At 34.5% G+C, this 72,089-nt stretch overlaps 3 protein-coding genes across 3 annotated transcripts; 1 reads left to right on the forward strand and 2 right to left on the reverse strand.

The window, feature by feature from the left end:
• Positions 1 to 3,362: 3,362 nt before the first annotated feature.
• ATPsyndelta (ATP synthase, delta subunit) lies at positions 3,363 to 7,543 on the forward strand. Its single transcript, XM_073972741.1, has 4 exons — positions 3,363 to 3,505; positions 3,724 to 3,928; positions 6,920 to 7,131; positions 7,198 to 7,543. The coding sequence occupies exons 2-4, from the start codon at positions 3,730 to 3,732 to the stop codon at positions 7,258 to 7,260; spliced, it is 474 nt and encodes a 157-aa protein (XP_073828842.1). The 5' UTR covers positions 3,363 to 3,505; positions 3,724 to 3,729; the 3' UTR covers positions 7,261 to 7,543.
• Positions 7,544 to 11,226: 3,683 nt separating this feature from the next.
• LOC141399712 (myrosinase 1-like) lies at positions 11,227 to 19,829 on the reverse strand. The gene is made up of 7 exons (XM_073978931.1): positions 19,655 to 19,829; positions 19,297 to 19,594; positions 18,719 to 19,246; positions 18,212 to 18,546; positions 17,591 to 17,693; positions 17,434 to 17,537; positions 11,227 to 11,495 (listed from the first exon to the last, which is right to left on the reverse strand). Exons 1-7 carry the CDS (start codon positions 19,681 to 19,683, stop codon positions 11,372 to 11,374), a joined length of 1,521 nt encoding a protein of 506 aa, XP_073835032.1. The 5' UTR covers positions 19,684 to 19,829; the 3' UTR covers positions 11,227 to 11,371.
• A 9,878-nt stretch (positions 19,830 to 29,707) lies between these two features.
• Positions 29,708 to 31,262, reverse strand: LOC141398255 (uncharacterized). The gene is made up of 2 exons (XM_073975531.1): positions 31,257 to 31,262; positions 29,708 to 31,183 (listed from the first exon to the last, which is right to left on the reverse strand). The coding sequence occupies exons 1-2, from the start codon at positions 31,260 to 31,262 to the stop codon at positions 29,708 to 29,710; spliced, it is 1,482 nt and encodes a 493-aa protein (XP_073831632.1).
• Between the last annotated feature and the right edge of the window lie 40,827 nt (positions 31,263 to 72,089).

Genomic DNA, 72,089 nt, shown 5'->3' on the forward strand with positions numbered 1-72,089 from the left:
CACCAGGAACCTGACGTGGTTCAATTACCAAGTTACGTGCGACATACAATGCTTAGATGTACCTTTCAACAGAATGGTACACATCTTGGGACTTCATCTACACTTGGTAATGTAGCTGAAGTATTCATAACCAACTTTCTTATTTTCAAATAGACCAGCCTGAGAAAGGGACCAAAGAGAGAGAGAGCCTGCGGTACTGAGACTCGGAAAATATATATGTATTTAAATCATTAGTCTTACGCAAGTGTCTAATGACAATAACATATTAACCCCCTGTTTTTGTAACTATTTTTTGTTTGTTCTTCTATATTTGTAATAATTTGGGCATTCATAGCTCAGCCCCTCGATGACATACAGATCTAATTCTTCGTATACACGTTCTATATATAGTTAAGAATTCCTCATTCAAAAATCAGCGATCCACATTTGAGCTTAGGCGAGTAAATCGATCTACAAATTTTGACAATTCGTGTGAGAACATAATTTTTTTTACAAAAACAGGGGGTAAGTCAAATAAAATAAAATAAACAAAATATAAACAATACAAACTTTGACAACATTTCAAATGAACAACACTTGTTGCATTTGTTATTATTAATTTTGAAGTTTTAAGCAAACTGGCTTCAGAGTTGTTTTCTAAAAATTGTATCAACCTGCCCAACCTTCTAATAATTGAGCCATGGATTGTACCATGTGTCTGGTTACTTTCCCAGCAAGAATTTTCTCAGAGGGTAATGCTTGTTTTAGATTTACGAAATCCACTCGATTTCAACTGTCAAATCCATAGATTAAACGTCAAATGAAATCCAATGGATTTCAGATGAGATTTCATTTGACGTTTGAGCTATGGAATTGACATTTGAAATCGAGTGGATTTCGTAAATGTAAACTTAGCATAAGGAGTTTTTATTCTCTTTTGCTAGAAATTTTTAAAAAGTAAAGGGTTGTTTACACCATCTATCAATGTCGTATGAGATGTCAAATTTTCTACCTGCGAATGTTGTACACATAGTGTGACCACTATGAACATTTTCATCTATCAAAATGATTTGGCAACTCATATGTAAATTTTTCATTTAGGGAGCGCTCTATTTGATACGGCATTCTTGTATGTAAACATAAATTTATCAGCTGTTTTCTGGCTTTCTCAACAAAAGAAAAACAAAATCTTTTAAAAAAGAAAATAGAAAGTTATGTATATTTAAATATTTAGAAAAGTAAACAAAGGGTGTTTATAATGTAATTTTCAGATCGATTGATCGAAAGAAGCAGTCTTGGAAATGATTGCTTTGTGGCAAAAACATAAAGGCCTGCGTACATAAGCTGCTCTGCCTGATTGCCTTGCTTTCCTGCTTCATTTTTGACATAATAAAAATAAAAGAATAAAGAAGGCCGAGAAAATTTCGAACTGGGTTGCCCTTTTCTTTTTTATTCTTTTATCAGAAGTAAGCAAGGTAAGCAGGCAAGGCAGCTTATGTACGCAGGCCTTAAATGCCTCTATAACCCAAAAACCTATTCTACCACAACAAACATGCTAGATATTCATTTTCCTTCAACCAAAATTAAAATTTGCGCAAATTTGCAACTCAACAATAATTGTAAACAATGACAAAAACAGCTGTTTTTATATTTATAGGTTATGTCATACGAAAATAACACTTGTAGGTATGAACGCACAAATTGAAAGTTGTATGGATGACGTCAATTTTGACAAACATAGAGAATGTCGAATGGGTGAAAGAAATGACAGCTCATATGACATTGATAGATGGTGTAAACAGCCCTTAAACAGACACCTTCCCAACAAAAACCAGCAAGCAATCAACTGACTTGCCAAAAGAGAACAATTTGTCCACCAATGAAGGAACCAAAGGAAGCAAAAATGTGGTATTTTATTAAAAAGAAGACCCAAAAAAGGGGTTTTCCCACTTTGCAACTTTGTTCTCCAAAAAAGCAATACAATTAAGCTTGCTATTTCCACAATAAAATTGTTTTTAATTTTCACAAACATAAATCAACGAAAAAATAAAACAGATGTTGTATTCTTTTAATACCCTAGACAGACGGCAGAGTTAAGGCCTCGGCACATACGGCGCGTTGAACGTTGCGTTACAACAACCACATGAAAACTTCAAGAACAAACTTGGCATCACTCACACATTTTTCATGTGGTTGTTGTTTTCAACGCGCAACGCGTCGCACAACGTACCGTATGTGCCGCGGGCTTTAATTTGCATTTATGAAACAGCTGTTTGTGTTGTTTGTTTGTACCCAGCAGACCATTTCATAAAGTTTTACAAAAGTTCGTCAAAATATGCGAAACAAATATGGCCCCGGCACATACGGCGCGTTGAGCGTCGTGTTACAACAACCACATGAAACTTTAAGCACAAACTTGGCATCACTTACACTTTTTTCATGTGGTTGTTGTTTTTACGGCCCGACGCGACGCACAACGGACCGTATGTGCTGGGGCCAATATACTTTCTACCATTGACTTTTTCTCCACGGACCGTATGTATTTGACCCTATACTGTCTGTGTGTAAACGCTTAGTAAGGCCGCTGCACATACGCCGCGTTGAGCGTTGCGTTACAACAACCACATGAAAACTTAAAGAACAAACTTGGCATCACTTACACATTTTCATGTGGTTGTTGTTTTCAACGCGCAACGCGTCACACAACGGACCGTGTGTATATGGCCTAAAGCGCTCGGCACATACGGTGCGTTCTGCGTTGCGTTACAACAACCACATGAAAAATGTGTATGTGAAGCCAAGTTTTTTGAAAAACAACAACATGGCTGACGCATTAAAGTTAAACATAACTTAACTGTTTTGGGACAACGCGTGTCGTAACGTGTCACTAAACGGACCGTATGTGCCGAGGGCTTTATAGTTGGATGTGCTTTCAGGTTAAGTGATGCCAAGTACGTTGAGTGTCACGTCACATGATAAAAAATAACCACATGAAAAAGTGTAAGTGATGCCAATTTTTTTCTTGAAGTTTTCATGTGGTTGACCCTCAAACCCTACCTCTAAGAGGTAGTTTACACTATCTATCAATGTCATATGACACGAAATAAAAACATTCCATATTTACCCACGGAGGCAATGTGGAGACGTAGTTTTTTACATTTTTGCTGGTGTGGACGCACAGAGTAAATGGCGTAAGGAAAATCTCCAATATTACACATATTAGCGAATATATAACGATGGAAAATTTCATGTCATATGACATTTACATATAGTGTAAACTACCTCTAATATGTTATGTTATATGTTAGATGTAAATGCGGCTTTATTTTTATATGGCACTACCATTTCGCATTAATCTGGTAACTTTCTTTTCAAAAAGTGCTGCCATTTTGGCAAATGACACTGACAGCTGTTTAATTTTTTTACTAGCCGCACTGACATTTCGCATTTTGGGAATCGTAGCAGCGCCGAGATTTTCACGAAAATTCCAAAGGACATTTCACTGGAAATACAAATAAATTATTAGGTAATGTCGGACTACCATTTTTGTCGCTTATTCTCCGTACAAAATATGTAAAGTTACAATGAAAACTCGTCATAGCCTTCGTTGATTATGTTTATTTTTTGGTGGTCATAACCTACAAAGTTACATAATGGACAAAATTTAAAGAATTTCGGGAGTGTTTTTTTCGAGGACTAACTTGAATTTGTGCATAGAAATAATTAACATGTTTTATATTGCAGAACAACATGTCTATCGTCAAGAACGCTCGTATGTTGGCCGTCCGCGGTGCCCGCATGATCCAAAGCCGTGGCTATGCCGATGAAATGAAACTTACCTTTGCTGCTGCCAACAAGACTTTCTACGATAATGCCGAAGTGCGTCAGATCGATGTGCCCTCCTTCAGTGGAAGCTTTGGTATTTTGGCCAAGCACGTCCCAACTTTGGGTAAGTTAAATAATCGAGAGATGTTATACATATTTGTAGTAGGGATGGAGTTTTTATGTAATACAAGTAGGAGACTGCAGTTATGGGATTTAGAACAAGCTATAGCAATGTTCATTCTCTTTAACATTTTTCGGTTCCATCGAGATTTAGTGTCTATTATAAATTTATTTGGGATTGAGGTGAATTTCTTATGATGCATTATTGCTGTAGTGAACGTATTGTTACCTTACAAAGTCAGTTGAGGAATTTTTGTGGAAGTTCGACCGACCTTCTATAAATGAAACTCAGTGTTACAGCATGTTTTTGGAGTAATAAATGTTTTGTGGTTTCTGGAACCGTTCTTGGCCATATGGTATAGATTTTCATTTATGGAAATAAAATAAATTTTTGTCGTGGAAACACGGCCGCCCAATAATAGAGTAAGTGCACCAGTAGTCGGCACTTTAAGGATTCTCGTATCTTTAGCCGTATGTAATTCCAAGTCTAAATGTCCAATCAAATTGAATTTATGTTGTTATGATTCGTTATTTTGTGTAGTTTTAGATTATATAAACATTTTTTTGATTATTTCTGTTCGACATGCACAAATTACAATTTTAGTGAAATACTGTTTTTCACCAGTAGTCGGCACCATTACCCAATAGTCGGCATGATATGACCCAGTAGTCGGCATGTTATATTTAAATAAAGAAAAAATGCATACTTTATATTTTTTCTAATTTATTAATTATTTATACATTCCTAGTTCATTATATACATTTCTATTGATTTTACTTAAAAAAATAAGGAAATTTAAACATATTGTTTGAATAAATTAGTTCGTACCGATAGTCGGCATCTATTACCCAGTTGTCGGCACCCCACAACGTACGTACTTCAAATCATGGCTAATATCGCTTAAAATCGCTAAAGTTCCTTTGAAATTGAAACAATTTTTTTTATTAATTAGCCTTTAAAGTATTTGTTTAGTATTTTTTTTTTTTATAATTTTTAGCTAAAAGTAATCGATAAAAACCAATGTTTATAACCCCATGCCGACTTCAGGCAAATTTTATATTTTTTAGTCCCTAAAGTCGGCAAAAATTGCACAGTTATAAATATTTTTAAAAATTTCTTTTTCTAAAGTGTTCTTTTAACTGTTCTCTACCTATATAACAAAAATGTTGTGGACAATTTCTTCATTTTAATATAATTACAGAGCTTATAAGGTTAACATCTCCACAATTTTCTTCTTAAGAAACGTGCATTTTCAGTTGTGGTGAAAACTCTTCACTGACAAAAACTTAAATTTCGATATAAAAATTGGTCCTAGCTCAATGAAATTTTATATAAAGTTAGCTGACAATATTGTTAAAGCATTTTTAAAATTATTTTCCTATTTTGTTTTCTTCATTTTCAGTTATTTGAGTTCAAATTCAAAAGGTGCCGACTACTGGTACATGCCGACATTAGGTGCACTTACCCTACACCAAGTCTAAATATATAGACTTGATTTTTACGCCCACTACTATAAGTTTTCTTTTGTTATTGTTTGGATTTTCTTAGATCTTTGTCGACTGCTGTTTTTAAAGTTAAAAGTGATTATTAAATTGATGGGATGATCTATTATTAGTTCAATATATACAATATTAGAACCTTATTCGCAAATTCTTCCATTCATTTAACAACATCAATTCAATAGAAGAATTTCTAAAGAAATATTGTTTAGAGAAGATCGCAACCATTGCTGAGTTCCTAGATTAATCACATGTGGAACTATAGGTGGCTAAGTAGTCACTTGTCCTTATATATGTTAAGTCGGTGTCTTAGGCACGAGCCAACACTGCCCGGTAGATTTTGATGATTTCTACCTCCAATTCAGTTTTAAAATACAAAAAAGACTGTCTTTGAAATTCAACCAATAGCAAAAGTAAGTTACCATTTGCTACATAATTTTACAATAGGTATGTTCCTTGCGTGCAAAACACTTCTTTTTTTACTACTTCTTTAATTTTTTGAGTTTTTGTTAATTGGTTGTTTATGTTCGTGGAATGTAAAAGAACTACCACGTTATAAAGTAGGCAAAATAAGTCATAGATTTTTCTATCTACAGAGAAACCATATCTTAGTAGATAGGAAAAGTCAGAAGTCACGTAGGTATATTCTAAATTCTCAATTTCCTCTAATAGTTTTGCAAAAAATGTCTAAGCTTGGTACATGGAGGTATTTGAAATAAAAATTTGTATATGTAGTATAATTTTTTCTTTTATTTTTTGAATACAATTACTTTAATATTATTTATTTATTTATTTTATTTATTTATTTATTTGCTTTGCAATTGAAGCCAATTTTGAGGCCAATTTATATAATTACAAAGAATCCACCTAGATATCATAGCTACTCTAAAAACAATTTCATATATATAATTCATCTTAAACCTAGAAATTGGAGATCTAATTATTTTGGTTACAATTATATTCTTTAATTTTTTTTTTAAATTCTTCATTACGTCATAGCTACTCCAATTTTAAAGCAACAGATTAATAATAAGTATATCGTATAAGTTATTAGTTAAATTATGAAATGATCATTAAGAGATGTATGATGTGGTATGCAAATGATAATAAGTTTTCGCGCAGTGATAAAAACTGGTTAAAGCTAGAAAAAATTCTTCATTACATCATAGCTACTCCAATGTTAAAGCATCTTGTAAATTGAATACAAATTAATAATACAATATAAAAAATTTAATGTTTATAATAATCAACAGATATATGATGTGGTATGTATGTAAATGACAATCAATTTTCGTGCAGGGAAAAAAGTTGTTAAAGCTAGAAATTGGAGATCTAATTACTTTAATTACGGTTTGCTCTTCCGTTTTTTTTTTTTTTTTTTTTTAGAAAGTTCTTCATTACATCGTAGCTACTCCAATTATTTCATAGCTACTCGGTTTTTTATTATTATTATTATTATATTAGTATTTAATTAATTTCTTTATATTTTTTTCAGCTGTTTTAAAGCCAGGTGTTGTCCAAGTTTACGAAAATGACGGCAAAACTACCAAATACTTCGTTTCCAGTGGTACCATTTCCGTTAATGAAGATTCTTCTGTCCAAGTTTTGGCTGAAGAAGCTCACAGCGTCAGCGACCTTGATGCCAATGAAGCCCGTCAATTGCTGAGCCAATATCAATCTGCTCTTACCTCTGCTTCCACTGATGAGGTATGTATCAATCTCATGTTTTTATATACTTAAACATTATATTTATAAACACTTTTTCCTTTTCAGGCTAAGGCTGAAGCTGCCATTGCTATTGAATGCTGTGAAGCCCTCATCAAAGCTGCCGAATAAATTTAATTTTTTCAGTGTATTTAGTATAAAGTCGTCTCGCTCCTTGGAGCAAAAAAAAGAAACAAGAAGTATCATCTTTTCTTTAAATTCCGCTGTAATTTAAAAAATAACAAATTATTTAAGTAAAGAAAAAACAAAACATTTGGGGTTTTCAAAAAACCCATATTTGTCAAGAACAACATAAAACGCCAATTGATTCTTTAATGAGTTCGTAGATTCTCGTTTTATTTAATGTGTGAAAATACGTAAATAAATCGGATCGGTCGATGTCCTAAACTCGAAATATCTTGAATTTACTTTAAAAAATCCAGAGAAGAGTGATTGCGGTAAATGATGAATTTAAGCCAGGATAGGTACTTTCAAAGTTAATAAGGATAACTAAATTTGGAACCGTTTGGTTTTTGCCAAAATAAGGAACTGAAATTTTGAATTTTAGTATTAGGATCACTGTTGGTTTGTAGAATGGAGATAGAGATATTTCGGAAATCCGTGTTTATGTGTACAATAAGTACTAAATGGTACTAAATTTGATATTGGGTTTAGGAATTATGTGTTGAGATATGTAGGTTTTGGAAATACAATAAATACCAAAGGGGTGGAGCTGGAATTTTGAAATTCGGTATTGGTATATCAGTTAGTGTATAGAGTGGAAGGAGCTTTTGGAAATTCGTACTTATGCGTACTAAATGGTACTAAATTTGGTAGCCACAACAACGAACTGATTAAGATTTTCATCGATTGGATCATAAATGCGGCCTTTAGAGCATTATCTGGTCCCACACAAATTACGATGGAAATAAAGATTGCTCAGGTGGCACTGGTTAACGTTTACCGATCGTCATAAAATTGCATGTATATTAGGGTTTAAGATTTGTTTGGGCCACTCTATTCTACATGTAATACGATAGGAAAGATCTGAAATTTCATGACTTTCATGACAATTTATGCTAAATAGGCTGACTTCCGTATCGCCATTTGCTATGCGTTGTTTAAACTTCGTCAAAATATTTCGGTTGCACACTCATGCGTTGTTCCTCGAAAATGCAACTAAATGCATCAGAAATAAAAATGATACATGTTTGCTTTTTACCCGGGTTAAAAATTCGTTTTTTTGACGTTTTGAAACACGTTGCTTCGTAGTTGTTAAGTACAACGGCGTTAAGAAACATAATACTTCGCAGATTTGCTGTCATTTGTAAAGCAACTGACGATACGGAAGTCAGCCTGAATGTGATTTTTGGAAATTCGAAATAAAGGGACACGAAGAGCAGTTAAATGAAATCAAGGTGTCGATTAATGATAGCAACTCAACTGTAGTTGTGTTGCCAAAAGAAAAAATCACACAATTAAAATAAGTGAAACGACAAATTTCTGTCTAATCCATTCAATATCAGTGTTTTGAACCTTTAGCTATTGATAAAAGAGTAAAAAAGGCTGACTTCCGTATCCAGCCCTATTCTGAACGCATGGGAGTTGGGAATTTTTTCCCATTCCCACATTTTCGTATTCTGAACAAAATTTTGTGGGAGTTTTTTTCCCATTTCCCATCTCCCCTCATTCTGAATGAAGTTCGAATTGGGAATTTGTTCCCATGGGAAAAAAGTATACATTCTCTATCTTGAATTGTGGGAGAATTTTGTGTCTTTTTGTGGGAAAAATCTCCCCAGCAAACAGTGTGGGAGTTTGAAAAAAAAAATTCAAGAAATTTCATATTTTTATGAAATTTCATATTTTAAGACATCTACACGACAAAATTATTGCAAATATTTATAATCGCCATGTGTTTGCTTAATAAAAGCATACAAAATGTGCTGTAAAATATGTCATTAGTAGACTTCGGATTTTGCATATTCTTATATGATACAAAAACCTGCAAGAATCTAACATGTTTTACACCAATAAAAAATTTTCCTTTATGTTATGGAACAAAACAAAAAAAGTAGTAAAAATTAGTAGATTTTTGCAGTTCTGGAACAGACCATATGTATTGAAATACGAGAAAAAGAGTCATGGTTGATTCTATTAACGCAGAACAACAAGTAAAAACAAATCAATTTCAAAAGAATTTTTGGCAATAATTATTAAAATATATTGGAAAATAACCATAATATATACAATCTTTACAACTTTTATTCATTTTCGTAATATAACTTTCGGGTTTTTTAAATCAGACGACCAACGTTCTATTGAAAACGTGTTAGTCTCCTCAACGACACGACAAAGATCACAGGCGTACATACATATATGCCAAATTATTGCAATGCTATTCCATTTTCCGAAATGCCTTTTCTTAAATAGGATCGTTATTTTTGAACGTAGAAGCTTGAAATTTTGCAAGGGCATGTGTTTTAGTTTTAGATTCGTATTTTATTATTATTATTATTATTATTATTATTTTTTTTTTTTTTGAGATACGTCTTCGGATATTTATGGTGACGATATGTAATAACAAGCAAAAATATGTAATAATCGAGAAAAATATCCGAACTTATCTTTTTGAATTTTTTTAAAAATATGCAAAATACGAGTTCTAGCGATCATTAGGAATAAGTAAAACTAGCGATATACTCGTTAAATCCCTAACTAAAATTACTCGGTATCAACATACAATTTTTAAATTCGTTACAAACTTAAAAAGTTCCTATTCCTATTTTTATGTAAAAAAAATTATGTTTGCCTACTAATTAAAAAATGCTTACACCAATTCGCACAATCTGATGAAAATGTGCTTATTAGAACAACATCACACATCGTTGACTCCATTCACTTAAAAAATCCATAAATCAATGCACGGTTGTTGAATTAAGTAAGTTGTGCTTTTGCTAATCTAATTCAAAAACCGCGAATTCAATGCAAATAGGCATTTTTTACTACAAAACAAAATTACAGCCCCCTAAAAGTATGCTATCATAATTTGGTGTAACTAATTTCGAATTTCGAAAATTCAATTCCCATGATTTGATGTTCCCACGTCGTTGAGAATATGGAAAACGTGGGAATGGGAAATTTCGCTCCCATGGGAAACAGTTCCCATGGGAATGTTCAGAATAGGGCTGATCGTCATTTGCTTTGTGTTGTTTAAACTATCCATAATCAGTTGCACACTCATACATTGTTTTTCGAAAATGCAACTAAATGCATCAGATATAAAAATGATACATGTTTGCTTTTTATCTGCTTTGAAAATGCGTGTTTTTGATGTTTTGAAACACGTAGTTGTTAATTGCAACGGCGTTAAGAAATATAATACTTGGCGCATTTTCAGTCATTTGTAAAGCAACTGACGATACGGAAGTCAGCCAAAGTATGAATTTCAATGCGGAATTGGAAATTTCTATTAATAAATTTGCTGTCGGCAACGCAATTGAAGTTGGGTTGCTATCCATAATCGACCCCTAAATATAAATTAACAACAAAATGTTCATACTTCACCATTTCCATATCAAATATTGTTTATTTGTTTTTAATTCCTTATCCGCATACGAAGTAGCCGGCACTTTGATAGGAACAAATAAAAACACAATACACATTTTTAATTTTTAGATGATTTATTACTACCCCATTTTCACATGTAATTCGAAGAATTTCACTTGAATTTGAATTTTTTCATTTGTAATTCGAATTATTTCATTTGTAATTTGAATTTTTCTATTTGTAATTTGAATTTTTCTATTTGTAAATCGAAGTTTTTCATTTGGAATTTCAAATGAAAAAAATTCAAATTACAAATGGAAAAATTCGAATTACAAAAGCCATAATTCGAATTTCAAATGGAATTCTCAAATTATAAATGAAATAATTCGAATTTCAATTGGAATTCTTAAATTACAAGTAAAATGTTTCGAATATCAAATGAAATAATCAAATTACAAGTGAAATGTTTAGAATTACAACTGAAATTCTTCGAATTACATGTGAAAATTGTGTATTTACTGCATATCTATATGACGCCAACTTTTTAAACAATTTTGTTTTACTATTAAATATTCTGAAACGGTACTTTTCACCCAAAAAGTATTGTTGAGTGAAATTATTACCATTTATGGGTTATATTTTTATTAAATCCGCAATAAATAATAATGCAATATACAATATATGTGTTTCCATTATTTTAGACATTTGCATTTTTAATAGTTCTGGTTTCAATAACTCCCTTATAATAACGAGCTGAATGTTTAGCAAACCTGTTCTTTGCTACACTGCCGCTATCTACATAGTACAATCCAAACTTTTCTCTAAAAAAATACAAACAAACAATATATTAACATATGCATGTAATTTCAAAGCGATTTCAATCTAGATCTTGAACTGGTTCTTAAATGCGACAATTATATTCGTAAACAAATATCGCCATATCGGTGGGTGGATGAGGGGTTGTTCGGAATTTTCGTGGCCCTCACCTTGGAATAATATACATTATTCTAATAAACTATATATTATTCTAATTGGGACCACGAAGTCTCAATCTGCCTTAAGAATGTAAAAGCAAAACAGTCCTTAAAAACAGACGAAGTGGACCTACATATTAATTAATTTTGAAATATGTTAGGTTCATGGCAAATTTATATAAGGTAGATGCATTAGTTACAAAAACTAACAAATTTACAAAAACAACATTGTTGTTATTGAAAATTAAATGTCAATAAAAATATTGAATAATAGGGTTCATTTGAATTGAAATTAATTATTATTTATAATGAATGTGTACAAACAGCAATTCTTACGTTTTATCGATCAAAATGACCAAAAACTGCCAAAATTTGTTGAATAGGGTGGTCCCGTTGTGTGGGGTCTAAACCAAAACATTGACCTATGCTAATAATTTTTGATACGAAGGATTCATATCTTCCAAGAGGTCGAAATACCAAATTTCAGCCGAATCGGTCATAAAGTGTCGGTAAAATCCACAAAATATCTAAGATCGGAAGGTACTTTTATGTGGGGGCTATGACAAAAAATGGACATATTTTCAAAAAAATGATACATACTTGTTTTCTACACTCTGAAACCCTTAAATATGAGTTTTAAGTTTTTAATCGGTTGATAGATGTTGGTATTACCGTTCTATTTCTATTGAATACTACGTACAGTCACAACAGGTATCTAAAAAAAATTCTCCCATCTTAAAATAGAAAAATTCACTTCATTTTAACTGTGGCAAATTTGAGCAAGATTTGACTTCTGTATTTATTAGTACAGACCCCCTGCTAGTTTCCAAATTCGATTTGGAGGTGGACATATTTGGACATTTTTTTTAAAGTTTAAATATATTTAAAACATATTTGTAAAAAATAATTTTAAAGATATATAAAACATTGATTTTATTACGCTAATTTTACAAATTTCTTCGTTCTTTTTGTAAATATTATGAAAGTACTCACTAAAAGCTTCCCGATTCATAATAACTTTGGTCTCACTTCTGTATATTTATGCAGCGACACAATACAACAAAAATTGTATATTTTACAGCACAAAGTCTGTTTTATTTTTACATAAAAAGTGTCAACTTTGGTCAAGTGTCAATCAACGAAAACTAACGGTATTTATAAAAACTAATTATTTTCGGTTGACTTGATGAGTTTTTTATTATTCTACACAAAAACAAATTAAAATTTTAAAAACAAATCAATTTCAAAAGAATTTTTGGCAATAATTATTAAAATATGTATATTGGAAAATAACCATAATATATACAATCTTTACAACTTTTATTAACTTTCGTAATATAACCTTCGGGTTTTTTAATCCGATGACTAACGTTCTATTGAAAATGTGTTAGTCTCCTCAACGACTACGACAACGATCAGACAAACGTACATACATATATGCCAAATTATTGCAATGCTATTCCATTTTCCGAAATGCCTTTTCGTTCGATCGTTATTTTTGAACGTAGAACCTCGAAATTTTGCAAGGGCATGTGTTTTAGTTTTAGTCTTAGATTCAATAAAAAAACGAATTTTATTTTTTTTGGAGATATGTACGTCTTCGGAAATTTAATTTATGGTGACGATATGTAATAACACTCAAAAATATGTAATATCTTTTTGATTTTTTTTTTAAATATGCAAAATATGAGTTCTAGCTATCATTAGGAATAAGTAAAACTAGCGATAAACTCGTTAAACCCCTAACTAAAATTATTCCGAATTGACATCAAAATACAATTGTTAAGTTCGTTACAAACTTAAAAATTTCCTATTACTTTATACACAAAAATTATGTTTGCCTACTAATTAATAAAATGCTTACACCAGTTCGCACATTTTGAAGAAAATGTGCTTATTAGTACAACACCACACAACGTTTGACTCTAAAAAAATACATAAATCAATGCAAGGTTGTCGAATTAGGTGAGTTGTGCTTTTGCTAATCTAATTCAATAACCGTGAATTCAATGCAAAATATCTATTTTGTATTAATAATTTCGAAATTTCTTCTCCCATTTTTTGCTGTTCCCACGTCGTTGAGAATATGGAAAGCGTGGGAATAGGAAATTTTGATTCCATGGGAAACAGTTCCCATGGGAATGTTCAGAATAGGGCTGAAATACATTTTGAAAATCCTCTAAAATAGCATTCAGAACTGTAATATGTCATTTTTATTACTCATTTAGGATGAAAAGAAGTATTTTACGGTAGCGAATTTCGAAATTTAAAATTTCATGATAGACCCACCCTATTACATTTTGAAAACAAAATTTACAAAAAAGTAAAAATACAGCTATAAATGTGCCTTGGTTAGGTTGCAATAAATATTTCTATTCAAATCTCACAAATGATTATAACCTTTCATAAAATTCCAAAAAAATGAGGCAGGTATATACGGTAAAGGCAGTTACGAAAATCCCGCATAGCTACCTCATATGGGTAGTTATAAAAATTTCATCTCAACCTTACAAAAAATGACAATAATTAGAAACGGTGTATATTAGAACAGTTCGTTTAATCATATGATAGCATAATATTCATCGATATTGATTATCTCAGAAATACACCAGTGCGAGTATTAAATCGATAAAATTATTAGTAAATATTTGACCGACAAATATCCGAATTGGGTAATTAAAGGAAAGTAGTTAACTGAGACAGTTTGAACTCATTTATATGAAAAAACTTAGGGGATTTAAGTTGTGGGTCTATTAAACGGGAAAGACAGTTAAGCAGAGAGGTAGATAATCGGGGTGCAGTGTTTTGCGATTTACAATGTCTGGACAACATCTTTTACTCCGTTTAAGACGGACGGAAATAGCTAAATCGAGTCCAAATTCTTTGCAACATATTTGCTTCTACTCCATCTGCGATTTAATTGGGGCTATTCTGAAGGAAAATTCCCCGTGAGTTTTTTCACTTTCTGTCTTAAGTTGAAACGGCACAAAGACAAAAACTCAGGGGAATTTTTCGTTCAAACTTTATTTCAATGAAGCAAATAAATGTGTCATTCCGTTTGCATCGAATATTCGAATATTTTGAATGTCTTGCTACACTATCACACCGAAATAGCTGAAAATTGGAATTTAATCTTCTTTGGGGTTACAAAAATTTCCCCAGAAATTTGTCAGTACAGGTCCACGTTTTGATAAAGCGCCCGTAGAATGGGCAGTATGTTCAAGGTCTTAGCCGCATTATCACACTGGAATGACTGAAAATTTGAATTTAGCCCTTTTTGGGGCCACAAAACTTTTCCTCAGAAATTAGCCGATGCAGGTCCACTATTTCATGCAGCTCCTATAGAACGGTACCCCACAATTTTCGACATTTTCAGGATATAATATTCCTTATCACACCGAAATGACTGAAAATTGGTATTTATTCTTCAATTGAGGCCACAAAACTTTTCCTCAGAAATTTGTCAGTGCAGCTCAACGTTTTGATAAAGCCCCCATAGAACGGTATCTCACGATTTTCAGGGTTTAACCGCATTATAACACCAGAAAATTGTCAGTACACATCCATGTTTAGAAAATAGCTCCCGTAGAACGGTACCTCACGATTTTCGGAATTCTAAAGGTTTTAGCCCGAAATTCTGAAAATTGGTCTTCTTTAGAACTGTACTCCTGTTTTTCAGTATTTTGAAGGTTTGAGCCACATTATCTAACCGAAATAGCTAAAATTTAGTATTTAGTCTCCATTGGTTGTATGAAGAACAAATTTACTTTTTGTTATAGTCCCCATAGAACGGTACCGTCCGATTTTCAGTATTTTGATGGTTTTAGCCACATTATTCAACCGAAATGACTGACATTTCGTATTTACTTTTGGCTACGAGTTGGTATAGCTCTTATAAAATAATACCGCCCGGAATTTTCAGTATAGTCCTATATAATGTTACTACACGATTTTGGTTATTTTAAAAGTGTCAGCCACACACAAATTTGGTATTTAGTCTTCCATATGGGAATACTACATTCCTATAGAGAATTGTGGGCATAGTTATAACTTTTAATATAGCCCAACCTGTGTAAGCCTAAGACCTCTGCAGTCGAAGCCATGACTGAAGAGGTCTTAGGCTTTTATACTTGTAATTTAGTTTTTTAGTATAAAAATAAATAATATAGCCCACCCGATTTTGGCAATTTTGGTGAGGATTTTTTGAAGATTATAATAGCCAATTTTTTCACAGAAAAAATAGCTGTAATTCGATTCCAAGAAAAATTTTAGCCATATGCCTACATTTTGGTATTACCACATATCACGGTACCTCATGATTTTAGCAAGTTTGATTACTTTGGCTATCAAAATTGAACTAATTTGCAATTTAAGGTTTCTAGTAGATAAAAAATTCCTATTCGTTTCTGAGATAAAGGCCTAATAAATGCAAAAAAGTGTAGATTTAGCCCGGTTTAGATGAGGTCATAAAATCCGAACTGTATCTGACAGGACAAAACCCTTTTAGGGTTTTTGTAGTCTAAATATGTACTTTCAAAAAATGCATACTAGAAGTTGTTTGCATTTTCAGTGTTGCATAGTGTTATCCTAAAATTGTTAAAAAAAAGTTTATATTCCTATTCTGTAGTGCGATTCTCTAACTCATTTTTTGAGTTACCGACAATTGTCGGTAAAATCAAAATGCTTATAATTTCGGTAATTACCGATGTTTTTCGCTAAGTTATAGACGAATAAAAAGCAGTCGAAAAGTTATACCGATTGCAAGAGTGTTGTCAACTTTTATTTGAAATTTTCATTCACTATTTTACGTTTTAATGTTACCAATTTTTGTCGGTAACTCAAAAAATGTGTTAGAGTATCGCACTACTGGTCATCCTAAAATTTTTTAAAAATTCACTTTTATTGTCATCCTAAAATTCTTTAAAAAATTTAGCTTTTATAGTCCCATTCGGGTTATCACAATTTTTTTTTAAAAAATTCGATTTTATATTCCTCGTTGATCATCATAAAATTCTTTTAAAAGTCCATGTTTACATTCCTCTTCGGGTCATCCCAAGGCGAATTTAACAAGGTGATCCAATAGTTGACGTTAACGTCATTTGCTGTCAAATTTTTTTTGCGCGAAATATCCACAAAAGTTAGAAGAAAACGTTAAAATATTATTCGCGAAGCTTAAACAAAGATGTTGTACACAGATATTTTTTATAGAAGCGAAATATTTGTTATTTATTTTTGATTAAAAATATGTTTTGACAGCAAATGAAGACATAGGTTGCTATTATTGTATCACCTTCTTTCTTACACCATGGGTCATCCTAAAATTCTTTAAAAAATCTACGTTTATATTCCTCGCCGGGTTATACTAAAAAAACGTTTATAGTCCTCTTAAAATAAAAATCCACGCTATTGTTTTCTTCTGGTCATTCTTAAATTCTTTAAAAAATCCACGTTTATATTCCTTTTTGGGGTATCCTATTTTTTTAATTCACTTTTGTAGTCTTCTTTGGTCATCCTAAAATTGTTTAAAAAAATATACGTTTATATTCCTCTTCTGGTCCTCCTATTTTATATTTATCTTTGGGTCATCCTAAATTTCTTTAAAAAAAATCACGTTTATACTCCTCTTCGGGCCATCCTAATATTCTTTAAAAGCTCCACGTTCATATTAATCTTCGGGTCATCCCGGGTAAATTCAATGCCCTTCTACTTGTTAATATATGTATATCTTCTTCAACCACAAGGTTGAGGATATACAAATACCCCTTATAGCATGTCAAATACTTACGTATAACCCTTTTGCCACTCAAAATTATCAATTAAACTGCAATGCGTGTAATGCGTTACATTACAACCATTATTTACGGCATTCAAAACGGCCTGTAAATGGGCCTACAAAAGAAAATAAAGTCATATAAATATCACATGAAGGCAAATCCTCCTACCTCAAGATAATCTATACGTTCTGTGTCATCCAGTTGTCCATCGTCTGACCAGCCATTTTCAGTTACCATAACCTCAATGTTATTGAAACTTAAACGTATCCAGCTAAAACCAAAGCCAAATTTAATAAAACATGCGTCCTATAGTGGAATTCTGTAAAACCGAAAATACATCGAACGGTTGAATAAAGTTTTGCGTTATTTCTGGCAAAAGAATAAAGAAAAATTCAAACTTGGCAGCACTTTGTCTTTTTTTAACAGAAATGACGCAAAACTTTACCGAACGTTGGATGTTTTTTTCGATTTAAAGTTGAAAACATATCCAACGTTTGAGTAAAGTTTTTTCCTAGATGAATAAAAGGTAAAGTGGTGCCAAGTTTCAATTTTTTTTATTCATCTACCGGAAATGACACAAAACTTTACTCAAACGTTGGATGTGTTTTCAGTCTAACTTATTTTTTGGCTATCGATAAAAAACGGTAAAATTAAAAAGCAAAATATGAATGAAAAGTACCAATAAAACTTGTCAATACTTTTGCTATCGGCAGGACTTTACAATAAATTTATTTTGACTTTACCATTTTTTGTCGGCATGTACAAAATGACTTCATCAGTTTTTCTTACTTTAAAATGCTCTCAAGTCCTTGTGGCACACAATATAACCAAGATGATTTACCTCTTTTCCATTTTGGATCTAAGGTATATTTTAAACGTGAATCATACTCCCAAGAGGGTTCTTTTCCTATAGGCGGGTCAGCGATTTCAACATATTGAGAAGTATAATAATTTAAGCCCAAGAAATCTGCCGAATGTTTTATAAGATTTCTTTCGCTTTCATCAATGGTCGGTAATCGAGACCAACTTCTTCCTTCTTTGCGGCTGTTCTCTGCTATGTCATTTATTATCATTTGCGGATAGTTACCAGTTTCACCAAATATGGGATAGGCCAACCAACCTAACTAAGGGCGATGGAGGACGCAGTAGTTAATTTATGATTTCAGCCCTTAAGCCGAAAACACATTCAACATCATTTTTCGTGGAAGGATAAAAGACAAAGTTTGATGTTTTCTTTATTCTCTTACTTTCCTCAAACGTTGGATGTGTTTTCACCTTTATGTGATTACTACTTACCGAATACTGCATTGCCCGATCAACAAGTGTTGAATTGTTCACTTTTGAATAATAAAAGCTAGAGCTTATTGATATGCCAATTTTACCCTTTTGTTTCTCAAAATAATCTCTCTTATATAGGCGATAAGTTTCAGCATGAGCCTTTAATGTTGTATCCATGCAAAGATAATCTGCAACTCCCGAATCTTTACCCATTGGTGGGAAATTTCCATCGCCGTAACCTGGCATACAATAATCGAAAGGTTCATTAAATGTTATCCACAGCTTAACACGATCACCAAAGCTGTCAAATAATAGCTGGGCATAATCAAGGAAATATTTTATTAACAGCTGATTGGTAAAGCCACCATATAAATTCAAAGATTCTGGCAGGTCAAAATGGAACATGGTGACCATGGGTTCAATACCATTGGCCAATAGTTTATCTATGACCATATTATAATAATCAATTCCTTTTTGATTTTTCGAAGTTATTGAACCATCGGGTAATATACGGGACCAGGATATTGAAAAGCGATAAAAATGCACCTAAGGCAAGAGAGTGATTAAATAATACTACAAATATACACAGATGTTACTTTCAGTTCCTTTAAAGCTTCCAAATCTTTGTCGAATAGATGATATGAATCCGGACCAACATCTGCCGTGCAATGATCAGCAATCATCTCTGGATGTTCGTGGGTAAATGTGTCCCAAATAGATGGACCTCTGCCATCAGAATTCCAACCACCTTCAATTTGATAGGCAGCAGTTGAAACACCGAATTTGAATGACTCCGGAAAATATACACTTCCCGGTTTGTGTTCCAATTCGCAGGTTTTAGTTATATTATGCTCGCAGGCCACAGATAGGACTATGTGATAGCCCCAAACTAAACTAAAAACTTAATATTCTTTAGTTGTTCCTAAATTTGGAATGACGAACAATTTAGTTTACCATAAAATTAAGAATTGTATCTGCTTCATTTCAGTTGTAACGAAACTGATCTCTTTGGCATTAGTTCGCAAACTGGTGGTTGTTCAGCTCATCAGGCATATAAAAATTGAGTGGCTAGACAAACACTATACAGGCACTTGATATCAAAAGAGGCTTCAGAAATACTTTACATCTGCTAATAAGAAATAATTTTCGTATTGAATTGAAGTTATCAACATTGATTTTTTGTTTAGCCACTCACATCTGATATGGCTGATGAGCTGAATAACAACCGGCGAAACGATCGTAACATTTCGGTTAGATGTGTGGGACTTTGCTAGGTATCAGTTTTAAATACAACTCCTATCAGTGGGCCTGGCCTATTCATTAACTTTTTAACAATTTTATACATTGTTTATTTTTTAACAATTTCATTTGTTTGTTTTGATGTTGTTAAAAAAATAAAATTTAACAACTTTTCACATCGATAAAAGCAAGGCAAATTTATATAAGGTATATGCATGAATTACAACAACTAACAAATTTACAAAAACAACATTGTTGTTATTGAAAGTTAATTGTCAAAGAAAATATTGTATAATAGGGACGTTCCAAAATATAACAAATTTGAATCAAAATGTAAATATAACGCATACAGAACTCTCGTAGGTAATTTTTTTACACGTTTAGGATGAAAAGCAGTATTTTATGGTAACAAATTTCGAAGTTTCAAATTTCATGAGTAGACCCTATTATATGCTGTTTATGTTAGAGCTTTTTGCAGGGTTAACCTTCTTTATGAGGATTTGTTTGAAATATAAGCAATGGAATTGACATTTAAAACCCAGTCGGTTTGTTAAATCCGGTTATATATAAATAAAATAAATTTACAAAAAAAGTAAGAATACAGCTGATTGTCACTTCTACCTTATATGAATATGCCTTGGATAAATGTTACTGAATTAATTAAATTGTTTAAGGCGTGGGATTCTTGCTTAAGTCATATCTGGTAAATGACTAAAGACTAAGTTAGACCTAATTCAAATTTGATTCTGAAATCTTTTCGTTAGGTCGAACTTGGTCTTTAGTCTTTTATCAGATATGACTTAAGCAATAATGTCATGCTTCTTATGTGTCGAGGCCTTAAAGATTAAGTTAGACCTAATTCAAATGTTTTTATACCCTCCACCATAGGATGGGGGTATATTAAGTTTGTCACTACGTTTGTAACTACTCGAAATAATCATTGTAGACCCCACAAAGTATATAATATCTTGATCAGCGTGCAATTCTACATCGATATAGCCATGTTCGTCCGTCTGTCCGTCTGTGGAAATCACTCTAGCGTCCGAACGGATTGACGTAGGTTGATGAAATTTTGGGAAAATATGTTATATTTACGTAGGACTTTTGGTATTGAAAACGGGCTATGTAGGTCCACGCTTTCGTATAGCCCCCATACAAAATGACGCGTGACGCGTCGTCGTTTTAAGAATTTTTAAGATATTTGTCCCATTTGACCACCGAATTGATTGTAATTTGGTACTTTGTGTCTCCAGAGGCCAAAAAATATTCCTACCAAAGTTGGGTTATATAGGTCCACGTTTTGGTATAGCCCTCATATAAGGCCCCATATAAAGTACGCGTCATTTTAATATATTTTGGATGTATTAGACCCATTTGACCACAGAATTGGTTGTAATTTGGTATTTTGTGTCTTCAGAGGTCAGAAAACATTCCTTCCAAAGATGGGTTATATAGGTCCACGTTTTGGTATAGCCCCCATATAAGGCCCCTTATAAAGTACGCGTCATTTTAATATATTTTGAATCTATTTGACCCATTTGACCAAAGAATCGGTTGTAACTTTGTATTTTGTGTTTCCAGAGGCTAAGAAACATTTCTACCATAAAATGTTTATATAGGCCCACTTGTTATATGGCCCCATAATACAGTATCTCCCGATTTTCGATATTTTGAACGTTTTAGCCTAATTATCACGCCGAGATGGCTGAAATTTGGTATTTAGTCTTTTTTAGGCGTATAAAACTTTCCCCCAGAAATTTGTAGGTATAGCTCCACACCATCATATAGCCCCCATAGAACGGTACCTTCCGAATTTCGGTATTTTGAAGGTTGTGGCCACATTAATCCACCGAAATGGCTGAAAATTGTGGTGGAGGGTATAAAAAGTTCGGCCCGACCGAACTTAACGCTTTTCTTACTTGTTTATGTTTCTTTTGGACATTGTTACCAGATCTACCATTTTGCCGTTCCTTTACTTCTCTGGTAAAACTGGTCATGAGAGAGCATCTTTGACAGTTTTCTCTTTTACTACTTTTACCATTAAAAAAGTAAAGGAACAAAGCTAGTATCTCCCACACAAATTTTCAATTTTTTTGGCTATGGGAAATAAAATAAATTGAGTTATTGGCGTAAAAAAACGGCAATCAATAGGTTTAAATTTGTAACAATTTGTACCAATTGTTGCTGGAAGTCGTCTGTTACCACAAAATTCCAGCAAAGAAGAGCGAATCGAGAGAGACATTTTGACAGTTCTCTTACTAAGAATTTGCATATTCTTGCTGGACAAATTTCTTTAAGCAAGAACTTGCAACTCTTTTTCTTCCTGCAAACAATAAATCAGCTATTTTTAATTATTTGGTGATTTATTTTTGTGCAAATTGAAAACAATTTTATTGTGGAAATAAGCAAGTCAATTGTTTTTTTTTTAGAGAACCAAGTTGCAAAATGGAAATTTATTTTTTCGGGTCATATTCTTTTTATTACAGTGTTTTTTATTACAGTGTTTTATTTAACTTGCCTTGGTGTGTGTTTAGCTCAAATCTGGTAACTCATTTTAAACACGGTTGCAGTTGACCAATCGAACTAAAACTTTGCACACTTCTCAGATTTGGATGACAATACACGAATATGAAATCAAAACCAATGTTGGTCCATTTTTACACTGTTTTACAGTGTTTTACCTAATTTGCTTTTCAAATCTGGTAACTCATTTTTCACAAAGTTGCAGTTTACCAATCGAACTTAAAATTTGCACACTTTTTAGATTTGGATGACAATACATGAATATGAAATCAAAACTAATATTGGTCCATTCTTACAGTGTTTTTACGGTGTCTAACTTGACCCCCTTTTCAAATCTGGTAACTGATTTTTAACACGGTTGCAGTTGACCAATCGAACTAAAACTTTGCACACTTTTCAGATTTAGATGACAATACATGAATATGAAACCAAAACAAATATGGGTCCATTGTTTCCTATAGCCCCCATATAACGGTACCACCCGATTTCCGGTATTTTGCTTTTCAAATCTGGTAACTCGTTTTTCACGCAGTTGCAGGTGACCAATCGTACTTAAACTTTGCACACTTTTCAGATTTGGATGACAATACATGAATATGAAATCAAAACTAATATTGGTCCATTCTTACAATGTTTTACGGTGTCTAACTTGACCCCCTTTTAAAATCTGGTAACTGATTTTTAGCACGGTTGCAGTTGACCAATCGAACTAAAACTTTGCACACTTTTCAGATTTAGATGACAATACATGAATATGAAACCAAAACCAATATGGATCCATTTTTTCCTATAGCCTCCATATGACGTTACCACCCGACTTCTGGTATTTTGAGGATTTTGTCTTCATTTTTAGCCCGAATTTGCTGTAACTTGGCATTTGGAGTTCTCAATAGTCCAGGAACTTCCCCACTAAAAATTGTGGACGTAGGTCAAGGTTTAATATAGCATCCATATAACTGTACCACCCAATTTCAAGCATTTTAATCTACATTTTCTGCTCAAATGGACTGTAATTCGACATTTGGGGATCTCAGTGGTCAAAAAATGTATTTACTAAAAAGTTAAAAATAAAAAATAATTTTAAAAAATTAAGTTTCAGTGTTTTATTTAGAAATGCACTTAAAACTAAAAAATAATTTGTCGCTTAGCCTCAATATATATATTCTTTCGCATGATAGAATCTCTCAAATAAAACGCTTGCCATTTAATTTTGCCACCATTCATAATTTAAATGCAAGCGTTTTATTTGAGAGATTCTATCATGAGAAAGAATATATATATTGAGGCTAAGCGACAAATTATTTTTTAGTTTTAAGTGCATTTCTAAATAAAACACTGAAACTTAATTTTTTAAAATTATTTTTTATTTAGTTTTAATAAAATACAAAATTTTTGATTTTTTGGTTACTCTAATGATGGACTAATTGTTCTATTTTGGAAAATCAGCTGATTGCTTGCAGGTTTTTGCAGGGAAAGTGACTGTTTACTTTTTACATTTTTCTTGCAAAAGAGAATAAAAACTTCTTACTCTTCGAGAAAGTTCTTGCTGGACAATTCTTGCTGGGAAAGTAACCAGCCAGACCTAATAATAGGCTGACTTGCGAAACGTCAGTTGCTTTCTAGTCATGGATGAAACTAGGGGTTCCTAGGTTGTGTTCCCCACTACTGCAATTTCATAAAATTACTCTAGTATGGAAATCGATCCCTAGTTTCATGCACGACTACAAGGCAACTGACGTTTCGGAAGTCAGCCATACTCAAAGTCTAAACATATCATCATAGACATGATTCTTATACGCCCATTACACTGTGCAATATTTTTAAGGTAATCTTGTGCAATCAATTGCTACTGAAGGTTTTTTGGAAAGTACAAAAATCCCAGTTGGGTTTTTTCTCCTCTAAACATGGCTAAATATTGACTTTTTATACCCTCCACCGAATTATGGAGGAGGGTATAATTAAATTTGCCATTCCGTTTGTAACAATCGAAATATTCATCGGAGACCCTATAAAGTATATATACTCATCATCAGGGTAAAATTCTAAGTCGATAGCTTTGTTCCAGAACTAAAAAGTTTTTACAATTATTATGTCTTTTACACATTTTACCCGAAAAACCGTTCCCGTACACAAAAAAGTTGTAAAATGTTCACTTCTCTTTAAACAAAAATGGCGCTGAATTACGCTCTCTTTAAAAACTTTTTACTCTGGCTGGTATGCCTACTTTGACATTTGTTCAAGTTTTTTTTGACGTATTTTCCATTTTTCCGTTCCCGAACTATTTCAAAAAACTTTTGTGTGAGAACAATTTTTTACAGTTCTCTCTTTTACGAGTTTTAATATTAAAAAGTACGGGAACGAAGCTGATATAACCGTGTCCGTATCTCCATCGGTCTGTTGAAATCAAGATACAGCTCGCAATCTTTAAGCTACATAGAACTTTGTAATTTGGTATAGAAGTTTCTGTTACTCCTAAGATGTTTGGTATTATAAATGGGCTATATCGTGCCACGTTTTGATATAGCCCCCCATAGAACGGTACCACCCAATTTTCAGTATTTTGAAGGTTTTAGCCTCATTATCACACCGGAATGGCTGACATTTGGTACTTAGTCTTTTCCCCAGAAATTAATTAATTAATATAGCCCCCATACGACGGTACCTCCCGATTTTCGGTATTTTGAAGGCCTTGGCCTCAGTATTCCACCGAAATGGTTGAAATTTGGTTTTTAGTCTTGGTTGTGGGTATTAAACTTTCCCACAGAAATTTGTCGGTACAGATCCACGCTTTAATATAGCCCCAATATAACGGTACATCCCGATTTTCGGTATTATGAAGGTTATGGCCTCAATATTCTACCGAAATGGCTGAGATTTGGTATTTAGTATTTTTTGGGGGTATAAAACTTTCCCCAGAAATTTGTCAGTACGGGTCCACACCTTTATGTAGCCCCCATAGAACGGTAAATCACGATTTTCCGTATTTTGAAGTTTGTGGCCCCAACAAACCACCGAAATGGCTGAAATTTGGTATTTAATCTACGTTAGAGGTAAAAGATTTTCTGACTGAAATTCGTCGGTATAGGTCCACGTTTCGATATAGAACGGTGCCTCCCGATTTTCGTTATTCTGAAGGTTGTGACGTCAATATCCCACTGAAAGCCTGAAATTTGTTATTTAGTCTTCCATGGGGTTAAAAAATATTCCAGAGGAGAATTATCAGTATAGGTTCGCGGGTTCTTATATACCCGTATCTCTTGATTTTCGATATTTTGAAGATTTTACCGAAATATCGGAAATAACGCCATTCTTATTTGTTTAGTGGTAACAATTTTGTGGTCGTCTATGCGTTGACAATAAAGCCTAAAAGTACGCTAAATTTGTATACTCTACACACCCAGATTGTAAGTAATAATTCCTATATTTTTTCGTGTTTTTGGCTGTTTGTGTTGCATGGAACACATTTTGTCACATTTCAACAGAACCACGTTTTATCAATTTTGTTCCACCTCCCTTATGTGAAGTGCTACTGTGAGGTTAAAAATTCACGGCTTCAAATGAAACATTTATATGAGCAAATAAATACGTTAAGGACCATAAGTATAGGGCTCCTTAACTCTTATTTATTTTAAATGTATAGAAGTAGCGTAGAATATGTAGTAAAAATTTCGATCCGAACTGATTTTTGCATTTCTAATATAACATAAAAACTTTAAACGCGTTTTTCTCAAATACATACCATTTTTGTAATCGGTGTCCACACTAGCTTCAAGGCGAATGAACGTATCTGCGTATATTTTTTTGGGCTTACCTTAAGCGAAAAGAAATTGTGGTTTTCATATAACATTACATTATTCAAAAATATGTATTTAGAATTAAAAACTATTATTCTACAATTTTTAAACCCAGTCCTTTAAAACAATTTGTTCCATACGCCACATTGTTCGTAACTTAAAATTGTTCCAAACGCCATGATTTTTACGCCACACAAAAAAGTTCAAAGTTGTTTTGCTTGTTATGGATATGGAACAAAAAGACAGGATTTTTTTGCGTCACAAAGCCGATATGGAACATATTGACATCTGAATATCTCAAAAACTATAGGAGATAGTAGAAAACCGATTAAAATATCTAAAAGAGCATGGTTTAAAATCTAGTAAGGTACCTTTATCTCAAAATGTCAAAAATGGCGTATGGAACACTTAAGCATGACACCGACGATATGTATCGTTTATAAATTGTATAATTATTAATATTATTAACATTGATATTAAACAGAATCAAATAGAATATTACACGCCCCACGGTGGACGAAATCACTGATCTAGCGGAGCGAAATTAATAACTTGGAAACGAATGGAGATATCTTTCTGAAATTTTGCACAAACTCAGTCTGTGTCCGTGGGTAATAATGGACTAAATTTGAACAACATCGGCTAATATTTTGGTATAGCCCCCATATAACGGTACATCCTGATATTCGGTATTTTGAGGATTTAGGCCACCCTTTCCTACCAAATTAGTTGTAATTTGGTACTTAGGGTTTCTAGTGATCACTAAACCTTTGCACCAAAAATTGTGGACATAGGTTCAAGTTTGAGTATAGGCTATTTTAAAGGTACCTCCCTATTTTCAGTATTTTGGGGGTTTAAAGCTACATTTTCCGACCAAATTAGGTGTAATTTGGTATTTGGGGTTCCCAGTGGACACAATCATTCTCCACCAAAAATCGTGGCATACGCCTACGTTTTGATATTGTCCCCATATATCGGCACCTCACAATATTCCGTATTGTTAGGATTTTGTCTACATTTTCAGACCAAATAAACTGAATTTTGGCATAGGAGGTTCTCGTTGGTTATACATCTTCTCCATCAAAAATTGCGAACATAGGTCTACATTTTGATATAGCCCCCATATAACTGTACCGACAGATTTAGGGTATTTTGAGGATTTCAGCTATTTTTCAACACCATTTATCAGCCAGATTTGCAACTATTTACAGCCAAATTGTGGTTATTCGGAATCTAGGAAGTCCAATTTAATTAGTAAAAAAATTGGACTGAACCTCAGTGGACCTTGGTAGTTACGCTCCATTCACCAAAAGTATATTGACTAAAAACATAAAAAATAATAATTTTTGAAAATTTATTGCTACATAACTATGTAACTGCAGGCCCCAAACATTTTTTCTAAATTTAAGTTAAAACCTCCCCTATCAATAAAAAAAAACTTTGTTTAGTTTTATTACGAATTTATTAAACAATTAAACAAATATGAAATAAGGTTTATAGCAATAATTTTGTTAAATCTGATGCATCAAAATTTCTTGCACTTGACAGTTAATAACTGAGTGAATATTTACAACAACAAAAAAGTGAAAACAAAATTTTAGTCAGCAGAGTGTCTGTAATCGATACAATGGAAAACATTTCGCAATTTTATACTTTGATTTTTTTACTTTCGCGCCGCTAGATCAATGGTTTCGACCAGTGTGCGCCCGTCTAATACTTAGAATTTTGTATTCATTTTGTAAGATAGAGCATTCTAATTTGGTATAGAAGTATCTATTACTCCAAGGATGTTTGGTCCACGGTACACGTTTTGATATAGCTCCTATGGAACGGCACCTCCCGATTTTCGGTATTTTGAAGGTTATAGGCTTATTACAGCACCGAAATGGCTGACATTTGGTATTTAGTCTTCGTTAGAGGTATAAAACATTTAGTCAGAAATTTGTCGGTATTGGTCCACGTTTTCATATAGCTCCCATATAACGGTACTTCCCGATTTTCGGTATTTTGAAGGTTGTGACCTCGATTTCCCAACGAAATAGATGCATTTAGTCTTCGTTGGAGGCATAAAACTTTCTTGAATTTTTTTCGGTATAGGTCAAGATCTTCATATAGCCTTCATAGAACGGTACCTCCCGATTTTCGGTATTTTGAAGGATTTAGCCCCAATATCCCACCGAAATGGCTGAAATTTGGTATTTAGTCCTTGTTGGCGACATAAAACTTTCCACCTGAAATTTGTCTGCATAGGTCCACATCTTCAGATAACCCCCATAGAACGGTACCTCCCGAATTTCGGTATTTTGAAAGTTGTGGCTTCAATATCGCAATGAAATGGCTGAAATAAATCTTCGTTAGTGGTATACAACTTTCCGCCAGAAATTTGTGGGTATAGGTCTCCCTCCATAATCCCCATAGAAAATATCCTCACGGAAAATATTCAGTATAAAGTGATTATCATCACTTAAAACATTATTCTTCTCCAAGGAATTAGATCTAACGTAGATGCAGAGCTTAGTAGTTAATAATTGTTTATATTTACTTCAATGCAGCACGTGTATAAAAAGTTCGGGCAGGCCGAACTTAACGCCGCTCTTACTTGTTTTGTTTGGGTCATTCCTTTTCTATTTCAAATTTTACTATACCTCTAACTCAGCGTAGTTGCTGCAGTCAACGAGTGAATCGACATGGATGATTTAAAGAGCATATTTAAATGACCACCAGTTCTTCGCTTTTCATTGTAATGCAAATTAAATTGTTTAAATATTTCGAATGGATTACAACACAACACCAGATGATAGGTTAATAATATGTTAATGATTTTATCTGGAATATTGTCTGTGGGTGAACAGTTTCATAGCATTTCTATAGATGATTAGGGATGATTCCATGGAGAGTATCTGTTATTTTATTGACATGTTTTTAATAGGTCATGGTCAACTTCTTTGTTGATAATCTTTGGATGGATTGGAGTTGCTCAATAAAGAGTTGGTAGAAATGTGCATATATGATTACAGTTTTGGGAAGAGATATTTATTCTCGAAAAGGGTCTTATTTCGAATACATCGCAGCGTACATGTCAATTTGCAGACATTTGATGTAAAAAGAAGAGAACTGAAGAAGGGAACGAAACGAAAATCTTCATGTCGTAACATTGATTTGTCGAATGTAAATGTTTAATATTAGATCCAATATCTAAGAAGCGTTGTCTTTTCGCATTTGGGCGAAATTATCGAAATTTTATCCGCTTTTGGATAGAGATTGCAATGTTAGGGACGTTTTTTGTTTCGAATTCTTTTTTTATTTAAATGCTACCTAGAAATAATAATATTAACTTAATCTATAAAAATGTAACAGAACAGGCACAAAATGAGGTGTGTGTAGTCCGCATGGCCTTTGACTATTTTATGCAAATGAAGCCGTTCCTCATGGAGGAATTCTATAAACTCGCCTAATATTGAGGAGGTCCATATGTTTGGGCAGGAACATGTTGGGGCACAGGTTCGGGGGCAACAAATGTGGGTTGGGGGGCAGGTGCACTGTACACTGGGGCATGTAATTGTGGTGCTGGTTCATGCACAGGTGGCAAATAGGAAGTAGATGGAACACTGAATTGAGGGGCTGGAGCAGGGGCACTGTACTGTGGTGCAGGTGCTGGGGCACTGTACTGTGGTGCAGGTGCTGGGGCACTGTATTGAGGTGCAGGTGCTGGGGCACTGTATTGTGGAGCAGGTGCTGGAGCACTGTATTGGGGAGCAGCTGCTGGAGCACTGTATTGAGGAGCTGGTGCATGGAAACTTGGAGCTGGTTCATTTAAAGGAGGCAAGTATGAAGCAACTGGAGCAGCTGCTGGAGCAGGAGCACTGTACTGAAGAGCTGGAGCATTGAATTGAGGAGCTGGGGGGAAATAAGATGACTCAGGAACAGAAACATGTGACTCAGCTTGGGGTGGCAAATACGAATTAGATGGAGCGGCAGCCGAGGTTGAAACATGTTCATGAATTACGCGCAATACTTTGGTTTGTTCTTGTTGGCTAGCACCCGAAGAGCCGGAATGTCCAGATGATGAGTGAATAACTTTAATGGTCTTGAGAGGGGCTTGAGATTGAGCGTGACCATGACCGTGGGATGAAGTTTCTTGCTGATGTACAACCTTAATGACTTTTTCCTCAGTAGCATGGGATTCAGCAGCTGGAGCATAGTTAAAACCTCCAGCAGAATGACTTTCAGCGTGTCCATGACCATGAGAGGAAGATTGTTGTTGATGTACAACTTTAATGATTTTTTCGGCAGAAGCATGAGATTCAGCAGCTGGAGCATAGTTGTAACCGGCGGCAGAATGACTTTCAGCATGTCCATGACCATGAGAGGATGATTGTTGTTGATGTACAACTTTAATGATTTTTTCGGCAGAAGCATGAGATTCAACAACAGGAGCATAGTTATAACCTGCAGCATAATGTGATTCAGCAGCGGCAGCATTGCTATGTACAACTTTAATTACTTGAGGAGCTTGTGCAGGGGCGGCAGCTGCATGTGAGTGGCCTGCACTGTGTGATGATGTTTGGTGTATCACCTTAATTACTTGAGGAGCAGCAGCTGCATGTCCATGACCGTGACCATGGTCATGGCCGGCCGACGAACTGTGTTGATGAATTACTTTAATGACACTTTGTGGTGCACCATGACTACCATGTCCGCCACCGTGACTAGCATGCCCGCCAGCCTGTTCAGATATAACCTTTACTTTATAAACTTGACCCGCTCCACCGCTACCGCTACCATGACCATGGTGATGTCCATGACTTGGTGGTGGTGCATTCCATCCAGAAGAACCACCACCAGAATTGCCTCCACCTCCTCCCAAAAGACCGCCTAATAATCCAGCCTGAGCCACAGCCACAATGGCGAACAGACAAACAAATACCTTTGAAATAAATTAACAAAAAATTTTAAATTTAATCCATTTTATTGCCTGGTAACTTCCATCATCTACATACCTTCATTATGTTAAACCAAAGCTTAAATGTTACGGGTTGGTAAACTGTAAATGTGCGTGTGTTAACGAATGCTTATCTCAAGCGTATGTTGTCAAACCCATCAAGTTCATGACATTTTATACAAGGCCCAATTTAGAGATCATTGTATGACCAAAAAAGGTATGCTCTCTATCTCTCTTCAAGCTGTTGTAGTAAGCATATCTTGTAAGAAGACGAAAATTCATTAATGAAATGTTGCTGCTCTCTGTTCCGGGTTTTTCTCTCTCATGTTACTTGAAACAAAAGCATTGAGACATGAATCCATGCAAAGACAATCTTTAGTTGATGTTTCAATGAAGCATTTCTTTATCGAGCAATCGTCTATTTTTGTCAAATCCGGGCCATAACCCATTGTTAAACAAACAATAAATGAATGAACCATAATTACAAAGTGAATCTCTTCACACATCTATTGGCCAAGTGAAGTTTTTAATGATTTGGAAACGGTTGTTAACAAATATAAATGGGATTTAATTGCCCATATTATTGTTAAACATCTATTTTTGAAATATTTTTGAATTGCTGTTTATATTATGAGTAACTTCGGAAGCTGAGTAAGACAATAATGGATATGCGAATTTTTTTCAAGTGATTACCTTGTGGTGGCGTTGGGCGCCATTTCTGTTATTGTGCAAATTCTATGCAATTTATAATTGAACGTCATAAACAACCTCAAAAAACTGAAATATCGGACAAAGTTTGGCTTCTGTTGTATATAAGAGATTTCAAAAATATGTGTACATTTTTCTTATGGGACTTTTTTCCTTATAAATTGAGTACAGGAACCACACATTTTAAATTGCTGATAACTCGGGATTTTAGCATTTATTCAATTCGCTATTATTCAATTCCTGTTGTATACAACAGATTTCAACAAGTAAGAACGGCATCAAGTTCGGCCGAGCCCTCCACCACGAGTTGTATTGAAGTAAAGCTGAACAATTAGTTTCCTTTCGTTTATGCAGAAGACTAAATATCAAATTCAAGCAATTTCGGTACAACAATGTGGCTAACTTTCAAAATACCGAAATTCGGGAGGTACCGTTCTATGGGCGCTATGTGTAGGCGTGGACCTGTACGGACAAATTTCGGGAGGAAATTTTTAAAGAGATTAATATTGTTAAATATTGAGGACATACCTTCAAAATACCAAAAATCGGGAGGTACCAAATTTCAGCCATTTCGGAGGGATATTGAGCCCACAACCTTTAAAATTCCGAAAATCGGGGGGTACCGTTCTATGGGGGCTATATGAAGGCGCACAGTGGTTCAGAAATCGATTTTCCTGGCCAAAACCCCCATAAGGTATTCGATAGTAAACATATTGAAACTAAGGCGCACAGTGGTTCAGAAATCGATTTTCCTGGCCAAAACCCCCATAAGGTATTCGATAGTAAACATATTGAAACTAAGGAAAGCAAAAAATTAGATCAAAATATTGGAAGGTGTGGGCGTGGCGTGATACTAAAAACGAAAAATGTTTCCCAATTTTGGAACATACGTAACTTTTGGCAAATTTCTGAAGAAAGAAACAGATATTTCTCAGAAACTATAACAGGTATTTTGTTCTTTGTTTTTTTGTTAGGTAGTCTTTAAGAGTCGTTTTAATAAATTATCGTAGCGTTTACACGAAGTGAGCTATTTTATTTTTCCTCAGGTACTAATTTTAGTGAAATCCAAGTTTAGTGGACTAAAACTTTTAGGAAACAGCTTGGAACAAAGTTCCGTTTTCGTCCGTTACGTCCGTTTAACACTTTTTTAATTTTTTTTTGAAATTACATGGCTAAAAATTTGTGTTTTTTCCATACCGTTTCCCATATACATATGTAAATTATAGATTTTTCACACAAATGGACATTTTTTAATATATGAGCTTAATAAGAGTTACTAGCAAATGCCCGTTACTTCGTATGCGGAAAAGGAATAATAAACAATATTTAATATGGTGAACACTGAAAATTTTGACATTTTAAATTCCAGTCCATGTTTTATTAGAATGGTATGGGTATTTTGAAAATTTTATCCCCATTTTTTATCCACACTTTTCAACCGAATTTTGGAATTTGTGATATAAAAATGAAGAAAACCTTTATTCAAAAGATGTTACCCTATATAACAGTTCATTTTTGGGACATTTTATTTTAGGCCTTTTTATTTTCAGGGTGTAAGAACCTTCTTGTAAAACATTAGTCGCATAGATCTACCTTTTTCAAATGAACTTACTATAACGTTCAGAATAGACAAAAATATAAACAATTTTGATTACTTGAGTGGAGTATTCCCCCATTGGCTCAACTTCATTTATTACCCTCTATTAAAGAGAGTAATGTTTTTTAAAACGAACTGACAGTGTTGCAAAATTTTACTGATCGCTACCAATATCATTTCATCCCGGCGAAGGGAATTATCAATTGGCTTCTCAGTTTTTGAAATGATGCCTTTTTAGCGAAAAATCGAAATCTTTAAGTCTCTAGTATTCCCATATGAATGAGAATCACACTCACTTTTCGGCTTTTCCATAGAAACACCAAAATCAAAATATTCTGCAACATGTCAGCACGTATCAACTAAGAATTCATCGAATTCTGTGAGTTGAAAAGAACATCAACACAGTTGCCTGTGAGGTTGTTATTGGAATTTTGTTTTTAACAAATTTCCCTTTGCGCGTGCCCTCGCTGTTTTTTGTTTGTTTTGTTTATTGTTGAAGATTCAATCTCATTTGATTGCTTGAGTGGAGTATTCCCCCATTGGCACAACTTCATTTATTACCCTCTATTACAGAGAGTAATGTTTTTTAAAACAAACTGACAGTGTTGCAAAATTTTACTGATCGCTACCAATATCATGATTTCATCCCGACGAAGGGAATTATCAATTGGCTTCTCAGTTTTTGAAATGATACCTTTTTAGCGAAAAACCGAACTCTTTAAGTGTCTAGTATTCCTATATGAATGAGAATCACACTCACTTTTCGGCTTTTCCAAAGAAACACCAAAATCAAAATATTCTGCAACATGTCAGCACGTATCAACTAAGAATTCTTCGAATTCTGTGAGTTGAAAAGAACATCAGCACAGTTGCCTGTGCGGAAGCACGGACAAAGGGAAATTTGTTAAAAACAAAATTCCAATAACAACCTCACAGGCAACTGTGATGCTGTTCTTTTCAAATGAGATTGAATATTCAACAATAAACAAAACAAACAATAAACAGTTTTGTTGAAATGATACGTTTGACTTTTTGATTTCAGTACATTATTTAGAAATCGAATTCATGTTAACCATGGTGCGAGAAAGAAGCTGATACAATAATAACAACTGATGTCTTTATTTGCTGTCAAAACATATTTTTAATCAAAATTAAATAACAAATATTTCTCTTCTTTAAAGAATCTATGTGTACAACATCTTAATTTAAACTTCGCGAAGAATATTTTACCGTTTTCTTCTAACTTTTGTGGCTGTTTCGCGCAAAAAATGTTGACAGCAAATGAATACTACGGCCTGAATTCGCCTTTTGGATCACCTTCTTAAATTCGCCTTGGTGATAACATAGAAACAATAGCACACTATTCAGTACAATTTTTAAAATCCAGGACCTTACCTCAAATTTTACAGTTTTAGGTCTACTTGTTCACCCAATGCCAATGATATTAAATGTAGAAACCATTCATACATCTAAAGACGGATTTTAATAAATATTCTGATCCAAACTCAACAGTGATCCTCATAACAAATTTCATTTATCGATTCACTCAATGCGAGTGCTTCAATATTTATTAGTATTTAATACTTCTAGTACACTTATTTTACGATCACCTCTAACAATGAACCTGGCAAATAAATAAAAAATCAGAATTCCACTTCTATTCCTAACCCAGTACTAAATTTATTGCAATTTTGCACTTTTCACACACTAAGTATATAATTCCAGCTTCATTGCCACACCCAACGTTAAATTTAATACCATTTAATACATTTCGTACTTCTCAAAAAATCAGCCAGCCCTCAGCCTAACTTCAGAATTTGTATGCATTTAAAAAATCCTTATCTAAACAACAACACAAACCCTGATACAACAATTCGAAATTCCACCTAATTTTTTAATTTAATTTATTTCACAATTGGTAACCAAGCCTTAAAGGCCACCTATGTTACAGAAAATAACTTAACCTAGACAAACAATAAATTCGAATCTCGAAATTCCCAATTCCTATCCCTTCATGCAACACCAAACTGGTACCAAATTTAGTACTTAAAACTATATCCCAACCGCTATTTAGTATTTTTCGTATACATACGAATACGAATTTCCAAAACTTCCTCTCCATCTCAACTCTATACGCCAACTGCTATACTAATACCGAATTTCACAATTTCAGCTCTACCCCTTTACACAATAATAATTTGAACAAAATTCTGTGCCATTTAGTAATTTTCGTACAACCACATCCATATCTCAACCCTACGCACCAACAGCGGCTGTAATACCAAATTTCCAAATTCCACCTCTCTTCATAATACCATTAATACGTTTCGTATGAGAGTACTAATTTCAATAACTATCTCCAACAGTAATTCCGAATTTCAGGATCCCACCTCTATCCGTCCACCCAAATCTAAATTGTACCAAATTTAGAACCATTTAGTACTTTTCGTAACCATAAATACGAACTTCCAAAACTATCTCAATCAAATTTCATGATTCCAGCTCTCTCCGTTCACCCAAATCCAAATTGAACCAAATTTAGCACCATTTCGTACTCATAAGTACGAATTTCCAAAACCACCTCAAACCTTCACTCCAACAGCAATCTTAATTTCAAATACCAGGATTCCAGCGCTATCCGTTCACCAAACTCCACATTGTACCAAATTTAGTACTTCCCGTACCCAAAAGTACGAATTTCCCAAACTACCTCAATCCTATACTCCATAAGTAATCTTAATTATAAATTTCAGGATTCCACCTCTGTTCACCGAAATCCAAAATGTACCGAACTTAGTACAATTTAGTACTTTCCGTACCCATAAGTACGAATTTCCGAAACTACCTCAATCCTACACTCCATAAGTAATCTTAATTCCAAATTTCAGGATTCCAGATCTATCTATTCATCCAAATCCAAATTTTACCAAATTGTAGTACCATTTAGTAGTTTTCGTTCACATAAGTATGAATTTCAAAAACCACCCCCATATCTCAATCGTACGCTTCAACGGTAATCTAAATTCCAAATTTTAGGTTTTCAGCTCTATCCCAAATCCAAATTGTACCAAATTTAGTACTTCTCGTACACATAAGTACGAACTTCCAAAACCATTTGCTTATAATAATAACACTTCCCAAACTTGATTCCCATTCCAAATTTCAAGATTCTTGCTATAACCGTTCAAAATATACAATTGGTACAAAATTTAGTAACTTTTAGTACTTTTCGTACACTTGCAGGTCGAATTTCGAAAAACTCTTTAGTACATCTTTCTAACTCTCTATCAGTGACGTTCATTCCAAATTTCAGAAATCTAGCTCTTCCAGTTTGTCTAATACAAAGGATACCATATTTAGTAACTTTTTGTACTTTTCGTACTCTTCTATGTCGAATTTCCATAAATCCAGCCTTATCTCACCCCTAGACACCAACAACAACCCACTAGGGATACGTAAAACCGATTTCGGTTAATCGATTAATCGGTTATTAGCCGTAAAATCTCTAAAAATCGTAGTCGACTATTGACTGAGCGAAAACCGTATAATCGATTATTCTTAATCGACTTTCGAAAGTCGGTCTCAACTATTATTCGTAGTCGACCATTAGTCGTAGTCTATTATTATTCGTAGTCGACTATTAATCGTGGACGACTATTAGTCGTAGTTGACTATTGGGTGTGCTAAAACCGCGTAATGGACGGTATATTTTTGTACATATGTACATCACAGATTGCATCAACGAAAATGGTCGATTATATTCGATTATAATCGGTTTTCGGCGGTTAACGATTAATCAAAAATCGAGTTTTAAGTTTTTCACGAAAACCGTATAATCGAAAAACCGATTATTGCATTTCACTGCGTATCCCTACAACCCACACGCAAAATTTTAAGATTCTAGCTTCAGCCGTTTCGTCTGGGCGATGATATGTCAGTCACTCAGTCACTCACTCACGAAGCTCTCTTAAGCAAAATGCCCGCTACTTCGTATGCGGAAAGGATATAAAAAAAAACAAATAAACAATATTTCATATGTAAATGGTGGACAGTGAACAATTTGATGTACTAATACCTATTTTAATAGATATTTAATTTCTTTTAAGTACTGTTCATACTTATGTTCGAATTTCCAAAAAATACCCATTTTAAATTCCATTCCATGTTTTATTAGAACGGTACGGGTATTTTGAAAATATTAGTCACATTTTCCAACCGAAGTAATTTCGGCATTTATGATATCAACATGTAGAAAACCTTTAGTCAATAAATGTTACTTAATGCGCACGCTTTGTTTGACGTGGCCCCTATATATAACTGTTATTTTTTACACATTTTAATTTAGCCCTTTTGTTCCCAGGGGATAAAAACCTTCTTGTAAAACAATAGTCGCATAGATCTATGTTTTCAAATGTACCTTCTAAAACGTAAAAAAACAATATTGTTCAAAAGATACGTTTGACTGTTTGATTTCAGTGTAAAATTTATAAACCACCTTCGCGTTAACATGAAAGCATTATCACACTATTCGATACAATTTTAAAACTCCATGGTATTACATTCAGAAACATTGCATACATGTTAAAGGCGGATTTTTGTAGACATTCTCAATACCAGTGCTTCAATATTTAGTACTATTTAATACTTCTAGTACATTTATTGTACTAACAACTCTAACAGTGAAACTGAAAACTTCTCCTTAGCCCAATACCAAATTTATTGCCTTTCGTACTTTGCGCACACTAACTATAAAATTCCAGCATCACCCAACATCAAATTTGATAATATTTTGTATTTCCAATACCAACTCAATAATTCAGTCCTTAGAGATCTCCATACCTAATTTCAGAATTTCTATGCATTTCAAAAACTCCTTATCTGAACACAAACAAAGCAACAAAGAATCAAATTTAGTACTTATAATAGGTAAACGTTTCAAAAATAACATCGCGATATCCCAAACGCTTATTGACAATTAAGTATCATTCGGAAATTCGTACTTCGTACAAAAAAGTATTTTGTACACATAAGAACGAATTTCCGAAATCTGTCTCAATCCTCCACGTAAAAGTAATCATAATTCCAAATTTCACGATATTTTTCGTACACGTAAGTACGAATTTCCAAAACTACCTCAATTCTGTACTCCAACAGTAATTATTATTACAAATTCTAGGTTGCCGACTCTATCCGTTCGCGCTAATCCAAATTGTACCAAATTTATTACCATTTAACACTTTTCGTACACATAAGTACAATTTTCCAAAGCTATTTCCATAACTCAATCCTACCCTACAACAGTAATCGTAATTCCAAATTTCCGGTTAACCCAAATCCAAATTATACCAAATTTAGAACAGTTTAGTATTTTCGTACACATAAATACGAATTTCCAAAACTACATCACTCCTACACTCCAACAGTAATCACTATTCCAAATTTTAGGATTCCGCCTCTATCCATTAATCCAAATCCAAATTGTACCAAATTTAGTACACTTTAGTACTTTTTGTATACATAAGTACCACAGTTTATACAGTTGGCCATTCAGCCCAAACTAGTTAGCCCTGACTATTAAGTTTGCTGTCAAATACATAAAATACAAAGGAAATCAAATCACAATAATGAACAATCTATTATGTTTGTTGTCAAATGTTGTTAACAGAACTCTGAATGGCCAACTGTATAAACTGTGTAAGTACGAATTTCCAAAGCTACCTACATAACTCAATCCTACACTTCAACAGTAATCCTAATTCCAAATTTCAGGTTTCCAGCTCTATCCGTTCACCCAAATCCAAATTGTACCAAATTTAGAACAGTTTAGTACTTTTTGTACACATAAGAACGAATTTCCAAAACTACCACAATCCCATACTCCAACAGTAATCACTACTCCAAATTTTTGGATTCCGCCTTTATCCATTTATCCAAATCTAAATTGTACCAAATTTAGTACTTTTCGTACAAATAAGTACGAATTTCCAAAGCTACCTTAATAATCCGCATTTCAGGTTTGCAGCTCTATCTGTTTACTCAACTCCAAGTTGTACCAAATTTAGTTCCATTTAGTACTTTTCGTGGACATATGTACGTATTTACAAAACTACACCCATATCTCATTCTTACACTTTAACAATAATCATAGTTCCAAATTTCTGGTTTCCGGCTCTATCCGTTCACCCAAATCCAAACTGTACTAAATTTAGTACCATTTAGAACTTTTCGTGCACATGAGTACGAATTTCCAAAACCATTTCCTTCAATAAACACAACTTCCCAACCTTGATTTCCATACCAAATTCCAGGATTCTAGCTATATCAGTTGAAAATATACAACTGGTCTAAATTTAGTAACTTTTAGTACACTTATAGGTCAAATTTCCAAAAACCCTTTGGTACATCTTTCTAACTCTCCATCAGTGACCCACATTCCAAATTTCAGAATTCCCGCTCAATCCGCTCACCCAAATCCAAATTGTACTAAATTTAGTACCATTTAGAACTTCTCGTACACAAGAGTACTAATTTCCAAAACCATTTCCTTTTATAAACACCACTTCCCAACCTTGATTTCCATACCAAATTCCAAGTTTCTAGCTAAATGCCTTCAAAATATACAATTCGTACAAAAATTAGTACTTTTCGTACACTTAGAGGTCGAATTTCCAAAAACCCTTTGGCACATCTTTCTAACTCTCCATCAGTGACCCACATTCCAAATTTCAGAATTCCCGCTCTATCCGCTCACCCAAATCCAAATTGTACTAAATTTAGTAACATTTAGAACTTTTCGTGCACATGAGTACGAATTTCCAAAACCATTTCCTTCTATAAACACAACTTCCCAACCTTGATTTCCATACCAAATTCCAGGATTCTAGCTATATCAGTTGAAAATATACAACTGGTACTAAATTTAGTAACTTTTAGTACACTTATAGGTCAAATTTCCAAAAACCCTTTGGTACATCTTTCTAACTCTCCATCAGTGACCCACATTCCAAATTTCAGAATTCTCGCTCTATCCGCTCACCCAAATCCAAATTGTTCTAAATTTAGTACTATTTAGAACTTCTCGTACACAAGAGTACTAATTTCCAAAACCATTTCCTTTTATAAACACCACTTCCCAACCTTGATTTCCATACCAAATTCCAAGTTTCTAGCTAAATGCCTTCAAAATATACAATTCGTACAAAAATTAGTACTTTTCGTACACTTAGAGGTCGAACAGTCAAAATTTCAGCTTTCTACCTTCAGTGGTTTCGTCTGGGCGATGATATACATGTCACTCACTCACTCACTCACTTATCACTAAGGTCTTTTATATATATATATATATATATATATATATATATATATTTTTTTTTTTCTTTTTTAATAAAATATTTAAAAAAGTTAATTTTTTTGTATTTTTATGGTTTGTTTATTGGGGTTTGACCTTTTTAAATAGAACATATCACAGTTTATACAGTTGGCCATTCAGCCCAAACTAGTTAGCCCTGACTATTTAAGCTCTGTTCCTTTACCTGCCTGAGGTTACCATTTCTTACCATTTTTAACCTGCAAAGCGTTCCTTTACTTTAACAAGCATACAATTTATATGAGATCAGTTCCCCACTTGTACCTTTTTTTGCCACTGTTACCATTTTTTAAAGTAAAGGAACAGACCATTAGTTTGCTGTCAAATACATTATTGTGACATAAAATACAAAGGAAATCAAATCACAATAATGAACAATCTATTATGTTTGTTGTCAAATGTTGTTAACAGAACTCTGAATGGCCAACTGTATAAACTGTGGAACATATGAAAAACTCAAAAACACTCATATATTTATGCAAAATATGAAAAAAACTAAAATGTTTAACTAGGAGGGTTGGCGTTTTTTATTTGGGATGACGACTTCTATTTTGTTTTTCAAAATAGTCAGGCTTAATCCCATAGTCGTTGTTTTCATATTTTATTAAAACAACTATAATTTAGTAGTGGGAAAAAATTGGCTATTTTTACCAACGTTGACCGACATCCTAGTAGTAATAGAAACCTCTATATCAAATTACAAAGCTCTACCATAAAAATTGCGAGCTGTATCAGCTGTATTGGTTTCAATATCGACTTAGAAATTTACCCTGATCCAGAATATATATACTTTATAGGGTCTCCGATGTGTTACAAGAGGAATGACAAATTTAATTATACCCTTCATATTATGGTGGAGGGTATAAAAATATATGTACCAAGGTATATAGAAGGTCGGCCATTCAGAGTTCTGTTAACAACTTTTGACAACAAACATAATAGATTTTATATTATTGTGATTTGAGTTTCTTTGTATTTTAAATCACAATAATGTTTTTGACAACAAACATAACAATCAGGTGGGCTTAGTGTCCAACTGTATAAACTGTGATATGTACACTTTCTATTGGGAGTTTCTATACCCTCCACCATAATATGGAGGCTATAATTAAATTTGTCATTCCGTTTGTAACACATCGAAATATTCATCACACCCTATAAAGTACATATATTCTTGATCAGGGTAAAATTCTAAGTCGATATAACCATGTCCGTCTGTTGAAATCAAGACACAGCTCGCAATTTTTAAGATAGAGCTTTGTAATTTGATATACAAGTTTCTATTACTCCTTGATGTTTGGTATTGAAAATGGTACCATAGAACGTTGATGTTTGGTACCATAGAACGGTACCACCCGATTTTCGGCATTTTGAAGGTTTTAACCTCATTATCACACCGAAATGACTGAAATTTGGTACTTAGGCTTCGTTGGGGGTATAAAACTTTTCCCCCACGCCTTAGTATAGCCCTCAAAGAACGGTACCTCCCTATTTCCATTATTTTGATGGTTGTGACTTCAATATTCCACCGAAATGGCTGAAATTTGGTATTTAGTTTTCGTTGGGGGTATACAAGTTTCCCCCAGAAACTTGTCGGTACAGGTCCACGCCTTAGTATAGCTCCCACTATTTCCGATATTTTGAAGGTTGTGGCCTCAGTATTCCACCAAAATGGCTGAAATGTGGTATTTGGTCTTAATTTGGGGTTTTAAACGTACCATATGAAATTTGTCTGTATAGGTCCACGCCTTCATATAGCCCCCATAGAATGGTACCACCCGATTTTCGGTATTTTGATGGTTTTAGCCTCATTATCACACCGAAATAGCCGAAATTTGGGACTTAGTCTTCGTTGGGAGTATAAAACTTCCCCTAGAAATTTGTCGGTAAAGGTCCACGCCTTCATATAGCCGCCATAGAACGGTACCTTCCGATTTTCGGTATTTTGAAGGTTGTGGCCACAATCATCAAATGGCTTAAATTTGGTATTTGGTCTTCATTTGCCGGTATAGATCCACGCCTTAGTATAGCCCCCATAGAACGGTACCCACCGATTTTCGGTTTTTTGAAGGTTTGGCCAAATGGAAATTTGGTATTTAGCCTTCTTTGAGTCAAAAAACTTTCCGCCGGAAATTTGTTGGCATAGATCGACGTTTTGATATAGCCCTCATTGAATGGTAACTCCCGAATTTCGGTATTTTTAAGGTTAGCCACATTGTTTTACCGAACTTGCTGAAATTTGAATAAATATTCTAATAAATATTCTTCTTCATAAACGAAAGGAAATAAATTATTCCATTTCACTCCAATAGAACTCGTGATGGGGGTATAACAAGTTCTGCCTGGCCGAACATTTTAAATAATAACGAATGTATCGGCTTGAAAATTTACGAATTAATCTAGAATCTAGGTACTTCTTTTGGGCCTAAAGACCCGACCACGCCTACTTTTTCAAATATGTTATATCTCCAAAATCCTGAACCGATTTCCATGAAATTTGCAGCAAATGCTCAAGGTCTGGCGTGGCAATATGTACTTTATGAATGTATGCATATGCCAAACTTATGATTATATCGGTTTCAGCATTAATTTTGGCAGGCATTGGGGTTGTGTCTCCGACCTTAGGTACATATTTGGAGCCAAAATACCGAACCACGCTCACTTTTTTTAATATGTTATGTCTTGAAAACTGATGACCACACCCACTCTTTTCAATATTTTTTTCAAAACTATTGAACATAATTTCATGAAATGAAACTTCATAATTTCAGGAATGACCCGTGGTTCAAAATCCTATATATTTGTTGATGAATTTTGGGGGCCTGTTATTTTATAATTGATATATTTGCTAAACTTATGAATGCATCGGCTTGCAAATTAATTTCCGAGACAACGGTGGTTACGCCCCGATCATATCTCGAAAACTAGCGAACCGATTTTCATGAAATTTTGTGGAATGGTACATGTATGTACATGAATTTAGAAGTTGGCACGGTATATCCTCTATTAAGAAAAACGACATATTTACAAATTTCCTTAAATGGTGAAGTTCAACGGTCCATCAGTCATGAAAAACTAAAAACATACATACGTCTCAATAAGCGGGAGAATTTGGCTTAACCATTTTTTAAACTTTTATTATTAGATCGCTTTAGGACAATAATAAATCCTAAGCAGCATCAATGGGCGAAAAAATCCGACAAAGTCCGTAAGAGAAAAGATAGGTTGCAGACAAAATCTGTTGATAAATTAAAAATCCTCAATAAATAAAATCCTGAATAAATCGGTTTGACAATGGACCCGAAGAAATGAGATAGAAAATACCTATTTTTGAGTGGTAAAGCATAAACTCCATAAAAAGTTGTCACTAAAACGCAATACAACGGGTCAGAAACGCGGAACCGGTTCTGCTAGTATGTAATAAATTGCGTAGCACATTAATTTTATTTACTCACATTTTTATACCCCCAGCCTTTAGGGTAATGTGCCTCTTTGAAATTATGGTTTTAGAACCCAAGTATGTTTGAACGTAATCAGTTTCAGACTATTTGAAGTCAATTTAGTCATGTCCGTCTGTCTGTTCCCAGCAAAAATAGTCATTACAAAACCCCCTACTAACCCATTATTTAAACAAGGGCATGTCGCGCGAAATTTGTAGTTATTTTGTGACTACTTATAGAAGTAGTTAAATAAGTAGTCGTGACTACTTTTACGAAGTAGTTAAATAGGTAGTAATGGATTATATAGTGGTTCTATCCTGGTGAACCATTAAAACATGCCAATATTTTTACATTTTTTCATAAAGCGAGTTAAGTAAGAAAAGTCTATAGTCGGACGGAGCCGACCATGGGATACCCTATACCACTATCCCTGGACAATCGCTCTCCACCGAACTTTTTTTCAATGATTGTGAACATTTAATTATCAAATATCAGAGATGTAATGTATAATACTTATGACCAAAACCAAAAAGTTATCTAGCATGACAAAGACATTTTTGTAGCAGGAAAGGAAATTTTAGTTCACACATACTAAAATGTAATGAAACCCACTTATTTAGTACTACTACTTCCGTTGTTTAACCGCTACTTTATTGAAATTTTTACCAATTTCACACAAAAGTTTCAGTCCATTTAACCCTCTAAGTATTATCTGATCTTCACGTTGGTTTGTACGATTCTTCTTCATCATAAACTCAAATTTTGTTTAAAATTTTGCGGGTTATTATTTTGACCTACAGAGCCGCTACAAAATTTTGTTTTTGGTCCATTTCATCCCCTGAACATTTCACGATCATCACCAAAAACTAATCATATCTATTCTGGCCCGAACCCAACCTCCTTAAAAAATTCGTTACAATCGGTTCATAATTGCGGTCTTAAGCTTGTTTGCAATTTTTAATGAACGGACACACATCGATAAATTGCTTTATCTCGTCCAAATAAGGGGTCTAGGACGAATATTTCGTGGTGTTACATAAACTTTTGGAGAGACAATATGTAGCATGGGATAAAAATGTGGTTCTCTACACAGAACCCATTATATATTAGGCAGTAGGCTCGTTATCTAGCAAACACTTTATTGCAATTTACATCAGAGGAAAGGTCAGTGGTTTTTTCCCATATGTAGGCTACTTTGCAAAATATATATGTCCTCAAGGAATTAAAATATCGACCAAAAAAAAATTTTTTATATTTTTCATACAAAGCTAATGGTCCATTTCACCCGCTAAAGAATATCAGATCATCATTCAAAATTGTAGGCATCTTTTTCGACCTTTACTCTTACCCGGTGCAAAATTTCGTGACTATTGATGTATAATTCCGACTTCTAGCGAGTTTATTATTACACTACAAACAAATAACGGAATATATTAGGCTGTAACTCTGTTATCTGATCATGAACACCAACATAATTGGCATCAATTGAAAGGCCAAGCGTTCCACTTCCAGGAATTAATGCCACTTCCAGGAATGTCACTTCCAGGAATTAAGATATAAGCTGTATATTAAAAATTTTCACAATTTTCACACAAAAGTTTTGGTCCATTTAACCCTCTAAATATTATCCGATCGCCATCTCAAATTGCAAGCTTCTCCTTTGTGATATACTCTTACGTTATTTAAAATTACGCGTTGATCGGACTATTATTGAGACCTACAGAGCCGCTAGATAGATAAATTGGATAAATATTATGTTTTTGGTCCATTTCACCCGCTAAATATTTCACGATCATCACCAATAAGAATAGGGATCTATTCTGATCTGAACCCGACCTCCATACAAAATTTCGTGACGATCGGTCCATAATTGCGGCCTGGAGCGTGTTTACAATTTATAATGGACATACGGACGGACGGACACACATCTCAAAATCGCTTTATCTCGTCGAGATATGAAGATTGGTATACCACATTGGGGGTCTCCGACGAATATTTCGCGGTGTTACATGAATTTTTTCCAAAACAAACTTATAATACCCTTTTCCACATTGTGGTATATGGTAAATACCGTTATAACGCATATGCGAAATAGGTTAGGTATTGAAAATATCGGCTACTATATACTCTATATGTCCACAAAAATATAATTTTCTATTTATTAATTGAATTAATCTAGCTAACATGGCCTAAGGAGTTTGTATTGAAAAATGAATTCTAGCGAAGTACCACACACGCAACCAATATGCTACGATCGTTTTGCTGGTGGTTTAAGTCAGCTCAGCAAATGGCAGCGAAACGATCGTAGTATATTGGTTAGGTGTGTGGTACTTCGCTAGAATTCATTTTTCAATACAAACTCCTTATGCCATGTTAGCTCGATTAATTCAATTAATTAATTAAAAACTTTCATAAAAAATGGCCTTCGTCCTAAAAAGACAATAATAAATAATATAACTTTCATTTCCTCTCCTAGCGTTAGATATAACGGTATTTGTAAGCAAAATTGGTTGGTTCTGTTTAGATGAACCGGAGTGTAGAAGTAGCTGCAACAAAAAATCAAAGCGATTCGAGTGCAGGTCTTAAACTGATCTTATCCGAAATTTTGTGTATGAGGCACCCGAATGAGAAGACCGATAGAGTCCATATTGGAACCTCATCTATGTCTGGTAGAAATTTCACGATGTGCAAAGTATGGACCAATTCGGTTACTACCTTCAAGAGTTATCGTGCGCACAATTTTTCCGAAGATTTTTGAACTTTTGTCGGGGAGGTACCTGAAGGAGTGGACCGATATGGCTCATCTTCGAACTTCAACTAAGTTTCCACAAAATTTGACGAAGGCCAATTTTGGACCAAATCGGTTCATCCGTTCGAAAGTTATCGTGCGCTCCAGCCAGACAGATGGACGGACATTGCTAAATCAACTCCAAATTGTCTGAAACGGATTTCACCCAAACATACTTGGGGTCTAAAACCATTATTTTGATGAGGCACATTTTGCCGGTATGAAAGTGTATATACCCTCGTTAGCATAAATGCTGAGAGTATAAAAATCAGAGTGGTTTGTGCGTGACCTTTTTAATACTTAAATATATAGTATAGAACCTTATAATTTAGTATAGAAGTTTTTATTACTCCTAGGATATTTGGTATTGGAAATGGACATTATCGGTGCACGTGTTGATGTATCCCGATATTCGGTATTTTATTTACTTAGCCTCAATATCCCACCGAAATGGCTGGAATTTGGTATTTAGTCTTCGTTGGGGGTATAAGACTCTCCATCTGGCATTTGTCGGTATAGGTTCACGTCTTCATGTAGGCGCCATAGAACGGTACCACCCAAATTTTCGGTATTTTGAAGGTTGTGGCCTCAATATGCTCTCGAAATGGCTTAAATTTGGTATTTAGTTTTCGTTGTGATATAACAAATTTCACCAGAAATTTGTGGATGTAGGTCTTTATATTGCCCCCATAGAACGAAACTCACGGATTTTCGATATTTCGAAAGTTTTAGCCAGAAGTACAAAACATTATAACAGGTGCAAAACATTCCTTGCAAAGGCCACATTTAAGATTTTTTTGAAGATTTTAGTCACATTTTCCTAACGAATTGGGTTTTAATTGGAATTTTATGTCCCTAGAAGATAGAAAACTTACTTGCAATAAACTAACCATTTACATATGTAGATGTAGTTTTTAGTCTATCCCCTATGGACAGGTACTGCCCAATTTTATGTATTTCGAGGGGTTTTTGTCAAATTTTCGAACCGAGATTGCAGTAATTTGCTATTGTGTTTAGTCAGAGGATAGGAAGAAAGAATCTCAATGGGTAGATATTATTCTACTCCAAGGAATTATACTTAATGTAGAGAAATAGCTTAGTAGTTACTAATTGTTCATATTTACTTCAATAAAGTGGTGGTGGAGGGTATAAAAAGTCCGGCTTTGCCGAATTTAATTCCGTTCTTACTTGTTTAAAAATAAAGTGGAGGGTATAAAAAATCCGGTCCTGCTGAACTTAACTCCGTTCTTACTTTTTTGTTACCGTGGTGCAATGGTATGCACACCCGCTTCAGCGTAATGGAGACATTTCCCGATTGTCTCAGTCATGTAAAACTTTTTTACGAGTGGTGTCTTAGACATTGAGCTCATTAACGTTATATGATTAGGGATGACTTTTCCTTCAGCAATTGCCAGTTTGATAGAGAGTGAAGTGAGGTATGTATATGGTAACTCCTTGCCTCTCAACATTAACATTGCTTAATGTAAATATGGACTAAGCGGAACTGTTCAATAGCTACTGCCTTCATCTTTCTATCAAGTTCTGTTACACACATTTTCGATTTGATCACAAAATTTCAAGGTAATTAATAATTGTGCTTTGTAAAAAATGCGCATTCTATGACATGTTTCCCATGTTGAAGAAACGAATCAATAAACATAAATAAATTGTCCATAACAACAACCGGCTGGCTGCTCATCTTGTTATCATTTGAATGACATTTAATTCAAACTTCAATGGAATCAATAGAAAATTCCCGCGCATTGTGTGAATTTTTGCATATTTTATCATCGGGGAGCATGTGTAACGCACGTTTTTTTGTTTGGTTTGTTATTTGTCATCTGGTTTTTGTTTGAGGCTATTTTTAATACATATTTCTATTCAAATTTTTCAGAACTTGCATTGTTTGTGGACTTCCACCAATGACACCGACTATCAGCAGTAACACCAACAAAAGTTCCAACTACGAGCATAGATGCTAACAACAACGTTTACGACTGTAGCTGTGAGAGCCATTTAGTAATAAACTTGTTGTCGAATACCACCATAAAAAGGGCTAGTCTTTAGTGGGCTGTTTAGAAATAATGTGGATGCATAATTTGGATTATAAAGCTGCATAATTTATGCTTAATTGCCATTTTTATTATGATTTTCAGTGTAACTTCCTCTGGCATGGAATGTGAATGCAAATATTATGACAAAAAATTTAGCCTTCATGCCTACCAAGTTTCACAATGAAAATATAAGTCATAATTTAATCTGCTGAACACAAGGCCTATTTATTGAAGGTATAATCATGAATTACTACAACAAAAGTGCCCGGACATAACTCCAAAAATGATTTTGCGTTTTAATGCTACAGGTAACGACAAAATGAGGTTTGGAATCGCACTACTTAAAACCCACACTTTATGTTTTATAACATAACTTGTGTAGAGATTAAACATTTCAATATATTTCAACTTACTTCTAAAAGAAAACTTTAGTTTTATATTTAGCCAATTTTGCTTTTTACTAAATACATAATGTTTAAGTTAGATTTGTGCTAAATATTCCTTTTGCAGACCCCTGTTTTGGTCTTTAATTGTTCGTTGAAATGTATGCGCTATGGTTGATTGCAACCTTGTGCTAGCGCATTTGACATTTCAATGAGTAATTAATAATCAGTCTTTTTTGCCGCCTCCTTTAAACATCAAGAGTATCTCTGTCAGTCGGACAGACTGCACGCAATATCGTTTGCAAGGCACATATCGTTGTGCATAGGAAGGGCATATCGTTGTCAAAGGTAATATTGTTTACACCCACCAACTAAACCAATAAAGCATTTTGCTATTATTATTAAGAATACTCTTGTGTTTTATTTATCTTTTATTTGCATACACCCCCACATACGGTCCACTGCTCTACGCATTCGGCGTCTGGCATCCATCGGCGGAGCCCCTCTGAGCTAAACACATTATTTAGCTACGTTCCAACTTTTGTCTCTTTTGTCTGTATTAATTTGAAAAAAGTGGTATACTGGGGCAAACACTATCTTTCATCTGATGAAAAATTAAATATCCGCCTTAAAGTATGTTATATTATACTAGGTTATTGTTAGTTTATTGTAAAGTAACGGAAAACTAACAACTACTATTTACGATATTATCAAAAGCAAATATTCATATGATCACTAAATTATGCTTTATGTCGAATTCATTGTGATGATAAAATCTTTGAAAACGTATATAGTATACAGTCGATTCCGTACATGTGACACACAAATGTTGGGTTGCTTTCTCGGAACTTTATGTTGATTTCTACCAACTATTGACGAAGTGTCGAACATTCAGAAAGCTACAACCATTCCATTAATGTAACAAGTGAGCAAAGGCTATAGTCGGGACGGGACCGACCATGTGATACCCTACACCACTACCCCTGTGCATAAAGGCCGCTGCACATACGGCGCGTTGTGCGTTGCGTTACAACAACCACATGAAAACTTCAAGAACAAACTTGGCATCACTTACGCATTTTTCATGTGGTTGTTTTGTTTTCAACGCGCAACGCGTCACGCAACGGACCGTATGTATTTGGCCCATAAGCTTTTCACTGGTAAACATTTCTTTAAGGGAATATTATCCGACTACCACCAAACATAATATGATGCATTAATTGGATGCATAACCAACTATTGTGGTATCTCCCTTGTTTGACCACCTTCGCCAAACTACATTACACCAATGTAAAGGTAATATTTTTTCTTCCATTGGCAGGCTTTGCCGTTGGAATACCCCTACTAGATGCCGATATATTGACAAAGAATAAAACTTTGAATTTGTCTCCACATGAGTTTCATTCCCCCATTCCGACTATCATCAAAATCAATAGGCTTCTTCCATCAACCCCCAACATTTCGTGACTATCCGATCAAAATTCCAATCTGTAGCTTGATTACAAAAAATGGAAAAATTGTATATATTACTGACTTTTGCGATATCTCGGTTGTTTGCCCACTAACGCCAACATACTTTATATCAATACTAGCTGAACCCGGTGCGCTTCGCTACTCCGACCAAGATAAAATATAATGGAATGCTATACTTATATTGAAATTATACTTTAAAATACTTTAATGCATATTCAGTGCCGTGTATGGAGCTTATATTATTTTATTCTATTTTTCTATGGTGCAGGTAGTAAGAAAAATGTCCCCTTTAAAGAAGAGAATTAAATTAGGAATAACGTTAAGATTGAGAACGTTTTTCCAAGGGCATATATCAAGCTGTTGTGACACCTTATATTACTATTAGGGTAACTCCCACTTGCATTGACAATTTTTAATCCAATAATAATAATTAGGATAAGGACATGTCTTAAGTAAATATAGGTAACTGTTTCCCCTTCGCCCATCCCACCTAAGAAGTATCTAGATATACGATATTTAATAATTTTAGCCTTGATTTTCTCCAACTAAAAGTACACGCATACTATAATGATGACTTCTACCGTAATGGCGAAATGAAAGAAATAACTGCTTTTTTACACCGCTATGTTCCCATATTTTTAATCTGCATAAAATGCAAATTCGATGTCCCTTAGTCTGTAGAAAAGTAGACAAAGCTCTCAACATTTTTGATGGAGTTTTTAATGAAAATTATACAGCCGCCAGAAACCGAAGGCTTTCGATAATTGAATAAAAATGTATTTAAATAATTTTAACAATTAATTAAGTTAATTATAGTAACACGAAATGTAATTCTATAATCGGGAACATCCGAATACATATTGAATTGTAGAAGATGATTTTATCGGTCGTTGTTTTAAAATAGACTCCATATTTTCGGTATTTTGAAGGTTCGGAAATTAGATGTATACCACTATGTTGTAGAAAATTGTTGGTATAGACCCATAGTGTTCGTAAAACAATACCTACATATTTTCGATATTTTGTTGGTGTTAGGCACATTGTACAATAAAGGGGGTGCAATTTTTATCTTGGTCTTCGGTCGAGGTACAAACATTTCATGCCGAAAATGTTCGGCGAAGCTCCACGTTTCGGCATAGCACCCATAGAACGACACCGCCCGCAAGCGGTATTTTTGGAGTTGAGCTTCAATCACTGCCCTGTGGGTTTTCTTGATCACCTATATACCATTGATTGCGGTAGTTTCGAATTTTCAGACCGGAATATGAACACAACCGCGTAAAAGATGTTTAGTCGTTACTTACGGTTGCAAAATTAACATCGGAATGTATTTGCTTTCCCAAATAATAAAAAAAAATTAAACTTGAAAATAAACATTTTAAGACAATCGCGAAACAAAACAGTTGTAAATTGGTCGAATTTTTGATCCACGTACGAACGACATTTGAGTTTTATATAATAGAAGTCGCGGCTTTGAAATATGATAGATCATGTAGCAACCACATAATAAGCTTTTGTCGTTTCTTACAGTCACAAAATTAACACCGAAATATATTTACTTTCGGAAATGTAGGTATTTTCTTACTAAACCAATAATAATAATAATTGCCTACCACTAATAATCGTGGACAATTTGTATCTTTTTAATTTCCTTTAAATAATTTCAATGCAAATTAAATTGATTGTCGTAAATAAAACATTTTAAAACTTTCAAATATTGATAAAACTAAAACATAAAATGTCACAATTTGTCCATATTAGGAATTTTTACTTTATCTATTTGAAAAAAATTAAAAAAAATAGTTTGACGCTACATGAACGATTTTTGGTACATGGATTGAGGAAAAATTCCCATTCCCAAATCTGTTCGAGATACTAATTTTGGATATTGCGCGCAAAAGTTATGGCTGTTACAATTCTGATTATTAAAAAATAATCTTATAAAAACGCTATTCATTATATCGAGAAACTTTGTTAATTTATGGCTTTCTACATACTATATGTTTACTGAGGTCCCATAGCTTTAGTGAAAAAGTTGAAAATTTTGGCGGAAATTAGGAAATAATTCAAAACAATTGCTAGCTTGCAACTTGTTTTAATAAAATTCAAGCTGTTTATGCATCCGAAAAATATATAAAAATATGTACGTAATCTAAACATCGCGAAGATTCAAATGAAAATGAAAACTATACAAATCCGTTTAGTGGTTTGCATATTATAGCAAAAGCAAAAAATATATTGAGGAAATTTATAAAATGTTTGTAAGAGAAAATATTTATTAAAATTTATTTTGTGAGTTAGTTGAAGAAAATGTAGTAAAAATAGGTAAAATTTCACGCAAAAAATCACATTTTTTATTATATTCACTTCTCGAATACACGCTAACATCTAACGGAAGATCAAGTTCAAATAGATTTTGTGTTCCTTGGGGTATAATCTTGAAATAAAACTCTATCGGGTAATTTTCATTTTGAAATGCGTGTGAATCGTGAAATCCTCAAAATAGCTTGATGCGCATGTGGTTTACCAATACACCGAATTCTTCTATTTTAATTTGTACACATTTGCCAGTATTTACTTTGGCCGCTAAGATGTAGCATCGCCTGCAGCGTAGAGTGCAAAAAACGGTATAACGCTTATAATTTGCACGCTTATAATTTGCACATCCGATGTCACTATCATCCAAGAAAAAATACATCGATCTAAACCTATTTCGATAAAATCCATCAAGAACCGTGGATGTAGAATCACACACTATTTTTTGATAAATCGGATACAGGTCCCATGCCACTAAATATTTAAACCGCTGTTTTCGCAAAAACGCGAGTGATTTGTAATCTTAATTTTTATTCTTCTACTTTTACTTTGGACAGATATCCGTTATTTAAACGGTTTAACCGTCAATCGAATAACAACGTAAAAAAACTCGTTTGCTTGAACGTGTTTTTATTCATTTACGCTGTCATAGCTTCCGCGAAAATTAACTTTTTAGCCACATTTTTGAGCGTTGATTAAAAACACTTCGTTTGATGCAACTATGGTCATATTTCTTGGTACACTGCAATATTTCGCGAATTTTAACAGTGCAAACCTTTTTCGTCTTTTCGTCCTATACACTTTTCGCTAAAAAATTAAAAAAGGTGGAAATAAGCAAGTCGACGACAAAAGCCTCCAACAAAATGTGAGGAAACAATTAACTTTCTTCAAAATATATTTTTGCAAATTTTAGCGGATTTTTCGCGCTAAAAAATTGAAAAAGGTGGAAATAAGCAAGCAAGCAACAAAAGCCTGCAACGAAATGTGAGGAAACAATTAATTTTCTTCAAAATATATTTTTGCAATTTTAGCGGATTTTTCGCCCTAAAAAATTTAAAAAAGGTGGAAATAAGCAAGTCGACAACAAAAGCCTCCAACGAAATGTGAAGAAACAATTAGCTTTCTTCAAAATATATTTTTGCAAATTTTCGCAGATTCTTCGCGATATCTCAAAAATAAAATACGTCAGATCCTTCCTTGGATAAATACGAACATTTTAAGACAAACGCGAAACAAATCGGTTGTAAATTGGTCGAGTTTTTGATTCACGTACGAACGTCATTTGAGTTTTATATAATAGATAAAGGAGATCTTTTCTTCTTCCATTGACGGCTTTCCTTTGGAATACTCCTACCAGAAGCGGAGATATTCGCATAAGAAAAAACGCTGACTTTTCTCCACATACGCTTTTTGCTTATTCCGACTCCTGAACATTATCCGTCCATCACCAAACGTAATAGGCTTCTTCCTATGTGGGACCCGCATCAACTCTCAAAAAAATCGTGACGATCCGATCAAAATTGCGACCTGTAGCGTGATTACAAAAAAATCGGAAAAGGTGATGCATTACTGACTATTGCGATATCTCTGTTGTTTGACCACCTAAGACAACCTGCTTTACATCGTTGTAAAGGTGATATTTTCTACTTTACTTGCCAGGTTTTGCTTTTGATATACCTCTTAAAGAAACAGAGATATTTGCTTTGAAATAAAACGTTGACCTTTTCTCCAAATAAGTTTTTTGCCCATTCCAAACCCTGAATATTATCCGACCATCATAAAAATCAATAGGCTTCTTACTCTGTGGGACCCTCATTAACCCCCAAGATTTCGTGACGATCCGATCAAAATTGCGACCTGTAGCGCGATTTCGAAAAAAAAAAATAAAAAATGGGATGTTTTACCGACTATTGCTATATCTCCTTCTTTGCATCATTGTAAAGGTGAGATATTCTACTTTCATAGTCAGGTTTTGCTTTTGGAACTCCCCAACCAAAGCTGTGATATTCGTCGTTATAATTAAAATCGCAAAAATGAAAAGTTGTGTTGTATTAGCGACTATTGCGATATCTTCGTTGTTTGACCACCTCCGACAACCTACTACATACACAACGTTGTAAAGGTGGTATTTTCTACTTTCATTAGTTTTGCTTTTGATATACCCCTTATAGATGCGGAGATATTCGCTTTGAAATAAAACGTTGACTTTTTATCCAAATAAGTTTTTTGCCCATTCCGACCCCTGCATATTATCCGACCATCACCAAAATCAATAGGCTTCTTCCCTTCCGGGATCAAAATTGCGACATGTAGCGTGATTACAAGGTTTATATAGACAGACGGACGGACATAGCCAGATCGACTCAGCTCGTCGAGGCATTCATTTTGGTATATAGAAGTATGCGTTACAAACTTTTTGGCCAAAACCAACTTATAATACCCTCCCCACATAGTGGTGTAGGGTATAATAACAAGCGTAGTACGCTACCAACAATTCCGATAAATGAACCCGAGGTTTGCCTCTGAACAAGAGCAGTTGTCCACGTTCAGTTTAAAGTCCAACGTAAACATCAACACTGAATTACTTCAGACCTTGTCTAAGAACCTGTCATGCCACACTGATGCCCTAGTGAAGTCAAGCCTTAGACTATAGTTCATTATCTGCGATCAAACGCCATGATCACTGAAGAGGAGAAGACTGTAATGGCATGGGACGTCCCGGTTTGAAGTCAAATTAGCAATCCTTTGGTAAGGTACTCCTAAGTGTTCCCAAAAGCTGAAAGCATAGAAATGGGACGATAACTGTCACAATCTTTGGATAGTGAATCTATCTTCACAAAAAAAGATTATAAATGGAAGAATATTTCTTCATCGAATTTCATTAGCAGCTGCCTAAGAAATGAAATTATTTTATATACAAAGATTATGCAATTCAATTCCAACGGTCTCCGTAACAAAGTCAGCGAAATTGCAGACTTTATGAGCCGGAGAAACATCATGGTACCTGCGATCATGGTACCAAAGATCGCCGTCACCTAGATCACTCGGATCTTCCAACGTTACTATGATTACAAAAAGCGTTGGAGGAGGACTTATATACTGACCTATCTAGTTTAAGCTTAACTCTAGTGACTCATACATTGAATGTACTCGTATAGGGGTAGCAGTAAAGTGTGTAACTGCTGAGGTAGAGTTGCTTAATGTGTATATACCGCCGATGAATAGTTGTGCCCGGCGTTATACGCCCAGTATTAGTTTGCTTTGGGAGGGCAATAGCCGTCTGGTGCTAGGGGACTTCAATACTCACCAAAAACTTTGGCGTCCCGTCCAAGGAAATGATCATAGGGGTACGGAGCTGGCCGAGCAAATTTATAGCTCCATATTTTCAACCGGTCGGAAAATGGCGTGTCCTGGCAACCCATAATTTTCCTTGGCTCAGGCCATCTCCGACCATCGTCCCCGTTAACAGACCACCCGATTTCATATCCTTTGACCACCGTACTTTTCTGTACCATAAGAAAACTGATTGGCAAGGATTCATAGAATTTACAAATCACCGCTTCGCTTTAAAGAGCTGCACATTTCCTCAGATCCATCATCCATCAAGACATCTGCATTAGCTACATACCTGTTGATCAAAAGCTCGAAATTAGACAAAATTTCCCATCACAGGCAAAGGGACTATCAAATGAACGTTAATAAATTCATCTTATGAACCCTGAAAACCCAAGAGTTAGGGAACTTACTCTTGAAGTCAACGGGCTAGTAGTCTAGCATAAACGGAAAAACGACTAGACCACCTTAAGGTTAAATAAATTGTGGGCAACGATTAAATCACTCTCGAATCCAGGAAAGAAGAGCTGCGCGTGTTTTTTTTAACCACGAGCATCACGAGAGTGATTAGGTCGAAGAAGAGTGTTGTATCCACACATATTATTTGAGGACTGAAACAGAACAGGCCACTCGGCCGAATAGTTGTGTGGCCTTTGACCTATCGAAGGCCGTCAATATCTTCAACCATGCCAAACTGTTCGAGGACATGAAGAAGACCACCCACCAGCCGTGCTTCAAACGTTGGATAATCAATTACATGTATGTGCGGCCGCCAATCGTTTGTGGAACTCGTAAATAAGAAGCCTAAGTAAGACCCCCCATAGAGCGAAACAGGCAGTTCTCCAAGGCGGGATGATATCTCCGGAACAGTTTAACCTCTACCTTTCTGAAATTCCACAGCCTACAGGCGACATAGAGATGTATGGGGATGATTGTCGGATCCTATCGTCGATGACAGCTAGTGCACAGTTCTTCCTTCTGAGGAATATGAAAATATCTGCTGCTAAATCCACTGTCACACTGTTCATGGTGGGCTGACAAAGAAACCTTATAAAACAATAGTGTTGGGTAAGGAATCCGCCTCGTTATAGTTTCCACGGGATTTTGAACAAAGAAGATTGTGGTTTAACAAAGAAATTCAATTTATTTTAATCCAATATTTCTTATATTTAAATTCCTAAAAAATAGTTTGATTTATATTAATTCAAATACAGTTTTAGTTTACCATATAGCTTCAATCAGCCCATCTGATCGAATTTGAAACGTCAAAAGAAGTTGTTGTAAATTGAATTGGTCTCAAAAAACCATACGGCAAATTACAAATTTATTGTTTGATATTGAAAATATTAGCACATTACGCTACTAATACTAACTAATGAGCAAATAATGAATTATTGTTTGTCGTTTAGACATTGTAAATATTGGTTGATTAAAATCAACTTTGTGTGTGAAAGCAAATTTAATTTTTTCGCCTTGTTTACAAGTTATTTCATTTTAAAATATTTTTGTTGTAGCAATTCACCGATGCATCTACCTTTTTTCTTGTTGGTACCAGCTTGCAACTTTGTATTGCAAGTATTTTCTAGCAACATGTTGCAAAAAAAACAGATTTATGTAGGATTTAAAACAAATCCACTCAGTACGAAGATTTATTTTTGTATGGTAAATCTGGTTACACTTAACCGGATTAACCCAGTGAGTTTGGGTTTCAAATATCAATTCTATAGCGCAAACGTCAAATAAATCCTCATGAAGTGGGTTAACCCGGCAAAAAAAACTCTAATGTAACCGTACTACTAGCAAATAAAAACAGATAATGCGCTAAATCCGGCTAATGAGGTCATATCTAAATGGCCTATTACTTTTTGGTATGAAAACCACTAGAATATTATACGATTAATTTGATAATTAAAGATTATTTTCCAATTGCTAATAGTACATTTATATATAACCGGATTTAACAAACCCACTGGGCTTCAAATGTCAATTCCTTTGCATACATAAATCTTCATTAAGAATGTTACCCTACAAAAGGCTATAATTTAAACATGGCCTAAGACCCGAAAATGCCGTTTAGCCACTGACGCAAAAGCCAGAAATTTAACATCTAAAAATTCTTTGACGAGTTAATATAAACTATTTAAATAAAAGCTAAGCGTATGACAACAAATAATACAGTAAATAAATATTTTGCAGATGGCGGTGACAAATAAGCTGGTCTATAGTAAGCGGCGTCAGTGTGGTATGCAAACGTTAGCGCTACGCAGTTTAATAACACTCAAACCTACCAGAATATCGCCCTGAGGACTGCAACAGGTTGCCGAAAATTTTACCGGTACATCAACACAAGAACCATTTAACGGTACCTCCGGATTTTAGGTATTTTGAAGACATTAGGTTTTTAGGTATTTAAAAGACATTAGCTACATTTTTTGGTCGTAGTCACAAAACTTCTACACTAAAAATCAACATTGGTTCATGTTTTGTACAGTCCCTATATAACCTCACTATTTTAAGTATTTTCAGAATTTTTAGCAATATAAAGGCGTGGACCTATTCCTATAAATTTTAGGTTGAGAGTTTTGCACCACCCTACAAAGACTAAATACCAAATTTCATCCATTTCGGCTGGGATGTGCCGTTCTATAGGGCTATATAAAGGAAAGTTGAATACCCCCAAATGAAGACTAAATACCAAAGTTCAGCCATTTCGGTGGAATATTGAGGCTACAACCTTTAAAATACCGAAAACTGGGTTGTGCTGTTCTATGGGGGCCATATGAAGGCGTGAGCCTATACCGAAAAAAATCATATAGAAAGTTTTATACCCCAAATAAAGACTAAATACCAAGTTTCAGTCATTTCGGAGGAATATTGCAGCCACAACCTTCAAAACACCGCAAATAGGGAGGTACTGTTCTATTGGGGCCATATGAAGGCGTAGGCCTATACCGACAAAATTCTGGGGATAAGTTGTATACCCCAAATGAAGACTAAGTACCAAATTTTAGCCATTTCCCCCGTTCTATGGGGGGCCGATATAGCCCATTTGCAATACCAAACATCGTAGGAGTAATAGAAACTTCTATACCAAATTACAAAGCTCTATCTTAAAAATTGCGAGCTGTATCTTGATTTCAACAGACGGAAGGACGGACTGACGGACATGGTTATATCGACTTAGAATTTTACCCTGATCAAGAATAGATATATTTTATGGAGTATCCGATGAATATTTCGATGTGTTACAAACGGAATGACAAATTTAATTATATCCTCCATATTATGGTGGAGGGTGTAAAATTGGGAATATAAGTCCATGTTTTGGAATAGTCCGCATATAGTGGTACCTCCTTATTTTCCATGTGTTGATGATTTTCGTTACAATATTTGACCGAACTACCTGTAATTTTAGATTTGAGGTTCTCAATAGTAACAAAACTTCTCCATCAAAAATTGTCAAATATGTCCATGTTTTGGTAATTTGAAGATATTGCCCACCTTTTTTTTACCGAACAACCTTTAATTTGACATTTGTAGTTACTAGTAGTTAGAAAACTTCTCTACCAAAAATTGTAAACATATGCTCATATGTTGGTATAGCTCTCATATAACGGTACCTCCCGATTTTAGGTATTTATTAAAAATATTACCAACAAAAATCGGCACAACCAATATGCTAATAATTTCAGTAATAAACGAGAGCAACAGTGCTGTCAAGTTCTATTTTAACTTTTCATTCATAATTTTGAATTTTATAATTTTTTGTCGGTAACCAAAGAAAGAGTTACAGAATTCCACTGCTGACCATTGTCTATATACATATCTAGGATAAAAAAACTTTGGGGGCGATCTTACCAATTCCTCTACTAAGTTTGCGAGAGCGTTGGTTGTCGGTTTTAAACGGTATGGGGGTTTTCAAACACGCTTCGTTTTCAAACATCAAAAGAAATATTTTAGATTTCAATTATTTCGAATACATTGTTTATTTAAATTACAAATAAATAGAATGAAGAATACTTGTAATCCTAATGAAGATATAATTTAAAAATGACCTAGACTTACATCTAAAATGACGACACTAATTGGTTAATTCTGAATTACCAACTACTGGGTGGATGAGGAGGGAAGGAAATGGTATGACTAGATGGTGGTGGTCCATGGGGATGGTCATGGTGATGATCGTGGGGAGATGATGGTGGTGGTCCATGGGGCGAAGATGGTGGTGGTCCATGTACAGCTGGGCCATGTGAAAAACCACTACTGCCGGAACTTGGAGCTTGTTCGACGCGAGTAATTTTCAATTCACCTTTTTGTACAACATGACCACCTTTGAAGTAACTATTATCACCTTTGCTGCGTCTGACCACAGCGCTACCCTTCTCACCAAAATGTGCAATAAGTTGGCCGTTGATATCAGCACCACCAGCACCGCCAAAACCACCGCCAAATCCATTATCTTCTTGTAGAACCAATTGTAGAATTTGTGGTAAAATTTGACTTAATTGGTCATTGTAGGCACTGGTACTGCTGCCATGGGAATAACCAGATGCATAGGAGTGACCATGGCCATAGGAGGCACCACCAGAATAACCATGATATTGTCCACCACCATTTTCGGTAATAACTTTGAAGATCTGAGCGTGACTATCTCCTCCGTGGGAGTGGACATCACCATGACCGTGATGAGCAATTTCGGCACCACCATGACTATAGGTATGACCACTGACAGCACCACCTGCGCCATAAGAATGATCATGACTAATGGCAATGGTTTCAGTTGCACCGTGTCCATGTCCGTGACCGTGACCTTGATCATGACCTCCATGTTCAATTATGACTTTGTAGATTTGAGCATCACCACCAGCATGCCCATCATGTCCCGATCCATGGGAATAGCCATAACTTTCGGCATAGGAGCCACCATGAGAACTACCATAACTACTGTAACTGGAACCGTGGCCACCACTATAACTGTGGCCATGACCGCCTCCATAACTGGAGCCATGACCATGTGCTGATGATGAAGGTCCTCCATGACCACCTACTGAAGGTGTGGCCACGGCATTGAAACTGCTACCACCGCTACTGGCTCCGGCACTACTGCCACCGAACAGCTTCAAGAATGTCGCATCACAGATGCAAATCAGGGCCAACAAACAAATTATTATCTGCAAATTATAATCCAAATGGGCACTATTAGAAATTTGTATCCTCCGGTATGCAGGCGGTTACCTACCTTCATTTCAGTTCAGTTTCCGCTTAGGGTCTTTGGGAATTCGTAAAAAAACTGACTGAACTTGTAAACTGAAAACTAAGGAATGATTTGACTTTCTAATAATTCTCAACATTTATATTGGACCTACAAAATTTTGGATAGTTTTGGCAAGATAATTAATTCTCTCACGCTAACTACCTCTCTTTTGCTCCGTCTCTGTAAGAGATTGTAGGGAATAATAATTTATAAAAAAACATAATAATATTCATCTATGTTGACTTTATGCGATTATTTCTTCATCGAGCAGAGCCAGCCGACGCATAGCTTCATCCAACAAAACCAATGCAAGATGTTTCAAGTTCATTCGAACTTATTATAAGTATTTCAAAATTTCTTTTCAAGTTTTACAAACAAACAAAACCACAAATGCTCAATTGTCGATGAATGTGTGGATATCCAAATGACCGAGGGACCAACCGACCGGCTTTTGTTGTTGTTGAAAATAGTTTTTAAAACATTTTTGCATATTTTAGGCAAACTTGTCAGCCACACAAATAACAGCGGCAACAAAAACTATCAAAACAAAACAGTCACTACAGAAGATATCTCAACCACCAACACCACAGCAGCATGGCATATGATGACTCTGGTGACTTACAACGAAATTCCCCCAGACAATTTGTGGTCAAATTTTAACAATTGATCAGTATCAGCATCATTATTCGCATCTATGGCAACAGTAGGCATATACCGATACATAGAAGATCATCAATAATCGATGCCCAAGCATACAACAATAATGATGCTTACACTTACCCACAGCCTCTGTGCTGAGCAATAAATTGTTTTATTCACTAACCTTGGTCAACACGATTGTGATTAAGAGTTGAGAAGTTAGGTCAAAACGGGTGTCATTACAAGTGGTTTTTGTGTCTTTCTTCCACACGCACAAACACATGCGAACACATTACTTTTAGTGAGCTTCATTTCTTTCCATTCATAATGAAATAAGTTGTTCGGAATTCGGATTCTCTTTTCGTGTTTCGTTGTCGTATTAAATACAAATTAACTAATTTTCATACATAATTTACACAAAATTTTAATAGTTTCTATGAAATCTTAAAGGGCTCCCCCAGTTCATCGGACGACTGACCGACCACTTGCTTATACAATGCATTTTTGATGATGGTGTTTTATTTGTCAAGGTCACACATAGTTCAGTCCTATCCCAATTTTTGTTAATCTAAATTAGCATAAAAATGTGACAAGCCAGTGATGTAACTTTTAACAACAAATTTGGGTTATTAACAATGTTGGTGGGCTTTTTTGAAATCCACCATAGTGTGCGGAATGCAATGCTCTTCCGGTCACTATGCTCTCCAACACGTGGATACATTATTGTGTTGTGGGTCTCTGTTGTCTTTGGCGTTTGTAACAATTGTCAAATCTAATATTAGTTCTGAGCTAGTAGAGCGTCAACACGGTCGTGATATTTTTAGAGGTTTTGAAGGAAAAAGGATTATAAGGAGAACTTTTGGTAACCGGTATCGAGCAGAAAGCAATTACGAATAAAAAACGAAGATAGATTGTGACAAACAGTATGTTAAAATAGGATCTTCTTAAAGGCCGAAGGATCTAATCTTTATCAGAAACAAGTAAGAACCGCGTTAAGTTCCGCCAGGCCGAACTGAACCCTGAGTTGTATTGAAGTAAAATGGAACAATTAGTTTCCTTTCGTTTATGAAGAAGACTAAATACCAAATTTGGCTAACCTTCAAAATACCGAAATTCGGGAGGTACTAGGGCTATACTAAGGCGTGGACATGTACCGACAAGTTTCTGGGGGAAAGGTTTATACACCCAACGGAGACTAAGTACACAATTTTCACAACCTTCAAAATACCGAAGATCGGGAGGTACCGTTCTATGGGGGCTATATGAAGGCGTGGATCTATACCGAAAGATTTCCTACGGAAAGTTGTATATCTGCAACGAAGACTAAATACCAAATTTCAGCCATTTCGGAGAAATATTGAGGCCACAAAATTCAAAATTCCGAAAATCGGGAGGTACCGTTCTATGGGGGCTATACGAAGGCGTGGAGCTATACCGACAACATTTTGGGGAAAAGTTTTATACCCACAACGAAGATCAAATACTAAATTTCAGCCATTTCGGTGGATTATTGTGGCCACAAACTTCAAAATACCGGAAATCTGCAGTTACCGTTCTATGGGGGCTATATAAAGTAGTGGACCCCCCACGAAGACTAAGTATCAAATTTCAACCATTTCAGAGGAATATTGAGGCCCCAACCTTCAAAATACCAAAAATCGGGAGGTATTGTTCTATGGAGGCTATATGAAGGCGTGGACCTATACCGACAAATTTCATATAGAAAGTTTTATAACCCAAATGAAGACTAAATACCAAATTTCAGCCATTTCGGAGAAATATTGAGGCCACAAAATTCAAAATTCCGAAAATCGTGAGGTACCGTTCTATGGGGGCTATACGAAGGCGTGGAGCTATACCGACAAAATTTTGGGGAAAAGTTTTATACCCACAACGAAGATCAAATACTAAATTTCAGCCATTTCGGTGGATTATTGTGGCCACAAACTTCAAAATACCGGAAATCTGCAGTTACCGTTCTATGGGGGCTATATAAAGTAGTGGACCCCCCACGAAGACTAAGTATCAAATTTCAACCATTTCAGAGGAATATTGAGGCCCCAGCCTTCAAAATACCAAAAATCGGGAGGTATTGTTCTATGGAGGCTATATGAAGGCGTGGACCTATACCGACAAATTTCATATAGAAAGTTTTATAACCCAAATGAAGACTAAATACCAAATTTCAGCCATTTCGGAGGAATATTGAGGCCACATCCTTCAAAACACCGAAAATTGGGAGGTACCGTTCTATGGGGCCTATATCAAAACGTTGACCGATATAGCCCATTTCCAATACCCCGCATCCTAGGAGTGGTAGAACCTTCTATACCAAATTAGAAAGCTCTATCTTAAAAATTGCGAGCTTTATCTTGATTTCAACAGACGGACAGACGAACATCCCAGCAAAATTCGAAGAAAGGGGTTCCATGAGATGACGTGATTTCATAGCATCTTTTGCATTGGTTCAAACGAACGATTGGTTCGTGAAAGATCCGAGCTTTTCATTAGCATTTGAACCAATGCAAAGGAAGCCGTGAAAATTCCGATCTTTTCATCAGAATTTGAACCCATGCAAAGGAAGTCGTGAAAGATCCGATCTTTTCATTGGCATTTGAACCCATTCCATCGATCCAATTGAGATGAATTTTGTGTTTTTTTTATTTATACACATTTTTCTAAATAGATAAGATGAATTATTTACAATAGGCTTGATGTTGTCGGAGACTCGAAATCACAACCAACGTTGTTAAAACTCTCGTCGTAATGATAGTGTCCTTGCAAAGAATTGGTGAAAATGACACGCCAAATGACATGCCAAAGAATTGTTGAAAATGACATATCAGAGCATTGGTGTAAATGACACGCTTTTGATCCAAAAATTAATAGCATCTTTTGGTGTCCACGCTCATATAAAATTCATCGATGAGGATGCTAAAAAGATGACATGCCAGATCACTTGCACCCATGATTGAATGACAACTTTGGCATCGAGCATTTTGCTGGGATGCTTATATCAACTTAGAATTTTACCCTTTATAGGGTCTCTGATGAATATTTCGATGTGTTACAAACGGAATGATAAATTTATGAAGTAAGACAGTATCAGTCAGCTGTGCTGACGGAGATATACCCTAAGCCACTGACCAAATGAAAAACAACAATACCAAACCAAACACAATAATTAGGCGGTATGTAAAATACATATCGTCGCCCAACATACCAAATAAAAATAAAAAGTAATAGGACTTGAGAATAATATTATAAAAATAGAAAATTCACAATCAATTTGTAACAATGCTTGTAAAACTATTACTGGCACAAACTTTTCTAAAGTCTGCCTGAATTTTTGTTGATTGACATTTGTTGATAAATTAGTTTTTGTAGATTTTTTTTTTTGTATTTTACATCGATCTCTTAGTTTTTATGTGATTAAATGTATATCCGCGTTGTGTGAACTAAATAATTATATCCGTGTTATGCTAAAATATAATTGCCGATGCCTACAAAATATAAAACAGTGTTAAACCACAAAAGAGTCATTGAACTTTTGAATCATAAGAAAATATGAATCTGAAGAAGTTTTTAGGTAGATTTCTTTCATATTGAGTGCATGCAGCTTCATAATTGTTATCGTCGATTCCGAACGGCGTGTTTTACGACACCATTTGTATAAAAGCTTTTCATTGTTGATCCGGAAATGTCGTCTACATTACGCTGAGTGATATTTTTCCACCGTTGGAAAGTATGATGTTTTTGCCCGACCTGAGAATCAAAACCGTGCATACAGAGTGTAAGGCGCACAACTATTGCACAAGAAACGCTATATAAAGTAAGTTAAATTTACGACAACGACACATACATTCAAGACGGTTCGCGAAAAATCGTATAAAGATGCGAAACAATTATAAAACCAAAAAACGTAACTGTAAATATAATCATTTTAATTATATCATAGAGTGAAAACTTAAATCACTAATCAACTTAATTTAAATTAAAAAATAACAATGATAAAATACTCTACAGTGTAGAGTGTGTAGAGTCTACACACTTTGTTAATTTATAACTATATCTCAAAATATGAACAGAATTTATAAAATTTTAATAAAAAATTAAAAAAATATATGTAAGCTTGTTTTACTATTACAAGGGTAAGCTTAAGATAATATTCCATACGTCATTTTAGACTTTTTGAGATATAGGTGGTTCATAGGGTTTTCGCTCTGCTCTTTCAGAATTTCGCTTTTTCCTATCTGCTCTAGTTTTCGAGATATCCACGTTTCGGCCCGAAAACATATGTCCTTTTCAGGTATGAAATTTATATTTTAATAACTTACTGACTTAAAAACACATTCCAAAAATCAGAACTTTAATTTTCGATTTCAAAGGTTTGAATTTATTGAAGCAAAGGTGGGAAAAATTTTTTGTCACTTTGTTCCATGTGATTTACAATATTTTGCATTTGTGTCATAAGTGTGGATATGGAACATCTAGACAAAAGTTCAAGTTTTAAAAAATTCTCTAGAACTATTTTATTCTAACAGATATTCCTCTAACTTTTGGCAAATATGTTCTATATACTATTACTAATAAATTTAGTCAAAAATATAAATATTTTCTTCAGTCAACTCCAAGTAGTTGTAACGCAAACATTAAAATTCGATTATCTCAAAACGGGAAAGTGGCGTATGGAACACTAAAGCATGACACCGACGATATATTGATTTTGTATCACGAGTTTGCTTTAAAATCTGTAGGTACCGTAATGTGGGGCTGTACAAATCATTGACATAGACCAAACATTTTTAGTAACCAAACTTCTTCATAAAGTACTCGAAATATTAAATTACGTTGAACTAAGCTTGGAAGAAATTTTTGGGAAAGTTTTAGAGTTATCTTGCACAATAGCCATTTTAGTATGTGCCTGCAGTGTTTTTTAGCTTTTGGGCCACGATTTCAGGAAGTATTGACTTACTCCGTAAAAAATTGTACCGTTATAAATGAGGCCGCTAGAACAACCCACTGAAAAAGAGAATCAAAACGATGCGAGAGGAGCTCTTAAACTTCACTTTTTCCGAAATGTGTGTGGGAGCTACCCGAAAAAGTGGACCGATATAGTCCACATTCCAACCTGATACATGACTGGATGAAATAATACGATGTGCAAAGTTTGCACCAATCAGATACTCCCTGCGAGAATAATGTTGCGGCTTTGCCATTTTTGTTGGTGTCGGCTGGGTTTCTTGGAGCTTTTAGGCCAATATCTCAGGAAGTAAGGACGTGCGCAAGAAAAACTCTGTGCCGTCGTTAAGGTAGCCGCAAGGACAAACTACTGAAAAAAATTTCAAAACTATTCGAGAGGAGCTCTTAAACTTCACTTTATCCGAATTTTGTGTGGGAAGTACCCGAAGGAGTGGACCGATATAGTCCATATTCGAACCCGATCAATACCTGGAAAGAATAATACGATGTGCAAAGTTTGGACCAAATCGATTGCTCCGTTCGAGAGTTATTGTGCGCACCAGCCAGACAGATGGACATGGCTGAATCGACTCCAAATTTGTCTGAAACAAATTACGTCCAATCATATTTGGGGTCTAAAGACATTATTTCGATGAGGCACATTTTTGGTCGTATCAAAGCCTAAAGGCTGACGGTATAAAAACAGCGAAAACATATTTTGGTGGCCAAAGATAAAAATACGGCCCTGAGCTATATTACGGAAACAAGATCTAAAATTTGAAAAAAAAAAACTAAAGTAACCACAGCATGGCAATTATATGAATGGGAATTTGAGCCGAATAATCTATCAAATATTAAAGGGATATTTTCTCCAGAAGATGATTCTTCATTCATGTTGGTACAATAATTGCTAAATCATTTTCAAAAATCGAAAAAATAAGAAATTTTTAAGATGTTTAAGGGGTTATGACCACTTGCAAATTTTACAAAATCGATTTTTTTATTGGCTCATTGTAAAGCACAGTTAGAATATGTATACCAGAATATGTTGCAAAAAACTTCGAGTCAATCGGAAAAATTAGCTAGATATGAGCGTTAAAAAGGAAAATAATCACTGTGATTTGTATGTAAAAGTCGAAGTTTAAACGCGGTTTTCTTTCTTGAATGTGGTGCCCACTGTAGCTAGAAAACGGATGATCCAATGTTTATAAAAAACTTGTCCGTAAGAGACAGACTTAACAAAAATTGATGGATTTATGGCAAAAAAACTATCGATTTTTTAGTCAAAATCGATTTTTTCGAGCTACAGTGGGTACCGCAAACTGCTTTAGTAAAAACAGTATTTCGTAGGCGGCCATTTGCCAGAGCACTGTGCAATATTTATACCCTACACCACTATGTGGAAAGGGTATTATAAGTTTGTTTTGGTAAAAATTCATGTAACACCGCGAAATATTCGTCGGAGACCCCCAATGTGGTATACCAATCTTCATATCTCGGCGAAATAAAGCGATTTTGAGATGTGTGTCCGTCCGTCCGTCTGTCTGTCCATTATAAATTGTAATCAAACTCCAGGCCGCAATTATGAACCGATCGTCACGAAATTTGGTATGGAGGTCGGTTTCACATCAGAATAGATCGCTATTTTAATTGGTGATGATAGTGAAATATTTAGCGGGTGAAATGGACCAAAAACATAATTTTTATCCGATTTTGTAGATGCTCTGTAGGTCACAATAATAGTCAGATCGTCTCGAAATTTTAAATAAGGTGAGAGTATATGACAAAGAAGAAACATGCAATTTGAGATAGCGATCAGATAATATTTAGAGGGTTAAATGGACCAAAACTTTTGTGTGAAAATTGTGAAAATTTTTAATATACAGCTTTAAATTTATTCCTGGAACAGACATTCCGGTCAAGTAAGCTATACTTGGAAGAGGAACGCTTGACCTTTCTATTGATGTCAATTGTGTTGGTGTACATGATAAGATAACAGAGTTACAGCCTAATATACCCTGTTATTTGTTTGTAGTGTAATCATAACCACGCTAGAGGTCGCAATTATAGCTCAATATTCGCGAAATTTTGCACGAGGTTAGGAGTTAGGTAGAGGAAGATGCTTACAATGTTGGATGATGATCTGATATTATTTAGCGGGCGAAATAGACCATTAATTTTGTATGAAAAATACAAAAAAGTATTTTTGGTCTATATTTTATTTCCTGGAGGGCATATACCGGCAAAGTAGACTACATATGAAAATAGAACTACTGATCTTCCTTGAAAATTGCAATAAAGTGTCTGCTAGATAACGGGCCTACTGCATAATATATAATGGGTTTTGTATAGAGAACTACAGTTCCCATTCCCAGTTGTTGCATTATTGTAAATTACATGGTGCCCTAACGTTTTAATTGTCCAAAAAAGCCAGGCAAAATCAAATTTTCAACGGTTGCAAAATATCCTTCAGTAAGGTTTGCGACATTTTCTGAGTATTTCAGTCATGTAAAACTACTCTACAATTGGTGTCTTAGGACACGCCGTTCGGACTCGGAGATAAGCTGTGGGTTCCATATCATTGAGCGTTGTACCTTTTGGGATGTTTGTGAAACATTTATTATGTTATTATTTAAGCTTGGTTTGATACGGTACCAAAATCCACAAATTTACTTCTTACAATAAGTTTATTTGATCCGTAAAGAAATTGTGATATGTGGAAAGCTAATTCCCAGTAAAAAGTAATTTCAAAAAAGTCTTAATTAAAATGGAACAATTAGTTTTCTTTCCCAAATTTTAGGTGGAAAAATTGATACCGCAAATGCCTAAATTATCTAATATAAAAATGTGTCCAGTCAGGTGAAAGGTACCACATACGGGGCTATATCCTATCTTTACAATTTTTGTTAAAAAAGTTTTATAACTGCAGGGAACCTCAAAAGTCAAATTACGGGTAGGTCCGTTAACAATGTAGCTAAGATCCTCTAAATACCAAAAATCGGGAAGTACCGTTATATAGGGACTACACCAAAACAAGAAACTATACTGATGATTTTTAGTGAAGAAGAACTAAGGATCTCAAATGTCATATTATACACACTAAGAAACTCAAAGGTCAAATTTCTGCTAGTTCGGCTAAAAATTGTAGCTAAAATCCTCAAAATACCAAAAATCGGGAGGTTTCGTTATATGGGGGCTATATCAAAACATTGACGTATATTGACGATTTTTGGTGGAGAAATTTCGTCGCCGCTGAGAAACATAAATGTCAAATTCGCTTAAAATTTTAGCTACAATCCCCAAAATACCGAAAATCGGGAGGTACCGTTATATGGGGGCTATATCAAAACATGGACCTATGACCATAATTTTTGGAGTAAAGGTTTGTTGATCACTAGGAACCCTAAAAGTCAAATTATAGCTAATTCGGTTTGAAAATGTGACTAAAAAGGTCAAAATACCTGCTGAAATCGGGCGGTACCGTTATATGGGGTTATACCAAATCATGGACCGATATATCCCATCACCGAATTTGATCTGCCTGCAAACAAAAGACGCGTATTCACAAAATTTCAGCGTCCTATCTCTAGTTTTGTGGATGTTAGAGTGATTACCACGGACGGACGAACATACATAGATCGACTCAAAATTTTACCCTGATCAAGAATACATATACTTTATATGGTCCAAAATGATTATTTTAATGCGTTACAAACGGAAAAACAAAGTTCATATACCCTCCATACTATGGTGGAGGGTGTAAAAAAATCAAGAAAGTCAAATTTAATTTTCATTTAAATTGTCAATTCCATATAATATCTTTCAAATTAATGACATAAACTCTCAAAACAAATTTTTAAGTACAAAAAAAATGATTTTAAATATTAAATCGCGAAAATTGCATCCATTGTGCAGTTTTTTCTATTTTTATTAGATAGCTGATAAAAAATGTTTTCTATTTGGACCAATATTAAAGAAGTTATTTATGAATTTTTATTGTATATATGTACATAAATAGATTTTTATAGAATTTGACGTTTTTAAAGTGTGTGATACCTACGCATCCGTTAGTCAAAAAAAAAAAAAAAAAAAAACCAAAAAATCTGAAAATGTACTGAAATATTTGCTAAGGAGCAAAAAATAAAGGATTAATACAGCAAAAAATAAAAGAAATAAAAACCCACTTTTACCAAACTGACCGATTTCACTCAGAATTCCCCATATATAAATTTGGATTCTATATTTAGAATAAATAAATGTATGTTTTTAAACATATATGCAAAATATAAGTTTCACAAAGTCCTAAATGTTTTTAGTTGCCTTTGTAACTAATTGTCTTTTTTACTTTACAAATTGTGTTTATGTGAGGGTTTTATTCACTGCTTATACTTAACACCAATTCGTCTGTCATAATTCGGGCCAACAATAAATGGGACAAAAAAATTCAACTCCGTTAATGTTAACAGTCACACACGCTCTATTTTTGTTTTTCTCTTCTCAACGTAACCTACCACAATTTTAGATTTGAAGAATCGTTAAATATGCAATGTTTATATTTATAACATGTTGAAGACGAAT

This window comes from Musca autumnalis, unplaced genomic scaffold (assembly GCF_047663935.1).
Source record: "Musca autumnalis isolate F117 unplaced genomic scaffold, ASM4766393v1 scaffold_3, whole genome shotgun sequence".
Taxonomy (NCBI): Eukaryota; Metazoa; Arthropoda; class Insecta; order Diptera; family Muscidae; genus Musca; species Musca autumnalis.

Bases quoted from the DNA above. Each gene is read 5' to 3' on its own strand.
- ATPsyndelta (XM_073972741.1), top strand. From the start codon at position 3,730: ATGTCTATCGTCAAGAACGCTCGTATGTTGGCCGTCCGCGGTGCCCGC. The intron at 3,929-6,919 runs GTAAGTTAAATA...TATTTTTTTCAG, and splicing joins CAAGCACGTCCCAACTTTGG to CTGTTTTAAAGCCAGGTGTT. The intron at 7,132-7,197 runs GTATGTATCAAT...TTTCCTTTTCAG, and splicing joins CCTCTGCTTCCACTGATGAG to GCTAAGGCTGAAGCTGCCAT.
- LOC141399712 (XM_073978931.1), bottom strand. From the start codon at position 19,683: ATGAAGCAGATACAATTCTTAATTTTATG. The intron at 18,547-18,718 runs GTAAGTAGTAAT...CATCGCCCTTAG, and splicing joins ATCGGGCAATGCAGTATTCG to TTAGGTTGGTTGGCCTATCC. The intron at 11,496-17,433 runs GTAAGTATTTGA...GTATTTTTTTAG, and splicing joins GAGTGGCAAAAGGGTTATAC to AGAAAAGTTTGGATTGTACT.